Consider the following 62,909-nt stretch of genomic DNA (forward strand, 5'->3'; position numbering starts at 1 on the left):
TCAGCCGTCTTTGACACGTAGTGCGAGCATCCCTCAGGCAGAGGGAATGAGCTGGTGAATCTGCGATTATTTCAGTGTTATAAATGTACACCTAATGCATTATTAAACATCATATGGAGAGCAGTGTTTTATAATTCATTGTTATATCATCGTACAAAACGTTTCTAAGTGTGCTACACTGTTTCTCTGAGATGAGATACGGAAACAAGTGCTCTTGATGAAGTGCAATGTCCCAGAAAACACTGGAGCCGTGCTGATGATCAAATCCCTATTATGTCCTTAACCGTAACATCAATCTCAAGGGGCATCATCAGCCTCTAAATGATCATATTCACCCTAAATATCAACGTATACACACGGAGCGGGTCGAAATTGAGTTGCTGCACCAATAAATTGTTCAGTGTCAATCCCGCAGAAGCATGAAATAGATATCGATTCCATTGTGTGGCTCCATTTTCTTTCAACACCTCATTGCTAGCGAGGCTTATGGATGTTAGGCAGATGCTCCTATGTGTAATTACCCCCACAAGACTCCACTCTTCATTCCTTTGATTTGATGACAATTGCACTTCATGGTGACAGTCGATTTACACATGTAAAGGTTGAATGATGAATGCGTTATTTATTTAGGTTTTATAGGGTTGTTTTGCAAAACATAAAAAGACATCATGTTTTATGTGTTTTGTTATAAATAATGAACCCGTTTCACTATAATTTAATCATTTAAGCCAAAGAGTGTTTCTGTGAGTTTGACAGCACTTTGTAGCGTCCCTCCGCAGCGACTCCCCTTTCTGGAGCAGAACGGTGTTTTATATGCAAATAACCTAAATCAGGGATTCATATATATTTTATAGGATTCTGAAATCCAACATTATCAGTTATCAGCGCACTGTAAACTTTTCAAAGTCAAAGGCGGATGGAAATAACAGTAATCTCTCAATGTTTTTTAAAGTTCAATAAACGTGTCACACCTAATAGGTTCATGCCATTCAAGGGCACTGCTCAGTCAAGCAAATACATATTCACTTTGCTTGAATTGTGCTTCTGGTGTTTTTCTGTCTCTGTACCAGTGTTTAAATGGTCACTTGTGAAAGTATTGCCTTTCTCTTGACAACGTTGCGAGAGGCGCCAGCTTATTGGAAAAGTTCAATTGGATGTCTGCTGAAAAAATGCAAAGTAGGTCCATGTTCAGATATGCTGATGTGTCAGGAAACAAGTGCCAAATTAGGGTTTGATGGTGAAGAGCTCGGTCTTTATCTTCGCCGTTTGGGGAAAGTAGAGACAGTCAATGTCATACTCGGCCGCTCGGAAAGCCCTTTGTTTCGCTCTTCCTTTTCCTTACAGACGACGAGCACACAATGCTTCTTGACCCACTTGGACCGCTTTTGCAGCAGTGCTGCTTCACGCTGGCAATGACATTTAAAAATCACAATCCTCATTGTTGGAGGGGCTGAACCCTGACGCAGTCCCGTCAGTAAATAGTCAAAACAGTCTCATTTCCTCTGGCATTTTTCACGACGCTTTCAAATAGGAAGCATCTAATCTGCCACCATCAAAGGAATGCCGGATTAACTGCGATTAAATATCAGAAAAGCCTCAAATGATTGTCAATGCTGCATTATAATCATGTTAACAATGCATTACACTGCAATCAGGACATGTGCTACAGAATGTGCTTAACATTGTGTTGCTTTCAGAGTCTTGTGTGTAGCATCCGTAAAACTGCAAATATTTGTCATCTCAAATGTTCTTTCAATCACTCGGTGCTTAAATGACCTCAGTGATGCCCGACATTAATCTCAAATGTTTGCTGTGTCCAGATATACTGTATGTACGAATCAACAAAGATGTTATATAATTTCATATTTTGTATGACTTTATGCACAAGGACTCTTCACCTGTCAGGTATCAAAAAGGCATTTCCGGCAATCGGCTCGGCTTAAAAACAAGCGTTACCTGTCTCATTGCAGCCTTTGTTGTGGCTTAATAAACTGACATCCGTTGAAAAGCTTCACGCCTCCAATATATAGCAGAGCATCTGCCTAATCAGCATAAACAATCACCATGGCTATTTGCTTCTTTTGTCTTGTCACATGTGAGCGTTTGATTTATTGATTGCTGCCAGATTGCTGCCAGTGGGTGTTATGAGAGTGACAACGAATTTAACAAGAAGTGTTTCTGAAATACATTACCCAGCCTTTCATATACTGTCCGGTTGGGTCCTGGTATTGTTAGGGGATTGTGCCTGTTTTATTGCTGCTTGCGGTGATTTTGACTCCAGGGAAGTGAGGTGAGTGCAGTCGCCCACTTCAGATGGACCCTGGAGCCCCGCTTGCTAAACAGAGCCAAATTGCTTGTTTATTCAAAGCTTATTGATTAAGAACGTGTCCAAATTGCACCAAATTCAACACTGTACGTCCTCGGGTCCTCCACGATACGGCCGCCAAGGGTGAAGCAGATCAGAGGGACGGCTTTATAGTTAGTCAAACAACTACTTCTTGTGGCACAAAGTGTTTTGGGAACATAACATCCTCTATCACAGCTGAACTGGAATACTTGCTATTGTTTTACCTCAAACAACAGACCATAAGACATGTTTTAAAAGAACTAACTCAAAGACCGCATGCTGTCTTACTCCAGGGCCTTCCACCTCATCTTCATCAACGAGTTCATCAGCTCAGTTGTCATGGAGATGCCAACTCTGATTCTTTGACATTTGGACTGATACTCGTGAATTCCTTATAACAGGCTTTGGAGAAAGTGTTACCCTTTACCCAAACAATATATATGTTTCTTTTTGTCTTGATGGCTTCAGTCTGCAGCACAGCACTGACATCTCAAATCAAGATGACATTTAAGTCTGTGTTCGTGGATGCAGCATTTATAATAGGAATGCCTTTCGAATGTCTTTATATTCTGCATCTGGATGTGCACCGCACATTGTGGTAATCCTCAGGGATCCATTGTTGGTCCTCTTTGACTATGAATCTCAAAACAAAGCATAAAAAAAACTAAATACAATCACCCTAGAATCCACACTTACTTTAGAAAAATGTATTTAATGTATACAAACCTCCAGCCACTCCAACCATCTATATACCACCATCCACCATGTGTTGTAATAATAATTTCCTTTTATGTATATAGCACAGAGTTACAAAGTGTATAAAAATACAATAAAAATATAAATAAATACAATTCAAAGTGAGTCTTCAGAGAAGAGTTAAAAGAGGACACTGAATGTGCCAGCCTTAGATTACCAGGAAGGGAGTTCCACAATTTAGGGGTCCGGACAACAAAGACCTGGTCCCCTTTTCGTGGATTTAGGTCAGGCTCATAAGGAATCAGCAGATCACAGATATAAAATGTATTCACTCATTCTTCTTTAGCATATTGAAGATGAACATTGTATTTTTCAGACTGGAAATATTTAATACGGCTCTATGTTGACAGTGTGCATGTATTGTCCTTCATGAAGCGGCTCAACTCCGTCTCAAGGTACGGTCTTAGCTGAAATAAATACATATTCTTTATAGAATGGAAGGCTTTACATTATAATGCTGAAGCTCCAACAAATTAAAGTAAACACAACAATAACGCATATGTGTCCCCACGAGGCGCATCCACATGAACAGCTGAGGTGGAAATGTTCTAAATCAATTTTTTTTTGCTACGGTTGTCTCTGCTCTCATGTTCAAAGGAAGGAAGGAGGGGTAGTAGAAAGTAGCTTTGATACAAAGTCCACTTTTCAAAGGTGCAAGAGCTGAGATTGGGGGCTCTGCCAGTCGGTGGCTCATAGCTCGTAGCTACTGGTGCTGACAGAGCTAACCCGCCCTACCCAGTGGTGCACGCTCACGTGCACTAACATGCACTAAAAGACAAAGACAAAGCAAGGTGAAGCTCGGATAACAACACGCACACACACGAGCGACAATACCCAACAAGGCGAATACTTTTTTTTGACGTCATATTAATGTTCAGAGGGCAGGGCAGTACACTGGGGACCAGCCCGTGTCCTTCATTTCCAGCCTCGTCACGCTGTCTCCGCTGGTGAGAGGCACTCCGGTTAGTCACGGTGGATCTCATGCTTGAACAGGATCCAGCAACTTGGTACCATTTTCGCTTTGTTTTTTTTTTTAGTGTTTTTTTTTAAACAACCGTTACTATAGAAACACTGGGGGGAAATTATGCCTCTTTCTCCACGCAGCTTATGGTGGATCTGTGATAGAGCAGCTGAACCAAGATACAGTACAAACATTATGAAATCATGCTTTACGACATGACGTGCAACATATGAATGTGTACGAACGTGTAGTTTTAGTTGAATAAATCAATACAAACACTATACTGCTACTAAGGTTTTACTTTGGTTTATGGACAGCCACCATCGTCCTCAAAACCGCAGTATACTCTCAGTATCTCTTCAGGTAACTTATAGTCATGACTAATACGTTTGTGTGAACATGTATAATGCAGTATTTAATGAGGATCATGCCGATTGTCACACAGCCTTGAAGAGCCACTTCAAGAGGCCCTTCATGTTTCCCACTGATGCCTCATTATCTGCATTAGTCGTGCACAAGGAGAGTATACAGTATGTATTGATTGTTGATGCCCTGAAATGGCAAGACTCAAGGGAACCGTCACAGAAATGTAATTCCTAATGCATGAGCAAGAATTGGGATGTTTTCCTCTTGAACTGAAAATGTATGAACGTTAAGATGTTTAAAGCTTGTATTTTTTTTTTTTTTGTGTGTAAAAACTTTGTGATGAAAAGCAACAGACTCTTTGGTTTTTTGACAGTTTTCTTTCCTTCAGATTGTCTGAAGTGTTTGGTTAGGTGAAGGGAACATTTCTTTGTGCATGAAAAGACACACACACACAGACACAGACACACCCACACCCACACAGACACACACACACACACACACAGACACACACAGCGATATATAACAGAAAGAACATATTTCATACAGGGTTGACCTCCATCTAGTGGCAGAACTGATTCCACTTGAAACGCATTTAGATTAATGACAAAGTCCCTGTAACATCAACACATTGGTGGCCCTCACCTAGACTAGAGTGGGCTACAGAGATAGATGGGATAAAACACATTGAATAGAATAAAACAGAATCAAGTAGAGCGTAATTGAACGGAGCAAAATAAATTCGTAGTATAAGATAGAACAGAGTAGAAGGCAATTGAACAGAGCGGAATGGATATAGGTTCAAATATAACGGAGAAGACAATAAAACAGCTTGTAATACAGAACAGGATCAAATAAAACAAAGAATGAAATAGAGCATTTAAGAATGCAATAGAAAAGAGCAGAATAGAATACAATGTTACAGAGTATAATGTATTGTAATAGAATAGAACCAAATATAAACTAATAAAATAGAATAGAAGAGAATAGAATGAAATAGAGCCTAATATAATATAACAGAATACAATTACCTGGAACATAATAGAATGGAACATAATAAGATGGAATACAATACTTTATACAACAAAGCAGAACGTAATAAAATAGTATGGAATACAATACTTTATATAACAAAACAGAATATAATAAAACAGTATGGAATACAATACTTTATACAACAAAGCAGAACGTAATGAAATAGTATGGAATACATAATAAAATACAACACGATAGATTAGAAAGCAGTGGAACAGGAGTGTTGTGTAAACCGTACACACAGATAAAATGACCTTTTGAGGGCTGGCAGCAGCGATGCTTTCTGTGTGGACACCATGATGCTGCGTGGCTGCTCTGATCTGTAGAGGTGTGGAAACGGTGTGGGCTCTGCATCGATGCAGGGACAGACAATAATCGGGGGGGTTTGGCTTCATTTCACCTCAGTGAGTCTTAACTCACGCCTGTTGGTCTTGTTTCTCTCCTCTGATGTCTGTTTCACCGATGGCGGAGCTTACACACACTCTTTGTGCGCGGAGCTCTCGGCAGTCCGCTGGCTTGTTGCTCTCCCTACAGACACCAGGTGCTCTGTTGTCAACAATGTTGGGCTTCTGTCGGGAGCTGTTGATGTTGTTGTTGTGTCTTGACTGATGCCGAGTTGGATCAGGAGGGGGAAGCTGCCGGACAGAGATGGTAAACCGAAAGGTGTAGTGAAGGGTGAATGGGAACTGAAGACCCTGTCCGTAAGGTCTTCAACTCACACCTCCCAGGGGGTCCGAGTGTGCCATGTTCAAAGCCTCCATCGTGGAAGCCGCTGCTATGAGTTGTGGTTGGGAGGTCATCTGTGGCTGTTGTGCCGGCAGTCTAAGAATCCGTTGGTGGACACCAGCGGTTAAGGAGGCGGTCAAGCTAAAGAAGGTGGCCTTTCTGACTTGGCTGGGTCTCCAGAAGCCCCAAGACGGGTACCCGTTGGCCAGAAGGGCTGCAGCTGCGATGGTTACCAAAAGCACAAACGTGGATGTGGGGAGAAGTTCGGGGAGACTGTCAAGTAGGACTTTTTATTGGCCTCTAGGAAGTTCAGGCAAAACCATTAGACGGCTCATAAAGCGAAAGCATGGGCTTGGCTCAGGCTGTGCAGGACTGGAGATGTTGTTGAGCAAGGGAAAGGGGACTTTGAGGAAGTCCTAATCCCAACCAACATGTCCTCTGTGGAGGAGGCAGAATTTAAATACTTAAGGGAAGAACTATCCATATCCATAGCAGAGGTTGCTGGGGTCGTCAAAAAGCTCCTTGGCAGGAAGGTGCCATGGGTGGATGAGATTTGCTTTGAGATGTCAAAAGTTCTGGACATCTTTGGGTTGTCTTGGCTGACATGCCTCTTCAGCGTTACATGGAAGTCAGGGACAGGGTGGTAGTAACCATTTCTTTAAGAAAGAAAGGTACACTTTTATTGGTCCCCATTGGGAAATTCTTCTCTGCATTTAAGCCATACTTAGTTATTTAGGAGCAGTGAAGCAACTGGGGGTTCAGTGTCTTGCTCAAGGACACCATGGGGAGAGCGGGGATCGAACCGGGTACCTCGTGGTTACGGGACGACCACTCTCCCCCATGAGCTACAGCTGACCCCAAGAAGGGACCTGGATTGCAGTGAAGAAACACAATGAGGAGGTGGATAAAAGCAAGCACACTTTAACAATAACAAGGTTCATAGGGGCATCTTAATATATAAACATGTTCTATTATATTTTATGTGATTTATATTATACGATATTTATATTTTATTATAATATATTTACGTGATTTATATTGTATATTTACATTAGCTGGTATTTATATATCATATTATACTGAATATTATTATATGATATATACAGTATATATATATATATATATATATATATATATATATATATATATATATATATATATTAATATTCTGAATTGTATGAATAAGATGTCCTTATTATGTCAGTGTTGGAATAAATGTTAAATATTTAACTACGAAGTAGTAATGCTTGTTTCGTACTTGTTTTGCATTGAATCTTTAGGGGTCACAGAATGATTGAAATCCCAGAAAGTGGCCGAAATGAGCTTCTTTCGTTGGGTGGTTGGGCTCAGCCTTCACTGCTCCATAGCGTTGAAAGGGGCCAGCTGAGGTGGTCCGGGGACCCGATCAGGGTGCCTCCTGGTATACAGAGGACTAAGTCAATCCATCAGGAAGAAGCAGGTCTAACTATGCAGAACAAACTGTGGTTGCAATGCAGGGGGTTAAAACGATTCGGTTTCTCGTGAAGCAAAACCAACATCAAATAAAAGCTGATGCATTTCCTGCAGTAGCACATGGCCATGAGTGATGAAAGGTCTTGAAAAGGGAGAAATGAGTTTCAGTGAAGGACATATGTACAAGCAGTCTCCGCCTGCGTGACCCCACAAAGGAACACTGAAGGCAAATACATTTTTCAATTCATCTGTATCACAAACAACAGGCCTTTCCTCATGAAAGGAAGACGGTTTATATATATATATATATATATATATATATATATATATATATATATATATATATATATATATGTTCCAAGCGCTAGTTGGTTCCACAGCCGTTTTGGTAGCCTCATTAGGTTGTTCAGTTTACAACTCTAACAGGTTGTTTGAGGTTCAGTATGAGAACCGACAGAGTTAATTTGGGAGCTCTTTCATACAGTTCCTGTCTTCATTTGCTCGCTTCTTTCTTTAAATAAGTAAGTCTCATAACAATGTTCACATTGTCTGAATGTGTTTCATGTCAAACGACCATGTATCCATGCCTAAATGTGTTAATTAGACATTTTATTACCTTGTTACGCGGTAAACATTGCCGTCTAGTTCTGCAAAAATGATAGCAACCGAAGATGAAAATGTACCGTCCCAAGGGGGTTTCTGTGCAGAATTCTTTTCTTTTTTTTAATAATAATAAATGAATAAATACCAACTTACACTTAATATTTATTCACACTGGACTTTTTTGGTGCAACAGATATACACAACAAACGCAAAGCAGTTTGGAGACAGTGTAATGATTATTATTACTCAAATCATTAGTCCTGAAGGGTCTTGTTTTTTGAGCAGCACGGTTCATTACATACATGATGTGGAAAACTTGAAATTAGGTTTATTACATTACAAATCGGATGTCAGAGAAGATACAGCATAAGCACAGACATACACCACAGACTTAAGTTCAGCTTCATACAGTACGTCCCACGTGATACAGAATCGCCTGTAATCCAGTGTTGCATTCCTTACTTTCTCAATGACAGTGTTGAAAAACATTCAGTCAGCGATTCTAATCCAATACATTTTTTTGTCAAATTCAGCGAATATCTCTTCACGGCTGTTCGATGTGTGCGCAATGACAATAAAAGTGTTCATACAAAGCCAACTGGATCTGTAAATGTGAAACAAAGAAATGACATGAAATACCACCCTAGGAGCTGTATTTCATGTACCCATAATGTATTTATTGGTTTACATTGACAGCTTCCATTGAGGTTTTTGAATGAAGTTTTTGAATGCGAGCCTTCCCGAGAGAAGCAATTGAGAGAGTTTTTGTTTTGACCGCAGTGAACATGTTTCTTTGAAAGCCCTCAAGGCCAAACTAATATGGATATGTCGTTGATTTATGTGTGTTTGTGTTTTTCAATCACCAATATACCGAACAAGGATTATAGATTTTGAGACACCCACAGTGCGGCCACTAACACACAAAGCAGATGAATTAGTTGTTTCCCCGATTAACGTGACCTCTGGTGTAATCGCGCCAGCAGAGGTCAATTGGTAGCTCACCCGGTTGAGCGTGCGCTCCGTGTCTGCGCTCAAATAGTGACTAAATGACCTCCTAATGCCTTGCGTCCGATCCACTTTTCGTTGGCCTCGTTGATTCCTTTGCTGCATGTCATCCCACACCCTCTCTCCCGCCGTCCATGCGTCTCTCATCAAAGAGCTATCTAGCAGCGATTGACCCCCCCCCCCTCCAAATTTTTTTTTTTTTAAAAAGCACCTTGGAGTTTTGCCTCTATTCTCTTTGTCACCGCAGTCGTGATATTGTTTTTAAAGTGCGCCTCGGCTCGGATTACACCGCGGTCACATCGCCGGTTAGCGATTTGGTCGTCAACAACAAAGTCTCTGAGCTGATCCTTGAATTCTTCTGACAGTTTAGCCGTCTGCCCTTCCCGTCGCGAGATCCCCAAATCTCGTCGTCTCTCGAGTTATACGTTTTTTTGTTGTCGCATAAACGCTTCATTACCCTCGGATGTGTTGTACTCTTCTGGCGTTGTGCCAATCGCATCATCAAAAACACACGCTCTCACTACTCATGAGTTCTACGGGTAATGCCCGCCTCTCTTCACTCACGGGCTGCAGGGTTATGTCTGTTTAATGTCTAACTGATTTGGACATTGGCATTCTCAGGCTATAGTCTAGATCAAATCAGGGTCCCAGTGCATGTGGCAAAGGGGTCTCTATTTCCCCTGTGAGTAGCACCACTTTGCTCATTTCTTTTCACGATACTTCATGGAAAATGATTAGTTAATAATGGACCTGTAAAATAAGTGTTTTCCCACATGAATTCAAATCTAGTGTTTAAATAACCAATCCAAATGTTTAATGTAATGTATTTATAATAATACTTATAATAATAATAATAATAATAAAAATTAGTTATCAGTTAGAATGTAAGCTCCACCAATATACAAAAAAACAAAACAAATTCCGACAAAAAATAAAAAATAAAATTCCTGACCTCAGTGCCATTAAAAAAATTGAAATAGAAGACCGCGTGATTATATTTTGAGAAATCCTCATTGAACGTAACGTACACAAAGACAGTGGAAATAAGTGTGCTGTGTGCAGTGAACCGAGACAAACAATTACATTCGGTAACAAAGAGTAACAATAAACCCTACGCTCAGTACATATGTACGTCCTGGGAATCCACATTAAGGAAAACGACACCAGTGCTTTGCGGGTCATCTACATCCCCTGAGAACTCCTGCGGAAACCGAAAGAAAAAGGAGTATGATAACAATCTCTAACGATATCCTTGATAATGGCGTTTATCTTCAAATAGAGTGACATGGAATAATGACAGATATTTTTGATCAACCGGGGCTTACATTGTGCCTTGCTTTTATCCTATTTACTTGTCTCAGCACAGGATCACGCCCTAGAAATGGATAGTGAGGATATTTAAACCACAAATGAAAATGCAAATAAGTCCCTCGCATATATTTAATGCACGGACAATATTTCACGGACCTACAGTTAAAGGGTTAGTGGTGTGATTCTGCCCTGATTTCATATTCACAAGGAAATAGAAGTTGCCTTACTGTGTTGTTTCCACAACTTCCTCGCCAATATGGCCATGCCCACGAGGAACATGATGGAGGCACACACCAGCAAGGACTCCAAGATGTGTCTAAAAACACAGACACAAGCACTCAGTGGTCTGAACACAAGAGCAGCTCGGGGGCCCGACGCTGCATCTGTTTTTACATCCTAAGTGACGGGCCAAAAGGATGACAACGCTTCACTCCTCTTGCCTGTGACTGTTTCCGGGACTCCTCGGTGATGGGCTCGGGCGCAGCCAGGAGGGCGACAGACCGACTCGGTGCGGTGGGGATGTCGCGTCACTGCAGCTGAGGATGAACACAGTATTGCTTTAAAAAAGGGAAAGAAAACGATGCACATTAATAAGCAAAAGAGTGTCTGCAGCAGCACCCCGCAGAGTTCAATCAATATTCCTTGATAAGTGGACTCGTGATGATCAATACCTTTGTCCAGCTGGAGACTTATAGGACCCCCCCCCCACCCCGCCATCTGTCACAATCACATATTGATCTTCAGAGCTGCTCTTGGCTACTTCTCATTCAGTCTGTCTGCAGAGTGATGAGCGTGAGGAAGAATCCACGTAGCAGCAGAATTTGGCCTCTTTTTCATACGCACAATGCCCGGTTTAAATAGATTTTAATAGCATTTCGAGAGTTCCCGTTTTAGTCAGAGCACCATCTAATCATCTCCCCGTAGGACACTGATTTGTCTGTTTGTTTGTTTTACCCGCAGAGCTAAGCTCAACAGATTTTTTTTATCGAAGTTCCCCAGACTGAAATCTCAGCTATTGAGAATTGGGCTGACTTTGCGAGGCTCGTGGGTTTAGGATGATGTTTTCAGGCTGCAATAATGAGTCAAATGATTCTGCTTAATGTGAAAGTGGTAGCTACTAGACAAACTCACAGAGAATCATCGCTCAGCCGTCAGTGCTGCAGGGATGACGTATTTTGGTCTGAAACGGAGAAGTTCGAACCGCACTGGTTCCCTCAGCAGAATGCTTTTTTCATAGGATTTTAGGTTATATCAGAAATGAAAGGTTATAGTGAGATAATCTTGACAAAGGGACACCGTACTTTTAGGATTTTTGATGGGTAAAAACTATTGTCAGATGGAAAAAAAAAAAAGCTAACGTTCGGCCACCAACGACACGACACCATGGTCACATGACTTCACTGAGCTAAAGTTGCTCGTGTGCAGCGTGTTGACGTTTCGTTGTCTCATTTAGCCGTTTGTTAGCAATTTTTGAGGGGGGCATTTTAACTTAACATTTTAACTGTAAATGTGCTAAAAACATTAAGTAATACTACGTTAAATAAAACTCACAACAACCCTTCAATTAAACAATTAGGAGTGGCTCACGGACTTGTTTAAATTTTGCATTGAAATCAAGATATTAAAGGATGATTTGTTATATATATATCTATATATATAATATATATATATATATATATATATTACATTGTAAGGGTTCTTTGTCAACCTACTAGTCGTGGGTCTTGGTGGTGACCAGCACATGCACGCAGCATCTGCCTGCGCTCCCACAGAGCACCAGTGCCAGCCGCTGTCTCTCATCCGCAGCTTCTTTAAGGTGATAGTGAAAGTCCTCGTTCTGTCATCTCTGAGTGCCACTGAAGTGTCTTCGTAGCTCCCCTCAGAACCAGTCAGCAGACAGGAGCTCCAGTCTCCGCTCCGACACCACTTCTTCTCGCTGTCTCTGTTTTGCAGGCGGTCACAGGCGGAGTCAGTGAAGGCAAACTGTCCATCAACAGTTTGGCTCCAGTTGAAGATTCATTTTTTCAACCAACAACCATGTTTGTTTTTTTTCAGATTTGCGTTTTATGCTTTAGAAATGTTTGTTTTTTTAAAAGTGTGTATTCTTCATTGTCTGATGGTAAAAAAATAATCAAAAACAACAACAGCTGACAATCGTAATATGTTGACCTTGGCAATGAAATATACCTGTATCTCTCACTATAGTGGCATTCAACTGTGACGCTACTGCCTTCTTCCCCACTCAGTCGGCTGTTCACCACTGACATACCTGCAGGAAAGGAAAGCAAGCTTAAAGGGCCAGAGTGTAGCATTTTGGGTGATCTATTAGCAGAAATGGAGTGTGATAATCGCAACTATGTTTTAATTTGTGTACAATCACCTGCAACTAAGACTCCTTGTGTGTCCCTCATATTCACATGGGAGCAGGTCCCAGAATGGACCAACCAAACACTGGCTCTGGCGAGAACCTTTCACATTTGTGTTACCTAAAGGCCACCGTAGTCCCCCATCGTGGTAAAGTGAGCCGCCTCTATGCTCGAAATGTATTAAAATGGCCTTTTCACCGGCGATCAAAAAAAACCAGTCAGTTCCAAATGCCTCCATTACTCACCGTGAACGACCTTGATGTACGTGTAAGCGACAACGTCGGCTGTTCCACACGCCGCCCACCTCCACGCCGCACATGTACCAGCCGGAGTCCGTCTCCTTCAGGTCGCCCATGGTCACAGTGAACACCTGCTGGACGGGGTCGTCGAAGATGCTCACCTTCCTCGCTGCTGGATGGGCCGGATCGGTTCGGGCCAAGCTGGTGCAGAACTCCCTCATCTTCCCCCGGCACCAATACTTCACATAGCCGGCATACTGAGGGTCATAATGACACGGGACTGTGAGGGATTGACCCTCCATGACTGCGAGCTCTCCCTCGGTGGTTACCCTGCAGAGGAAGGCTGGCGGAGAGTGGACACGATTGAGACTCTGAGCCACGGCGCAGTCAAAACAAGACTCACAGTGGACGTTTGTTATCCGGGGTTTAGGGGCGGAGAAAGTGGCCTTGAGCAATACTCCTACCACATTTTACGGTTTCGGTTTCCTTTCTGACAAAACCCTATTCCCACTTTAACTTCCCGGTATTTCCAAATTGAATTATCGCTCTAAAGAAGAGATTTTGGGCAGACAAATATAAAGATCAAACATAATGTTGCCATGGGCAAGCAGGGACAGAAGCTTGGAATAATAAAAAATTTAAAAAAAATGAAGAAAACAAAAGGACAACAACACAAAACGATCCTTCTCTGGCTCAAGCCGAAAAATAACATGAACAACCTTACAAGTCATTCCTCAGAGAATGATTTATATACGGAGAAGTGATGAATTAATAAAGAGAAGCATGAGAATTTGACGAAAGCACACAGTTAGAAGTGAGGGGGCTGCATGATAGACATTAATCATCCTAAGAACTCTCCTTTTTCCTCAATTATCTGCATAGAAAAGACTACAACTGGTTTATTGTACAACTCTAATAAGCATATATGCTCTTAGTTATTACCTGGGATCCATGGTAACAGGCTGAGGGCGAGTAGAAAGGGTCGCAGCATGTTTCGCCGTGAGTTTGAGGAACTCTCTCCCTTGTTTCAACACACACTCCTGGTTCCGCAAAGCCAATAACCCCTCGGTCATGTGACCACAAGTTGGATCCTGATGTTCCAGATGTTAACCATGTAGGTGCCAAGTGTCTGATCTCTTTTTATGACTTAAAAAGTGTTTTGTTTTGTTTTTTTTCAGATCACCAACACTTTGAGAAGTCAATGTGTGAAAGTCCATTAAAAAAATATTGATTGTTGTCTTTCTATTAAGTGACATTCTTTTGTATTCCTTCAACACTGGACTCCCAAATCTAGAACAAATCAAGACCACAGAATAGCTGCATTTTCGGGCAACATACTTATGAGCTTTTGTGTGTGGCATCAATCTTCTCGACTAACTCTGAGCAAACAAAGGCTTATTTTGGATTGTGGAATTATTTCTTCTTTTTTTTTTAACTCCAGTTCTGGCCCCTTTTGAATTAAAATATATTCATCATTCCTCTTATATCTCCTGCATTTATCATTTCAGTCACAGTTATAGGCATCTTTTATATTTTGTATTCTTTATACAACCTATCCTCCCAAGCACACCCAAACGCCAAGTGCCATTTCCCACCATGCATGCAGAGAATTCATCTTGACAGGCTACAACGAAATCATTTCGGATTTGCGATGCCTGAAAACTTTGGATTTGGTCTCCAGTCTTCAATTTTGTCGGCTTTAAGCTTCGACACAACAGCCCCCCCCCCCCCCCCCCCCCCCCACCCCCCCCCCCCCCCACCCCCCCCCCCCCCCCCCCCCCCCCCCCCCCCCCCCCCCCCCCCCCCCCCCCCCCCCCCCCCCCCCCCCCCCCCCCCCCCCCCCCCCTCCCCGCCCCCTGCCATTCTCCCAGGCCCCCGTCGTCGTCAGCCATGAATTAAGAAACAATTATTCCAAGGCTCACAATTTGCTCTGTGAAGTGGTGGTCGTGGATGTCCCCAAACTCCCTTTTTTGCTTTGGTCTGCGAGGCCTTTCATGGTCATCCGTTTCCTGGGAAACGTCAGCCGAACCAGAACTGAAACTGAACACTGCGACAGTCGTCCTGGCAGACTTGAGAATCAAAACTTTCCCCCCAAAACTAATTATTCACAGCCTGTCAAGCTCAGTGCCACATCCCAGTATCGGCGGTGCGAAGGGCCGGTTCACAGATCTGTTTCTCTCGGTCACAAGAGATTGATTTTGGTAAATTGAAAAGTAAACAGGACGTGCTCGATAGTTGACGTTCCTCCACGTTTCACAGAGTATGTCAACCTGGTTATAATGAAGGTGGTAGGGGGGTATCAGTCCTTCACGTTAGGTCATGTAAAGAAACCTTACGTACGTATTGGCTCCAGCACAATGGTGCCATGATGCTTCCTAGCGTTTGTCTTTATTTAGGCTCTAGGTTTACGTTGCTGAGCGCTTTGAATGCAGCAGCACTTGGTCCCAAATGGGCCGCGGCTCTCCATTGAGATTCGTTAATGAGATGTATTCCTTTCCAGTGGAAGAGGAAGCAGTTTATTTAGTTTGTGGTATAAAACACAGTCTTAAAATATTGTCAACTTTCAGCAAAACCCTCAAAGTGTGACCTCATTCTGTTTTACGCAGTCCAGTAGGCGGCGTTGGAAAGTACATTTACTCGACAGCGTCAGTGACCTTTGCGGTTTTTCAAAAAACGACAATGACCACAACACGTGAGATGCATTTTACATACTAAACAATATGTGAGACAACATGTGCTCGACCTCGAGCACTCAGGAAACTAACATGTGGCTTACGTGTAAATGCACCAGTAATATTGTACGATAGTATAATATATATAACATCACTGTGACGTGGGACACTTTGCCCGAGTAGAGGTACTTTTAATCTTAAAGTAAATGTTGCCGATAAAACTAATGTGTACATTTAAGTATAATTTTGACTTTTTACTTGTAATGGAGTATATTGGGAGTGGTTTTGCTACTTTAACTTGACTAAATGATGAGATTACATCTTCCACCAGACAGAATGTAGCCTCCAGTTATTAAGACATTTAATGAGTAGCTTATAGGTTAAAAGATGGGAATCCAAGACCTTTTATGGAAAAAAGGCTTATTCCCCTCCTTTAAAAACGTAGAAATGTGGTTTCCTCATCTCCTCGATTAAAATCTTCCAGGTGAGATATGTCCAAAAATCACCACTTAATGCCAACACATTTGTTTCAAAAACGCTAATGTTATGCCTTTAATATTTAGAGGTGGGTACCTCCCTTGTCTGCTATTAAATCGGCATAGGAAGAGATGTGGACCTGAAGAGACACGGGACGCCAACTTGATTTGGTCCCTTTTGCCATCTCTGTATAAGAGGCAGTTCCACATCCAATTCACGAGCAAACTAGCCCCATGAGGCCCTCGGGTCAGCGCGGTCTTAGACAAACGTTAAGTGGCTCTGCAGAGTCACAATCAGCTGAGCTGAGTTTCCATCAGGTGTTCCAGAGCGGGCAATCGAAGCAAACCCTCTCATTGCTCAAGGGGTGCAATGTTCTCGCTCTCCATCTTCTCTTAGCATGATGGGCAGCACTCACTCGCTCTCATTGGCTCAGGAATATACTTGAGTCTCGGTTCGTCTACTTGAAGGAAAATAAATTAGCAATCTGTGTGGGGTTAAAGAAAGAAGAGAAAAAAAAAGTTCTGCAAGGGATGAAATCCTTCCGTGGCAATTTTCGCTATTTTTCCCACCCAGTCAATCATTTTAACATTTCTTTTCCTTACCGCCAACTCCAAATCTAGCACGGCGCACGCCCACTTAAATCCTTGTGTAAAGTCATATTTTTAAGGCTGTAATACAACTATATAGCCATCACCCTCATAAATCGGGGTTCCACTGTCTGATGTGTCATGTGATGAATTAATAGAAATTACATTTTCCGTCTTCAAATAGGACTATTGTGTTTTTACTGGGGGAAAAAAAAACTCTCCTCACTCCGTCTGTTGTTGAACATACTGTCAAGAACTGCTTCTGTATACTCAAGGTCACCATTTGTTTTTATTTCTTCTTCTCAGTGCAAAAGGGAATGCTTTACAAATTTGTATGTTTAAAAAAAAAAAAAAGGAGGAGAATGCAAGAAATCAATCCATGTCTTTAAGAAAATTGTACTGCATGCTTGTGTGACAAGATGCAACTAATTCAGTGTTGATGGGCACAAAAGCAGATGTCGTGTCCTGAAGGGAAGTTTTGATATTTTCTCTTGTTGTGATCTATGAAAAAAAAAAGAAGACGCGTTAGTGACACTGAGGTTATCGGAGCAGTTATTTAAACGCAGATGAGAAACGAGAGAATGCAGTGTGCACATACCAAGCCTACAAATTAAATAACACTGTAGCAACGCATGTGGATCTTTCAGAGAAGTCAGACTTGTTTTACTAGCACAAACCAATACAGTAATCATCCTTGGACTGGATACATTCTCTCATTTATTGCCCGTTGCGAGAGAGACTACTATCAACCCTAACGCATCTCTCAACCACTCCAGAGAGATTAGTATTTTTTCTTATTCAAAAGAATACTGGCAGTACAAAAACACATGAAAAGAACACATTAATCAAACTATTTGGTGGCGTTCATAACCTTGACTAGTCTGGTTTGAACTATTTCGAAAATCTGAATAAACCATGTCAGAACTAAAGAACGGTCAGGCCCAATTGGTTTGTGGGCTCCATCGAGGCGACATGCAACTTAATATGGGAGCAATCACTTCACACAAGAAAAGAGAATAAACTAACAGCTGCAGAAATGTCATACTTTGGAGCAGCGTAAAAGGAAACAGCTGCAAGGAAAGCTGACTGCAGAATATAATCTGATGACTGGATGTGTTGAAATTTACGTGAATAAATAATAAACGTGATTATCTCCATTGGGGCTTTGGACTAGAATGTGACTTGGAGCAAAAGCGACAATAACAATAAACTGACAAACTCATAAACTGAGACATGTGAAATATCCACCTGAGAAGGAGGACACCGCGAGTCAGACACACGTCCGTTTCAACCGATGAAGTTCATCACAACCAGATGAAGGACGGTGTGAGCGAATAGGAAGTCAGCGAAGGCTCTCTCCGGGGAGATGGACAGGAAGTCTCCTTTGTTCTGTGGGTTGATCTGGATACGAAGACACACTAAGAAGGAAAAAAATATATACTATTATGACACCGTAGTTCTATTATTGCACTGATCGTTTCCATCACTGTGAACTGATTATCGTTGGGATTTATGTGCACATTTTCCCATCATCTTCTGACATTTGAACCGAGTAATCACGCAGTTCACGTTATGATCATCACACAAACCCAATTACTAAATCTCACCTTGTTTATTATGCATAGAGAAGTTCCCCCTATCGTCTAGTTATGTCAATACGAGAGTTAACAGAGGCTCCCACTTTCCTGCACCGTGTGGAAAACGATTCATTCTGAAAGTATTAGGTATACCCAGGTTTATTGGGCACACCTGTCTGAACCGGATGCACTCTAATACAACAATCCTAAAGGATTGATACTGGATCAGCTCTATGCTAGTTTTAGAGCCTGTAGTTCGTGAAGCATAAATAATGTAGTATGCATTTCTTAGTATTTGGTCTGATCACACACACACACACACACACACACCAAGGAAATTAAATTATTAAATAAGACCACTAACTTAACACCTTCCTAAAAACGCAGAGACACCTTCCGTCGGCAGTTCAGTGTGTTTCTCTATTCTAATAGAGCAGGAGAATATCGCCATTTGTATTTATTTTACTTCTACATAGTTAGTTACAGCTCGAGCCTAGCACGGCTAGCTGACGTGTGTCTGCACGCACGTTCACGAGCGGGCCAGAAGTCCAGAGACGGAAACCCCGTCGACGGCGAGACAAAAAACAACATTTAACCGACCGAGTGTTTACCTCCGAGGATGAAAGCGCCCACACACGAGATGAAGCCCGACAGAAAGCTGTTGAAGGGGAAGGTGCCGACGAGCAGACAGTAGAGGAACTGCAGCGCTCCTGTCAACAAGATGTAGAACAGATACGAGTCCACCACCTTCAGCTTGTTGGGCGTCGTGGTGGTGTACTCCTCTAGAAACCGGGAGATGACCGAGATGACCGAGTTCGACATGGTTTGTGTTTGCTCGTCTAATTTGTACAAACGGGGGTCAATGAGCGGGACTGTGCACTGGTCCTCTTCCTCAGTCGAAAAAGTGACGTGTCCTCGTCAACCGGAAGCGGCCATGGGTGTTACAAAGAATACACTCCGAGCATTGATCGGAGCGGGGTTCCGAGTCGCTCGCAGAGAAGCGCGCAGGCCTTGTTGCTGGAGAAAAGAGACTTGTCCCCGCCCACCGCCACAACACAGAGGATGTCGAAAACAAGAAGGACCACTCACTCTGCCAGTATTTCGAGATACGGCTGATGCATTCTCTGTTGTCACTAATTTTCTGGTGACGCTTTTCTTTCGTGCCATTGAGCCCATCTTCCCAGCGGACCATCTTTGCGCTCGCTCAGCTGACCCAAGAATGAACGAGTTTGTGTAATCCTAAGGAGGGATAAAGGTGCGTGTTATCAACCCCATAATGTCATTTATTTGCATGTAGTCACCAGAACATGTCAACCGATGGACCCCGTCACAACAATCACAGCCACAGCTCCGGGGCGGAACGAGTGTGAAACCGAGTAAGTCAAGTTCAACTTCGGTAGATAAACAGCCGGACACCTTGTGTCTGATTACGTCACGAGCTAGCTAAACTTTAGAAAAGTCCCACTGTGTTTAAAGTGTCGCTTCTCCTTTTTTAGGCGCGTGCACACGAGAGACCGTGTTGTACTATACTGAAGTGCTGCGTGTGTGTGTGTGTGTGTGTGCGCGTGCGTGTGTGTGTGCCCTTAGAACATTCGTATAAATGTAGCCCCTTACTTATGTTCCTCTAATATAACACAGCTCCTTTATGTGACCAAAAGGGTTAGAAACAATTAGCGTAGTTGCTAATAACTTGTCAACTTAAGGACTCTGTATCGGTGGGAGAGAGGGTTGTTATTAGCGATGCAGTGATCAAATGGGATCATCTTGATCTGTCACTCCGGTTTAACGGGTCTCTTTTTGAAGTTGTTTGTATTCACCGGAGCTGTGAGTGACACCCCATGGTGAGCCAGTTGGATGACTCTGCACTTTTTTTTCTCCCGATTACATAACGGGTAGAAGGCCTGGTGGTGTACCTGTTGATGGTGGAGGTAGACATGCGAGACCGGCCTTGTGCTATCTCCAACCAGAGAGGGGCCGGTGGGTGGGGTGTGTGACCGTGACCTCTGACCTCTGGATAATTCTGATACATCTTTGCCTTGTTGTCAGACCTCCAAAACCATCCTTGGAAGGAGAAATAGCTAGTGTCTGTTTTTAATGAACATTCTTTAATAAGATTTGAGAGGTTTTCTTTCATTACGTTTATTTCTCACAGGGAATCATATTAATTCACCAGAGCACCGGCTTTTGAAGTGTTTTTTTAGTTTTGTATATTCGGCACGCTATGAATGGTTCCCTCTACAGTCACCCGCCGCCTCATTGTCTTTTGTTCTATTTTGCCTCCCTCTTGTCAGGTCGAGTTCAATCTGGAACTGGTGGCCGTCCTGGCGTCCGACCTCCATGTCCCTTTTGAAGACGACAGAGTCCAAGATTCTTGCTTGTAAGATGGTTTTGACGTGTGCCGGCAGATCATTTACCACTAGGAAGTGATTATGAATGTTGCTAATCACCTGTAATGCTATATAAAAGCTGCTAACTCTTTATACAACACCCGTGTATGTCATCAGCTATACAACACGCCTAACTAAGGGTATACTGATACTTTACTCCATGTCTGGTCACCACAGGTATTCAGAATGACCTATGGGCTCGGTTTGTGACCCTGCCAAACCAGGATCGCATATGGACTCTGACTCTCACCAAGAAGGCGGCGCCAAAGCCTGCAGAACAAGGTACCGCCCTCCTCTCTGCCTTTGTTTGCTTAGCGCGCGACAACTGCTGTAATTCCATAGTGCTAATGTGTGCATGATATGACTCATGGCATAACTCCTCTACGTCCGTCTCCCCTATAGTCCTTAAGACTCCCCTGGTGATGGTCCACGGCTTCGGAGGTGGGGTAGGCCTGTGGATCCGGAACATGGACACGCTGAGTCGGTCGCGGCCTCTCTACGCCTTTGACCTCCTGGGCTTCGGCAGGAGCTCCAGGCCTCCCTTCCCCTCGGATGCCGCCAAGGCGGAGGAGCAGTTCGTCGACTCCATCGAGCAGTGGAGACAGTCCTTGGGCCTGGAGAACATGGTTCTGCTGGGACACAGTCTCGGGGGGTACCTGGCTACCTCCTACGCCATCCAGTACCCTTCTAGGTAATGATGCCTAATGTGATGCCGTCTAAAACATATCAGATTACTTGCAGCTGGCAGTGATTTAAAAAAAAAATCTTTTTGTTGTTTGAGAATTAAGGACCTGTTCAATGGAAATACATTAGTGAAGCCAGAGATTGTTTTTAAGCATTGAATGTCATTTTGAATATTTCTGGCTCATATCTAAAATATAGTTTCCTCTGGTTGCCTGGCAACCTCCTGGTGACAACAGACTCTACAAAGTGACTCTACTGGAATAAAAAAATGAATTTGATAAAAATGGTTTACGCATAGAAACCTTACCCTTGAGGTTTATTACCCTTTGTGTAGAATTTGAAAAGTTCTTGACTTTGGTGCCTTCTGGTGGTTGTTTCTAAAAAGATGGCAGCGCACACCTCTGATGACAAATGATAATAAATGGCAGTTGACAGGAAATGACAACGTACCCTGCTCTCCACTTGTAGAGTGTCGCATCTGATCCTGGTGGACCCATGGGGTTTCCCTGAGCAACCCAAGACCCAGGAGGGTCAAGACCAAGGTACGGAGGTGGTGAAGCGGCCCCCCCTGCCGCGCTGGGTGAAGGCCATTGCTGCAGTGGTGTCCCTCTTCAATCCGCTAGCAGTCATCAGAGCCGCAGGGCCGTGGGGTGAGATAACGATGTACATCTAATGTCGCGCCACGCCACCTACCACGCTTTCGGCTCATCTTGCGGCGTGTCATCGATTTCAGGTCCAGGCTTGGTGAACAGATTTCGTCCCGATTTCAAAAGGAAATTTGAAGATCTGTTTGAGGATGACACCATGACGCAGTACATCTACCACTGTAACGCGCAAACCCCGAGGTGAGCAAACAAATGCACTTGGTCACATTCTCCATAGCCCAACACGATGCCTAGAAGAAAAGCCGACCAACGTCCTACCGTCTTGTTCGTTTCCTCTCCTCCTCCCAGTGGCGAGGTGGGTTTCCGGGCCATGGCGGAGTCTCTGGGCTGGGCCAAGAGGCCCATGCTGCAACGGGTTCACCAGCTGCCCGCCTCCATGCCCCTCACCATGGTGTACGGAGCTCGATCCTGGGTGGACAGCTCGTCGGGGGACAGCGTGGTCCAGATTAGGAACCAGGCCTCGACCAAAGTCATCGTGAGTAGAAACGCAGGGTAGAGTCGTGAGGGGATGGGAGTCCAAAACGTGCAGATATGCTTTTGGATTGCTGTTTATTCATGTTTTATTTATTATTATTGGTTGCCTTTTGTTTATCTCAAATGACCGCATTCAGAATTTTTGGTGGTCAAAGGTCACCGTGACCTCACAAGAATACTCCTTTTTGTTCCATAACTCAATAATTTGCGTGCGAACTGTGACACGATCACACCAGTGTCTTTTTAATAGGACAAAATTAATAAGTGTAGACGTTCTTTGACAGCCATGGATGTCGACCGTGACGTCGGTTGGTGGAGGCGTACAACCGCGAGACGGGTACTCTAGTGGTTTCCATGTGGAGGTGCATCCTTACTGACTTCCTACTTTCTTTTTTCTTATCTATTCTTCAGCTGATAGACGACGCTTCCCACCATGTGTATGCTGATCAACCAGAGGAGTTCAACAGAGTGGTGGAAAAGATATGCAACTCTGTTAAGTGATGGCCAGTGTGTGTGTGTGTGTAAAAGGACTGAAAGTATATAGACAATTCATGATGGGGTATTTAGCACTACAACCTGTGCATGTATAAATGCTGGATGGCTTGGTGTCTGTGGCATATCGAGACATCCAGTAGCTCAACATGCGTTTGGATGTTCTTTGTTTCTGAGTCCTGTTCTCATAGCAACAGGCTGTTGATATTATTTTTGCCAAGTTCTGTTGTACGGGGAAAACACTATTGAATATGTTTGTTAATGTGATCACACAGAGTAATAATTGTGCTAAATGATGTTGGCCATTGTGTTTTAACAGTAAGTGAAACACACACTTGTGTGACGGAGCAGCCACATGGCTACTGACTCACACTTCTTTTTTTTATGTGTCACTACTGTATTAAATATCTTGTTTTTAATCCTTGCTTTTCTCTTTTATATATTCCGCACCGTATCAAACGGCTGCTTGTATTTTATACCTTGAAAACAATAAATGCTTATTTGACAAACTGCGACTGTGGAAGTCCATGCGACGCACTATGCGGTCCAACCAGTAGAGGGCACTAACGCGTGTCATTCCCATTTGTTTCATTGGTGGCGGTTTTTTTTTTACGTTACTGCCTGTAGGCAGTGGGACATGGAAATGGCTAAGTGAAAGTCCTTAATTCAAAATGTTGTGTTCGTAAAAGTGCACAAATATTATCGGCCAAATGTAAAAGTGCCAGTTATTGCCCCCTATCGCTGTTATATTTGATAAATAATTAAAACGTCATCGGCAGTGATAAGTTTTAAAAAATCATTTTAATGTTGCCGCTAGCTGAAATAAAAGTTTTCTATTTTACATGATGTAAGTTTGATCTCTTTAATAAAAGACCAAATATGAATGTGTTGTATCTGAAAACGCTGTACTGTTCATCGGCTGCGATCCATTAGAGCGCAGCAACAAGTTCTGTCAGGCGGACACCTTCTCCATAACAAGTACATCAAGTTCAATGTAAAAAAAAAACAGTTTACCTTCGTTTGTTGTTGTAAACATCTCTGCAGGCTGAGACAAAGCAGCCCTCCTCTCTACCGGAGTTGGCTACAGAGGATTTGGATGTATTGATATTTTAGAGCGGTTTCCAGTGAGCTATTCATGACTTAATAGTTAGTGACATTGCTGTTGCTGAGAGCATAGATATTTCAATGATACATTCATTCTAATCCTGTTTTTGTTGTTCTATGTATTTAGTCAAGAAAACTTAAGAGCAGGCGCTACTCTTAATGATAATAATAATAATAAGAGAGATCGTCATGGTCAAGTACCCCCTAACCAGCGCAAAATAATCTTTGGGTGGAAAAAATATGTAATACACTGCGTTGTGCCATCAGTTTCTGATTTTAATATATACAATTCAGTTTATTAACTTACACTTATATTTTATTGAATATTTATTAAATAACTTTTTGTATGGATTTTTAAAATATGATATATTTCTTTTAAATCTCACGTATGGAGCGCCTTCACGTACCTCCATTTGAGAACCACTGATTTAAAATATCGGTAATTTATTTCATAGTTGGACGATGTATTTCCAAGAAACTTGATCTTGATCTGTGGTAAATAAAAAAACAACATTTAAAACTTTTTTTTTTTGTGGAGAAACTTATCTCAACCAACTTCTGACTGTTCTGCTGTTGCCCTTCAAAACAAAAGCGCAACATTGAGCATGAATTGAGAGTGGCTGTATCAAGCCTGCAACCCCGTTTTAAAAAGATTTGTAGTGGAAAGCTAATACTGATAAAACATGATGGCTCACACATATCTGCACCAAGTTAGTTAGTTTTGCACAGGTTTTGCACAGGTTGCACTTTTTTGTAATCTTGAAAAGATATTCAGTGCAAACAAATTAATTTCAGCCCCAATAAGCCATTGTTTTGCCAAATATTAGTTATTTTTGCACGGATAATTTGCATTGTTGTTTTTTTCTTCACTTCTTTTCTTCTTGCGTTGTTCTTACTTGAAAGTGATTGCAATTTTCTTTATTCTATTATTTGAAAAAGCACAGATGCAGGAGTCACAAAAAGGGATTTCAATAAAAAATATTTTTGTTGCGGCGGTGGGGCATGAACATTTTTCTTCCTCCTGTGAGGCGTGACAGAAAAAGTTTGATAACCACTGCCCTAACCTCAAGGCCACTGTAGTTCTGCGCCAAGCTTTGTAAATGTTTGTAAATGTTGTTACTTGCAACCTGCAACCAGATGCCACTAAATCATACTCACTGTTCCTTTAAGAGACCGCAGCTCAATAAGAGCGATTACAGCACTGTGTTACGCAACGGATAAAACATGGAGCAGCAGAACAAAAGGGATGAATCAGACAGCCTTACCTCACCTATATAGTTTGGCCTTAACTATCCAGCATGGTTTGCCACCGCACTGTCAGCGAGGGATTAGAGGTCAAAACCTCTCCATGGAGGTCGAAGAGAAAATATTTAAAAAATCACATATCGGTCAATAACTCGAATGATGAAAGACGGCAAAGGCGTGTCAAATCACCTTGTGGCACAAATCATGCCTTTTATTTCCCCAGAGGAAAAATGTTTGATTGCTCGAATGAAAAAGTACAGGTAGCCACTTGCTTCCTCCCTTGATCTCAACATTACAGTACAATGTAATCTTCTTTCCCCTCTTTCCAGTAAAGACTTGTCCAACGATGAGGTAGAACATCACTCGTGAGCCAGGCCATCATTTCAGTGTTAGGTTTATTACCATCACAACACACACACACACACACACACACACAAAATACAGGAACACAAACAACATTCCAGGTAGATATGTTAGATAAATAGTGTAATGTAATTAATTTTCTTCACATTGTAATTTGAGTGCTCAAGTTAAACAGCCGGGAAACCGGGTAAAGCTCGGGTGAATTGAGGCCACTGCCGTCTGATTCAGAGTGGTAGGTTGCGATCGGCTTCAAAGCTGCCGCCAGTGTAATTGTAAACACATTACGATGGAGAAACACGCAGAACGACATCTGGTAGAATTATTCCCAAGGGGAATATTTTGTGTTTATTTTGCATTCTGCAAATCTGAGAGTTTTTAAAAGGGATATGGCGTTCCATTTGGTGATTAAAACGACCTTTTAGCCATGTCTTTGAAGATTACATATTTTTTGGGAATTCTGCAAGAAGAAAATTAACCAGTTAACCAGTTAAAATGGGTGTGTGGGGGGGGGGGGGGGACGTGGATTGAATTTCCCCACCAGTCCCTTTACGAACTTCCCCCGGTACGCTTCCTTCATGTGAGCCGCGAGAGGTTTGTTTCACGAACTTTTCTTCTCGTGACACGCAGTATTTACATCGTCACGACGGGATCGTGACCCGACTGTCTGCACCTTCACATTCTTTGGTCTGTGGACGCTCCGTGTAGTCAGGTTTTAATAACTTCAATAAACGAACGCTTGTTAATCAAACACTTCATTTGCTGCCCGTGGTTTGAAAACCCTGCCGCAGACTTCACCACAGTTTAGACATTTCAGAACAAGGCATCAGTGTGGATTAATATTTAAGTAAAAAAATAATAATACTGACAACGCTACAGTTGCTAATTGTCTACTCGTAGTTTTTAAAGATATCCACATTTGTATTCTTCTGTAGTACGAAAAACAACAAGATTGTTTAAGATACAAGAACTCGGCACACTTTCCGTATAAGTAGAGGCTCTCTGTTCATATGTTATGAGGAACAAACGAGAGGACAGGAAGTGATGTCGCTTCTCACTGCTCGCGAACTACGATATCAGCCACCCCGTGCACTTGCGTGAGCTGTTTGCAGTCGAGGGACGCCACTAGCTTCCTGGATCCGGGCTGGGTGGGGACGAAGTGCTCCGTCAGTGTCACCGTGGAGTGTCCGCCGATGTCGCTGAGAGAGGGGGGGGGGGGGGGGGGGGGGGGTTATTAGTCAGGAGGAAGGACATGTTGAGGGAAAGGTGTGTGTGAAAGAGATATGTTCTTACCCAACGACCACCTCGTGGCCCTTCTGCAGACCCAGGCCCTCCACCCTGAACACCACTTCCTTCAGCATACGCGGCAGAGGGTTGGTGAAGGTAATCTTGGCTGCCATCTCCTTGCCAACGACAGCTTCTCCCAAAGGCTGTCAGGAGGGGGGGGGGGGGGGGGGGGGGGGTGTATCAAAATGAGTCGGTAAACGAAACATTTGTCCCCGTCATTTCACTCCAGCGGTAATCCTGGAGATGTGCGGTAAAAACCAAGCCCTTACCTTGACGTTGAGGTCCGGTGTACGGAGCCTGAAGGTGGTCTGGTTGGCTAATACTTGCTGGGTCTCACTGACTCTCCCAGACAGGGTCAGCATCAGAGCTGCCTGATCCACCAGCTGGTTTTGGTACTGTTGGTAGGGCAGCATCCACTCAATGGTCTTCTCTGTGTGGGGAGGAACACAAAAAGGGGTCTGGGCTCAGTATTCAGCATTTTATTCAATGCAAATTGTACATTCTTTCGCATTAATACCTCAGCATAAAGACTCGTCAAACTTTTTTATTAAAGCACTTCAAATCTTGCTCATTAATGTTACGACTAGTTGGCTACATCTACTGTCGCTTATTAGCAAAGCTCTCCTGGCTGTTCCAGTACATTAAATTGCATTAAAGCATTAAGGACTAGTGCATTTAGTTCTGAAACTAGAACATTGTTACAAATGAAAAGTCACGAGTAATAAAATATACCTTTGCTCTATTCAAAATGGGATTTTGCTGATGAAGCCTTTTTTTTAGGGGGGGATCTTCTATGACCTGTACCTTATGGCGTCTAATATTAGTACCCTTCAGATAGACTCTGGCGTATCATTGTTGTCACCTTTTAAGTTAATATGGCAGTTAGCCAAACAGCTGCTTAATATATGCGGCCCAACATCAGCATTCATCACCCTCCTTTCAGCTATGTTTGGGTCTCCACCAGAATAATCACCAGATAATTGTTAACTACATCTGCTTGCTGCGTGATTGTGGACAGTTATTGTACTGTCAGCTTTTAGAGCTTTTTCTTTGCTACGCGCACCGTGAGATCTTGTAGCCCTTTGATGGTCTCGTAGTGTTGGATGATGACTGTAAGTCTGTCACAGTGGACGACGTTTGATCCACTGTGAGTATGAAACCATTCACTACAGCAGATGGTACGCTCAGTGGTCAGCCTACCTTCATTGGGCAAGAGCTCCACAGGAATCTGCTCCTTCTTGATGGTGCCCTTCAGCACACCGGTGTAGTACATGACGGCCACCTGGCTGTGCAGAGTGGTGCGACGAGGCTGCGAGCTCAGGTTCTTCACCAGGATGCTCAGCTGGGCGTCGGCACCCATCCTGGGCCCCTCGCCTTCCATCTTCACCTCAATGCACACGTCCTCTGCCATGGCCGTGGAGTAGACATCTGGTTTTGCTGCCAAAGCGACTGGCAGTCTCCACGGAGATGCGTTCCTCCTCCGAACCTGGTGCAGAGGGAGGAGAATGTGAGTGTGACTCATTCTGTCGCAGGAAATATGGCACACGGTCCTCCAAACTAAGCAAACACACATTTTAATATTGTGAGGAGCAGGTGGAAAGTTGTGGGGTCAGACGAGGGCAATGCACAGCGAGATGATTGATGCAGCAAGGAAGTATGAAATTACGATATGCTTGCCAGTACCTTCTTGGTGTTTGTACAGGTGCGTGACGTCCGCCCGCTCGTCAGAGCCCACTGCTTTTGTGCTGATGCAGTGGCCGACAGCTTTCTTCTCACTGTGGATCTGGCTGAAAGTGGCGTCCAGGTTCTTCTGCCAGAAGATCTTATCACTGTTGACCTGAAAGTATCCACAAGTAGGCTACATGAGAAGTCTGCCTTTCATACCGACGATGAAGCTGATCCAAAGTGCACACCACTCTTTTTGTATTATGAATCTTTGCTTCGTACAAGTGGATATGGGAGGAAATTCCATCTTCACCCCCCCCGCCCGCCCCGCTGTGAATAACGGTGAGCTCTGTTCTTCACCGAGACGCGGGGACCCCGGAAAAAAAAAGTCGTTTTCTATTAGAAAAGAATCCACGCTGCTATTAAAGTTTCAGAAGTAATGCCTGGTACAGTTCTAAAATCCACTCTTTTAGACGATCTGTGCCTCCAAACTAGTTTCCCTTCACTTCGATATTCATAATGAGCCTTGAGAGAATGCCCGCTTGCCACTTTCTGAATCTCACCTCAGCGAAGACAAACGGCGTGTCGTGTTTGAGGTAGACCTGGCCAGAGCGGATGGCGTTGACGGAGGCGGGGCCGCAGCGGAAGGTGCCTTGGCTGGTTTCCTGGGGAGTAGAGTCAACAGCCTGCCATCCTCCATAACCAGGGGGCAGGTCTAGTCTCGCCATCCAGCAGTCATTCCATACGTGGAAGTTCCTAGATGGGATTAAATTGTAGGTAGATGGCTTAGTTTAGCATCAAGATAGATGGAAATTGGAGCTGCTGCTCTGTCCACTTTTTTTTGTCTTTCAGTCATGTGACCAGGTTAGCTAACCGTCTCCAGGCTTGGCTTCATATCTAACAAACATTATCTGACAAATACACATATGAGCGGTATCAATTTTCTCATATGACTCTCGGCAAGACAACGAATAAGAATATTTCCCAAAAATGCTATTCCTTAAATATCACATAGTATATTCTTCATTTAAATGTATTAGAGGCATCTTAATATCATATTTGTGTTTCCGTGGTGTGGAACCTTAATGTAACAGGCATGATTAATACAAATGAAGCTGGCATTGCTACATGTAGCTACATTGCATTGAGTGCCTGGTTTCCTTTGCTGGGCAGGAACAGGAAATGGCACCCATAACTCTTTAAAGGTGCTACAAGATTATTAGCTGTTCGATTGCCTCTAAGCGGCTCTCAACATGGTGATTGCTGTACCGGAGGCTAGGAGCTAACAGCGCTAACAGTGCAAACTACTGCAAAGCTGCTGACAGAGCTAGAGACTGTGTTTAGCTGATGCTGGCGTTATCAGCTATAACTGCCATCTGACTCCAGAGCTGACCAGTGGGGCACGTTCACAGCCACTAACATGCACTAAAAGCATATGTGGGCCGGCCCGGCAATGTAAACAATGGAGAAACTCGGATTACACAGACACAAGGAGACCGACTTCATTCTCTGCCCAAGACGTTACTCTACTATATTTCTACATAGCAATTAGTTGTTTGCTGCTATAATAATTATCTTAATCCCCCATATTGCACCTTTAAGAACACAGGAGCACTGGATTGCAGATTGATACCAGATTAGCCTCCACAGTCTGAAGGGAGTGGCAAATAACTGGACGGGCATAACGTCTCTGAGGTTTCAAGTTAGAGAGGACTGCTTTCGGGGCAGATCTAAATATACGGCGCATTCCTAAGGTATGGACATAGCAGCAGGTCATTTTCCAAACAAGGTGCCCCCGGCCATGTGAAGTTACACATCTTACCACACAGAGTCACTATTGAGGTAGTCGATCGGATCCATTTTCTCATCAAAATACACATCTGTGGTGAGGGATACGTCAGTGTCGTGAGCGGACTGGAAGTTGGTGACACTGCGGGCGGGTATGCCCAGACACCGCAGCACTGGTGACAACGACAGAGAGAGATTCATTAAAAGTCCATTTACGAGGTCATTTGACAACCCGAGTTATGTTCCCAGATGCTAGGGCTCGAACTTAACGACTTCAGACATTTCCACTAAGCTGGCATTTGCGCGGTTGCATTGGACTTTATTGTCCCGGCTGACGGAAAAGCAACACATGCGGCTCTATCGGTGACAAAAGTGTGAGGTATGACAGGAATGCCAATGCGAGGTATTTAGGGTGTATATGAGCTACGGCGTGCTATCAGGTGCCACAGTCAGCTATAACTACCATGGGAGGGACCTTGTGGACACGAACGATTAATGAAGCATTTTGTTAAAGAGTAGTGAGAGCTAATGAAAAGGGCCTGATTAGGATAATTTGACTGTCGATCACATTCACGCGTACAATTCAATTAAATTCAATTTACTGGGAACACACACACACACACACACACACACACAGCATCACATGCTCTCTCTGTTTCATTTCCCCCTCACACTCACCCGTTGTCGTGATCCCAGAGAAGACCCAGCATTGTCCATACGACACAGGCGTTCCATTGGAGGAGTGGTACTTCCTCAGGATCTCCACGCTGCTGCTCCACGCCGAAGGAGAGACTCCATCAGAGTAATTCCCGGACCAGTTCCCCACCAGAACCCCAAAGTCGTCCTGAGCGTTTATCTGAAAGGATGTCGGGGACACAGTCATTTACAAACGACCGCTCTCATTTACATTAAATTAAAATGATAATTTCCAAAGCAGTATATGATTAGGATCCTAGCTACTAAGGAAGACACTGAGGTCACGTCCACTGCACTGTTCCTGGAAATGTGTTAGCTGAGATTAGCTGCAATTTATCATGAAAACACATCGAGGGTATTAATACTTTTTTGGCAGAATTTTTATTATCAATATATCTGAATTTGACTGATCTGAAATCTGAGTATTCTGTTTTTTCCCCAGCATGAGTGTATCCCTTGCTGTGTGGAGACTGCTTGGAAACAGCATTTCATGTTGGGAAACCAAATTCACAGAAATACAATCGACAAGTTAACCGAATAAATGAAATTTGAGCCTTGGGGGACTCACGACTTCATTGTTTCTGATATCTCGAGAGTGTGATGTCAATATAAATCTAAACTCACCATGGCAGATATGACTCTAACCACATTAACAGGATCTCCTCGGCCAGATGGTGGCATCTCACTCTTCTCCAGGATAAACAGACATGCGTCCAGGATTCCCTCATGAAACTAAAGCCAAAAAATAAATATATATATATATATAGATTTAACAAAGGAAATGAGTTCATCACAAATGGGAATTTGTATCATAGTCCAATTTAAATACAGGTCTTATTTAAGCATTAACAAACAATAAATACAATAATTGAGACATTGTACAGATTACATATGAGATTTGCAGCTTCTATTTCACAATTATGCACTTATGGCACAAAACAGGAAGATGGTGCCGTTCTTTCAGCACAAATGGAGGTTAAGTTCACACAAGCAGATGGTGGAAGACTGAGAAGGCTACTAAACATAACTAAAAGCATGTACTAATAAAGAAAAACTATTGATCTGATTTAACCTTTATTTAGCCCATTGACAAGCTTACTTGAAAATAGTCCACAACAAAAACACACGGTTTCCTCCTGTTTGAGTAACCTTCAACCAAAACGACAGTGCCCAGCTGTTCTACAACATTACTTACACATTTTTCAGTAATAAATCAATATATTTGTGACGCTCTTTTAAAGATTTACATGTTCATTCGAGACAAATAGGCGTAGTGCCACAGCCAGTGACGTCATGTTCATTCAAAACCATAAATTCATCACTTTCGAGTCACGACTCGTCTTGATTGCGCGCCTACCTGGCCAAAGTTCCATGTGCGGGCGCCTATTTGTTTCTCTGTTCCATAGTAAATCCTCCCGGTGTCATTCAGCACGTACTCCTTTGTCTCCTCCTCATCATCCAAAAACACTGCGTCCTCTGGAAAGACACAGTGATAATTGGGTGTTATAATTGCACATTGTATGAGTATTCTTACTCATACATACAACTTAAATTGATCAGCCTTGACAGGAAATACAAGAGAAATACTCATTTAATGCTCCAGTTAAGCTTTTGGCTTCTTCTCCATCTGTGAAAGCTACCCAGAATCCAGGCTAAATCACTTAAGAATGTGATTTTTACAAAAATTATGTGAGAGAATCCCCATAGGGACGGAAATGGTCAGGCAACACAATGAGTCCATGGACCTTGCAGTGGGGCCCCGCCTTCCTTTACAGGAAACAGTCTGTTTTGAGTGACATCAGCTCCACAGACTTGGGCGTGCACCCCTTGACATGAGCTTCACAAAACGGTGTCTTTGTTTTTCCACAGAGCTTTTATCTCTTGCTGTTGCCACCGTGATTATCTAGTGGGTGGGGGTGGGGTGGGGGAGGGAAGGTACAGCACGAGAAGAAAGAAAGGGAAAGCGGTGAAAGTATGAGTGTCCAAGATTGACATGAGAAAAATCAAGTGGAAGGAAGAGGTTTAACAAAGTCATGAGGGACGGATGAGGGGGAGGGGCAGTTCTGCTTGGGAGAGAGAGGGGCGAGGGGGAGTGGAGCGTAACAGACTGTCTTGAGAGTTTACAGGAGAAAGGAGAGGTTGAGGCTGACAGCATCCGGCAGCTTTGATCATTTTATGCTTTTCATTTCTACTAACTGATTATTTCTGCAATATGGGGGGAAACAGGCCCACACAGACACACACACACACAGGAGGATGTGAAGGAGGAGGAGCAATGGAGTGAGGATTTGGTTTGATAGACAGCAGGCAGGGTGACTGGGTGGGAGAGGCACATGCAGAGGGAGGACATACACATGGAGGCCGTTAGAGCGAGGGAGAGCACAGGTTGTCACCAGCTGCAGGATTACTGTGAGCTCCCCCCATGGCGTTTTCTATACAGTAATTGTACGATTTTTGAACGTTATGAACGTGAGGGTAAGTGTGGTCTCGGGAAGAAGAGATTGAAAGAGGGGAAAGGAGATTGGGCTTGCTGCCAAAAGCAGCCATGCCTTAATGAAAGACAGAGCGTCCTTTTATCAAATCCAGGGCCACCGTTATTATTTTTTTTCTGTGTTGCAAAGAATTTAATTTTTGGGGAATTTATAGTGGACCGCAGACTAAACAATGGACTTTATTTCCTTAGGCTTTATTAATTGAATCTAATTATTGTCATTTCAAACAATGAGACTGACCTCTGACCTCTGACAAAACCAAAAGGTCAATGAGACCTACTTATAGTGTAAAGTAGAACTAGAGACAGTTACAGATGGTTATAGCTGGATTGAGACATTTATTTGAAGTCTGACTATCAGTTCTATATCAGTCAAAGTCTATCTTTGTAAAACAGTCCCCAGTGCTAAGAGGAGACTGAATATGACATTGGACCTCTGGAACCACTCCTCCAAATGCTAACATTGCTCTGCTGGGTGTGTAAATAGGCAACCGTCTGCTAACCATATTAGCCATATCTAATCTCTGGGTCTGTCTCTCTGTGTGTTCTTCGTACATCTTGAAAAGCGCTCATCTCATCTGCCTCGCACGTGGTAGGTGTATTGATGTGGACCCCATGGACTGCTCGGTCACATTTAGTACAATCTGGCAACGTGACACGTTCAATATTAATACACTTTGAATAAACGAGCACACGGCGCTCTGTGAAGCAGTGGGGGGGCGGAGCTTCACGGTTCCACTGACTTGAGCATGTCTTTTCGCGCTCTGCATGTCTGTAAGCGGGGATACCGGGAGCCAAGCAATAGGGCCATTCCGAAAACATGCACGCGGATATACTGACATTACAACCACCGCAGCTCTTCTTCTTCGCCCCCCCGAAGCAGCATGACCCAGTGAGCCAGCAGGCTTGAATCATAGCCAGTGGGCTTACGTGACTCTCATACAAGGTCACGCTGTTGCTTCTTGATGGACAGCAACGTACTCGTGGATTGAGTTGGCCCTCCTCACACACGTGTTCTATTATCTCAGGACCCTTCTCACAGGTTAAAGTGGACAGGCTTTGTGCCAGTGCTTGCTATCGGAATGCTATAAGGCTCTTTGTAAAATAAAGCAGCTATGATGTGGGAACACTTTCCCTGGTAATTGGGCTGCACCGGACACTTCAAATATTGATTTTTCTCAAACCTAACAGTCAACCGGATAATAACTCATTCCTGACATTTTGTTACGCAACGGCGTTCTCCTCTTATCAGCGATGACTCGTCTTCTTTCCTTCCCCTCTGCCACATTCCTGCCTTCGATCTGTGTAAACCTTCTGCCCCACCCCCGTTCACACCCGCTGCCAGTCTTACCCTCACACCAAGGGTTGAAGAGCATGACGATGTTCTTGGTGGAGTCGTGAGTAGTTGCCGCCTCGCCCTTCGACGTGCTGGTTGTCACCGAGAGCCCGTACAGGCCAATCACAGCGCTGGCTGGCGAGTTGACGGACAGCTTGATCCTGTTGCCGTTCTGCTCCACGATCTTGGCCTCCCAGCGTTCGTCCTCCAGGCTATCCACCAGCGGGATGATGACATGGGTGCCTTTGGCCACCAAGGGCAGGGGACCTGCAACATATTTATCGTATTTGAGTAAAAAGAAAACACTATAATAAAACTTCTCAAGGACGAACGCCTGTGGTGCTGCACAATACAGTTCAAAAGCCAGTTCTTCATTCACGTATGTCTGTTAAATGGCACTCTGAGATTCTTGAATGAAGAGTGCCTTATTATTATTATTATTATTAAATAGGAAATCACAGCCTTAAGACATACAAAGTGCTCTAATTAATAAGTTATATATTGCGTCTTTAGGCGGTATGAAAATTCAAGTGTAAAAGGTTGGGGAAAGGCCAGGCTAGCTGGTTCCTGCTGCTTCTAGTCTTTATGCTAAAGCTAAGCTAACGGTCTTGACCGAGCATCACGTGGAGCATCACGAGTGAATCTTGTCAACGAACTCTTGGCAAGAAACATTATTGGATGTTTTCCGCAGAACTATTTGCTTTGTGGCACCCTGCTGAGTCGACTCCAAATATGGAGTCGATCGAGAAACCATTGTTCTCAATCCGACCACAGCCAGGGATTCCTCTCTCATCTCTGAGGACATGTTCAAAAGGGAAATCAATGAAAAACACTCTCTTTTCAGCCAGATTGTATTTTTTTTAAATCTTTATTCAGCTTCCTAGTTGAACGAAATAACCAGCTTTTAGTGCATCACTTAGAATCGGTGAAAGCAACGGTAAGGTACAGCATGTCGAATGTGGCGGCTCAGACAGTTATGTGTGTTGATTCGGTTTCTCCTTCGTGTGACGGCAAATCACCCCTCTGCAGTGATGTAAGGGCCATTTATTTCCCAAGCGTGTAGTGGATCGTTGTAGTATGAGGCCTGTAAATACCAGAGCGAGGTGTCCGGTGTCCGGCGGTCTGGAAGCTGTAAACACTGTGAGGTGGTGGGAGGAATCCAAAACTTGTGAAGCAGCTATACAGCTGAACTGCGGCTCGATTTAAATGCGCTTGCTATGCGTGGCATTTGGACCACATTGCCCAATGCTTTGTCTTGAGCCGGTCGTTCGTACCTCCGGGTTTCACACGGGCTTGTGACACAACTACTGGTTAAAGGGTCACCCCGCCAGTTCTACGCAATAAGATCAGTTCCCACATCATGGAAAGTACCACCCAACCTGTGAAAACAGTTGTATAACCTCTTCTGTGGCGCGGTGTGACAAACAAACACAACCCAACGAACTCGAGGACCCCTTCATCGACACTATGCGGATAGTGTTTCTAATAAATAAAAAAATCTGCTTCTTTTTCAAATTAGTTGAGGTACTCCACAATCGGAAGTAATGGGGTACAAGTAGCCCCGGTTGGGAAACACAGGTCTAATAATATCTCGGATTTGGCTTTGGGCCTTCACATTTCAAACAGAAACTGAGGTTTGAGTTACCCTGCTGGGATGGTCTAACTAAATACTTGTGAGTTGCATTATGGGAATTGTAGGATTCCGTTTTTGGACCTTGATCCATACTGATAAGTATAAGTCATGATATCTTGGCCTCCACTGCTTCGAGTTTGTTCTTCCTTTTGTAATCTCTCGCCTCTGATACCCCAAAAGTTATTAAAAAACGTTAAATTGATGTGGGGCAATATATTTTGCTTGATTTTCGCCGCTGCTAATAATCATATTGATTATAATTCTTAATCATATGAAGGTATGATGACACACGCACAGACACTGTCCACCCCTTCCATACCTGTTTTAAGCTCCAGATGCAGCTTGTCATTGTCAGCATTGAAGGGCCTGTTGAGCTCCAGCTCTATCAGGAAGGTCTGTCCTCTGCGGATGATCAGCTCGTCCCCCTGATACAAGTCGGTGTGGTGCTCCTGTCTGTTCTGGCCCGTCTTGGAGCTCAGCAGGTCCACAGAACTCACCAAAAACGTAATTTCTGACAGAGGAAGGTTCAACATGAAATTTAAGTATGCGTCTGCATTGCAGCTCCTATGACTATGTAAGGGTCAACATTGATATGTGCAACATGTAAAATGTATGCAACATTACCTTCCATTTCCTTCGCTTCTCCATTCTCAGGCTTTGGCTTTATGGGCTCCGGGGGTTTGACAAATTCCACCTTGTCTGTAATATCATAGGAGATGCTGTTCTGGTGCTTACAGCAGCACAGACACATCTTCTGGAACCAGCCGCAACAGCCTCCCTCTTCCTGTATCTTCTCCTCATCTTTATGAATGGTCAGCTCCACCCTGGTGGGGGGGGGCGCTCCGGGGAAGCGCCCCACCTCCGACGTGCCTCTTACAGACAACCGCTCACCTGGCATTCTGGGTGACATTTTAGGAAAATGCTGTTTCAATTTCAGGAATACAATTGCAGATACTTCATAACATTAAGTCATCACTTTGTTATGGTTCACAGACAAGAAGACCTCCTGCAATTCAGCTACAGTGTAAATTAACAATTAGAAGGTCTAAATGGAAACGTTGTGATAATAATTTGTGTGTAGCACCTTTCATAAAGACATTGCACTAAGCCCTAATGCACTGGTTCCCAACATGTGTGTGCTTGTGACCCATTCAAATGAAACAATGTCCAATTGGGACCCCTCATCCCATGGTATGGCCTTTGTGTGGACAGAATAATTTGTCCAGCTCAGTTTATCTCATCTGAAGAATCCCGAGAGGCCTACAGATTTGACAGTATTATGTTTTAAAGAAAATACAAGCCTGCAACTATAGTACTATACTATAGTACTACTATATGATAGCTATACTATAGAACTATAGTATAGTATTATAGAACTATAGTATAGCTACTAGATGCTTTTCTTGTATTAGATGCTTTTCTTGTTTTAATTTGAATCACCTTGTGACCACTCAGATCTTCTGTGGGACCCATTTAGGGGTCTCAACCCCCAGGTTGTGAACTACTGCACTAGTGGTTTCTATTAATGCAGATACTTTGGGTTTTGTTTGACCAGGTTTTGGAATGTGTACCTCTGAATAATCCCCACACTTTGCTGTAAACATTTTTTTTACTTTTTTTTTTTTATTGGAACTACTTCTCTACAAAAGAAGCACTCCTCGTGAGAAAACTGCTGACTGTGCCGTGGCTTGTTTGTTTGTTCTTTCTACTAACAGAAATGTGCTCTGGAATTTTCTCAATGATTATTTTTTTGCTGACAATGTGAGCGTCACAGACAAAATCCCGTTCATTTGATTGTATTATGGAGAGAGCAAACCAAACCCATCTGCAACAACAATGAGAAGCTCAGCAGCTCTGAAAGATGCAGTGTCCACGCCCGTAGACGTCATTGGCAGTGTGCTGAAGTACATTTCATTCCACCAAGATTTTGTTTTTCTTTTATCTCAGCATCATAAAAACAGCAAATGCACTCTTTCTTTTTACTTTTTCCCACAATTACCACATTCCTCACTTACACTCCCCCGGCCGTCGAGCTTTCTCAAGGAATCTTGGGGCCTGTTCAGCCTTTCGTCCTTGTCGGCTACACTCAATCTAACATACTTCCTCGAAGCAGCTGGATTCCATCTGCCTCACCCTAGCCGTTACAAAATAACGGCGTTTGTGTGTGTATCTCTGTGCCTGTGCATACACTGCAGATGTCCAGCACTGTAGATCATACGAACATTTATCACACTGTCACATCCCCACCCTCATACAGCGCGCCAATAATCACAACGAAATTAGATCATTTGTCACATAAGATAAGCCGGCCCTTCCTGCCCATCCTCAGATTTTGAAATCGTGTTTACATAAACCATATGTCAACTCGAAAGTGAAAAGAAAAGTGTTTCCTGAATCGAAAGGAGAAGGAGACAGGGGGGGCTTTTCCTCTCGTTCCCTAATGTCCTTCCTTCTTCTCACCATTTGCAACTTCTCCATCTTAATATAAAAGCCACACAGGGCTGAGGCGCTGTAATAACATTAAAGCACCAGGGGTGTTTTGTTAGCTCTTGTAAAACACCCATAAACTGTAATGAGAGGCAGTAATGCACATAGCCAGGAGAAATGCATCGTTTTATTGTAAACACGCAAAGAAGATGTTGGGTTTATAGCCTCCTTCCCCCTTACTATTTTTTCCCCCCGGAGGATGGTGAAGTCATGACCCAGCCTCCTCTGGCTCTGATTGGCATGCACTCGTTAACTTTGTTGGTTAGAAAGAACGAAAGAAAGTGTGTACATTTTCACACAGAGGCGAACAGAAAGAGGATTCTTTTCTTTAATCATGCACTGTCCATTTTTTCCAGCTGAAATTGCAGATTTCATCCCCCTAGCTCGCAAGCTAATTGAACGCTAACTCTTTGAATTAGTCGAAAGCTGTGTCTTCGGCCGACTTTGGGTAATAAAGACTTGTAAAAAGGGTCTTAAATGTGGTCTTTTGATGGCTACTCACCTGACAGTAGGCCAAAAAAAAAAAAGACTGAGGCTAACCAATTTTTCCTGGGGTTTACTGGAGCGCAAACTTCTCCAAAACCAATAGGCTACCAAATCGTTAGCTTGCCTCTTAGCTTGCCCCTTGGCTCCCACACGGGACGTTCTGTTCAGTTCCAGTCCTGCACAAGGATCCCTTAAAGCAAACTGTCACCCTAAAAAGCAATGTGGTAGAAGTGCTAGGCGAGGCGAGGCTTCTACGTAGTAAGCGCTTGGCAAACTAACGTTAGCTGCTGATGTTGGAGCAGATAAACACAGCGCCACTCCTAGTTGACCGTGGCGCTATGACGGGATAATCGCTGTAGGCGACGGGGTTGTGCATTGGACCAAATGGTCCATTGCATCTACATCTACTTGGCTCCGTGCGTACGTCACATGTCTCATTATTTTTGTTTGTGTTAAACTTTAGCATTCTGCTCGCAAGTTAAAGCGAAAAGTTGAGACTGGATAGGTGACGAGGTGTCACCTGAGGCAAGTTACAGCACCGAGGCTATTCTATAAAGATAAGCAGCAGAGAGAGAGAGTCTTTGATAAAATTCCTGTTTTCTATTGATTTAATGGTTAAATATTTGCATGGGACGGGCGTATCAAACAGGCTGAGCACACTGGTTTTGAGAGAAAGAGGGAAAAAAAGAGACTGGTAAGGTATGTGACGCAGTTCAGAGGGTACATAGCTGAGGAACAGGTGGTAGGGAGGGGCGCCCCACAGTATGAAACCCTCAAAATCAATGTGAAAGTGTAGAATGTGTGTGTGCGTGTGTGTGTGCGTGTGTGTGTGTGTGTGTGTGTGTGTGCGTGTGCGTGTGTGTGTGTGCGTGTGATATTGGGGCCACTTCTGATTTTTCAACTCTTGAGTTCATCTGCCAGTCAGATGACATTCCCCTCCCTTCGACTGTTTCCAAATCCTCTAAATATTTGGCAGAAAACAGTCATAATCATTGTGACAGTCAGCTGTGTGTGCGTATTGCGAAAGCCAAAACTGAAGTCACGCTCACTGAACCGTCCTCGGACGCCTTTTGCTCCATCACTAATTTTGGTGAAAAGAAAGCCCTCATGTGCATTTCAATGCACGGCAGGGCTCAGAACATTTTGACCGGCACTCACCCACTCAGACAATGGGTGACCAAATATTTGGGGCGATGAAAGGCAAACTACAACTGTAATTGGCCAAATAGTACTGCAAATATGGGTTATTTTCAAATGTAACAACTGAAGAAAAGCTCCTTCGGGCTGTTTTGTTCCTAATTTGGGTCTTCACCGGCTTTAATAAAGCCAAGTTATCTCACTACTGCACCTTGGGTGGTTTAGAATTGCCCAATTAGAGTCATGCACTCAACCCCCTAAAACCATGAAAAGCCATTCCGCTAGTCTAATTTTCGGCTGCTCTTCCCTCACACTTTAATGCACAAATTTAAATGGATTTATAATACAGCCGCCAGCCGAGCTTGAAAACAAGTGTTTCTGCTTCATCTTTTGTCTCCCGCCTATCATGTATCACTTCTTCCTCCGTTGGTCTGTGCCCTCTCCCTCTCCCTCTCCCTCTCCCTCTCCCTCTCCCTCTCCCTCTCCCTCGCCCTCTCCCTCTCCCTCTCCCTCTCCCTCTCCCTCTCCCTCTCCCTCTCCCTCTCCCTCTGCACTTCCCCTCAGTCGGTTTGTGTTGGCATGCCGGTACCTCTGGTATGCACTGGACCCCCGAGATAAGGGCCTCGTTTCCAAACAAGGCTGTGTTGGCTTTCAACGGCCGGGCGTGCCTTTCTGTCTGGTGATATGTTAAATGAATCAATTAATTAATTGATTAATTAATTTTTAAAAAATTTTTAAAATGTGTTACAGAGTAATAAAAACCATCACAAAAACAAACAACCAATAAATGGTATATTTGCACTGCACAACCATCAAGGTCTCTGAGAGAAGAACAGGCATAGCCGCAGCTGGTTGGCATTAAAATACCTCAACTGTTACTGAATATAGAGGAAATGAAAAAAAATCAATGTTTCCAAAGTGAGTATGACGGCAAACCAACTTCTTGGAGATTGGAAAGCTGGAAACGGCTTCTCCTTATTATCAACATGCTGGACACCAACATCGGGGGAGCTGATGGTTGGATTTGATTTTGGCAACAAAAGTTCTGCAACTTCACTCGATGAGACAACCCGAGTTAGTTGAAGTGGAAGTGAGCCTCCCTTTCTGTGGAGGATCAACTGTAAGAGACACCATCTGGTCTCATAGAAGAAACCGTTGGGTCGTGCGCACTTCTCTTATAAGTTTATCAAAAACACACTTGGAGTAGGAGAGCTGATCTTACTTTACTGCGTGTGTTCCGCTGTGGGTCCGCGATGAATCCGTCCGCTGCGTCCGGAGTGCAGTTATCTCTCAGCCGCAACACTTTTTGGGAAAGTTCTTCTTCTTTTTTCTTTTTTTTTTAGGACTCCGCTCCGTTCTTGAATCGGAATACTTAATGCGTGAGCCGTAATGTACGGCACGGTACACCTTTTAGACGGACACACACAGACACGCGCAGACACACGCACACACACACACACACACACACACACACACACACACACACACGTACACGCAGACACACACGCACACACGGGCACACACGCCCCTCTTCCAGAGAACTCAGCACACCCAGCCCCACCCTGCGCGTGGTCTGAAGTTTCCCACACACAAGAGGTCGTAATGTTTTAGGCTAAAATGATGAGTGGCGCACACGTCACATACGTACACACACTCACACACACACACACACACACACACACACACACACACACACACACACACACACACACACTAGAAAGGGAATTGCAGACTGAGTATGAAAAGTGTGTTACGCAATAATACTAGTATACTTTGACACACACGGGGAGTGGAAGCAGACGGGGTGTGTGTGTGTGGGGGGGCTGTATGAGATCATATGAGTGTATGAAATGCAGGCCATGAAGATGAGTAAATTGTACTATCATTACCACAAATGTCGCATATTTAGAGCTACACACACAACGCGTTGTAACCACCAAAATAAACTAAAACCACAGTTTCACCTCTGTCGGAAATCCCCATGCGTGTGGCAATGGTGTCAAGGGGTCACCAAAATATTACAGGATATTCTCCAGGCCCACTTTTGGTTTTCCTTCGTCGCTCTGTTTACAGAGAACCCCTTGTCCTCCGGTTAAACCATCTCATCACAAACACAAAGCACAGAACATCAAATATTAAGAAGATGCTAAAGCATATTGTTTAATTCTGTCTACTCGGCAGAAGCACAATGTGATGAAATGTAGTCATTCCGGCAACCATGTGACTTTTGTGGTTTGGCATGAGGGCATAATGAAGTCATACAGTATGCGGTGATGATCACCATGACAACTGAAGATACACATCCAACACTCAGGACTCTGAACTCAAGTAAATACAAGCTATGGATTACCGAAGAATGAAGAATGTAACCTCAAAGGACTTTGAATACCTGTAGAACATTAAAATCAATGAGGGAAAACTTAACCTTGTGCTGGCGCTACAAAAGTAAGGGTGGGGGGGGGGGGGGGGGGCACATCCTCTGGGTACCATAATTGTCTGAAATGTCACGGCAATCCACCCAATATCTTTTGAGGCATTCCAGCCAGGACCAAAGTGGTGGACCAACGCTGTTTTTTCTCGCCACCATGACCCTTTCTAACCCCTGTAGTGTACAAATATGTACAGAACATGAATACAATGTAATACAACGCCTGGACTGTATTAATAATGCGAGTGCTAAACGGTGCTTTGGTTTATTCAGTGGTCTGTCAACACGAAAGAGGAAAACTGAAATTTGGTCTGGGTCTAGGGTTGGGGGAGAATCCTTTCGGCAGGATAAGTAGGCGGGCATAAAACAAAAGAAGCGGAAAACCCACTGTAAATATTACAACAATGACAAGGACACCACTTAAAATAATGTGTGTGTGGTGCAGCACAGGCGGACTTGTATTGGATAGCCACGATGCAAAATATTATACAGGGTGTTAAAAAAATGTCCTCAGATTGATGTTTTCTAATAGCCTTTCCCTTTGGAATTGATGTAATCGGTCATTGTCTACGAGTAGTCATCAGTTTTGTGAACAATATTGTAATTGGCTTTTTTCTTCGTCACGACGGCCCTTTGTAACACGTCAGAACAGGAAAATGAATCACATTAATGACGGTCAAACATTCAGGTGTGCCACTTGTGTGTCGTCGTTATGGTTGCACCTGTGTTTCTTCCCTTCTATGTCTGAAAATGAAAATTGAACAAAACCTTTCAGAAGCAAAAGAAGAAAAGAAAGAAAGAAGAAAAACTAATCAAGATAACCTTGAGGAATGTATTACTAAAATTGCTATCATTTGTACAAATAAAAAGACGATTTTTGTCATGACTAATTTGTATTTTTGAAAAATACAGCAGACCATTTGGCAGTGGTGTTGTTCATCTTGTTGGCTTGATGAATGGCAACGTGTGTGGGATGTGCAGAGCGGTGGGCGTGAGCGGAAACACAAAGGTGACCTGGGTTCGCCGAGTCTCTGAGCATAACAGATGGGATCGGGTAAAAGCAGCGGACCGAAGGACACTTGTGGGAGAAATGCGTATTAGAATTTTGGAGGAAATGTGGGTTTAAAAAAAATTAATAAATAATGTTACATACGTATTTACTGAAAATCGATGGCTTTTGTTCATTGTGTGGGGCGCCGCTGTTCTGCAAACACACAGTACAGCAGGATTGACCCCCGCCCTCCCCCTCCCCATGTGTCGCGGAGCGCCAGTGAGAATGTTTTCGGTATGCTCTGTATCGACACGCCTCTATTAAATAATAACCAAGTTCCTCTGAGTTATTTTCTGAACTCATGAGGATCAGAAAAGGCTCAGAGGTCAAACAACCAGACGCAATGAAGACGGCGACAACTGAATGTCCATATGGGGTCGACGGATATTTTGATCATTCCAAATGTCTTCTTGACCAAGATTTAGGTGAGAAGATTGGATCTTTCAGCAAAAAAAAACAAATATGGTTCCCATCTCTAACTATTGCAATAGCAGACGTCAAAGCATCTGCACCAGTGTTTCCATCACGGTTGTGACTATAGTCAACCTTCATGATAGTGACCTCTCACCCAAACCAGAGGCCGATGACAGAGTGGAGACCACTTCCGCTGAAATCATCTTATAGTCATTTTTTTTTTTGAAGACGCACCAGCGGAGCATTTTTCCCGAGAAGCTGCAGCCGTCGCTCGGATTCGTGTGACTCCACGAGGCTCGGCTTCGTGTTTCACAACGGCGTGTGATGAAATGGGGTGTGATGGCGTGTGATGAAATGGGGTGTGATGGCGTGTGATGAAATGGGGTGTGATGGCGTGTGATGAAATGGGGTGTGATGGCGTGTGATGGTGTGTGATGAAATGGCGTGTGATGGCGTGTGATGGCGTGTGATGGCATGTGATGGCGTGTGATGGCGTGTGATGGCGTGTGATGGCGTGTGATGGCGTGTGATGGCGTGTGATGGCGTGTGATGGCGTGTGATGGCGTGTGATGACATGGCGCCGCGTTCCTTCCCAGTTCGCGGTGCGCTCGGGGGCTGGATTCGCTCTGGAGATGAACAGAAGCCAAACAGGGGCTCCGCTTGCCGAAACAAAGGAAGCATCGGTCCTGTTGCCCCGCTGCTCTCGCCATTACAACAACCAAATATAAAAATCCAGAGCATGGTGCGTTCACTTTCTCCTCTGTGTATTTGAAACAGGGGCACATTTGAGACGGGAAATGTGTTGAATAATTTAGAGCGGGCCGGAATTTAATCATTTATGATCGCTTTCCATAGTTTTCTAATCCCGGCGGCCTTTTTGCTCCCTCCATTTACATTGTCTGTGCAAAGCCTCGGTTTTACCAATCCTCACACATCCCTACATTCACCCAGAGGGGGGAGGAGCTGTGACAAATTGAATGGCGGTCATGATCAAATGGCAGTCTCGTAGTTTTTTTTAGACGTTTCCGTCTGAACCAAAGCGATGGAGCAACCGACTCTCAGTCTTTCTAAACAGTGTGGATCTTATATCATTGTTATAGTGGCATTAGTGGACATTGTCAAAATCTTTTTCTATTTTTCCAGTGACGACATCTCAACCTGCCTCCCCTCTGATTCATTTACCTACATGCCCAAACATAGACTGTTGCCAAGGCTACGCCACTGTTTTAGAGGAAGCGTACCGCTGTCGTAACACTGTCACAGAGAGGGCAGCGGGGCCTTTGGGTCACAAGTCAAAAGGAAGTCATGTAGGCTGAAAGATTTTGAGTTTTTGCCCCCTCGACCTAATTTTAGATTAGGTTTTTAAAATGTAAATAGCGACGGATCAGACACCATGATTTCAATCCGTTTTTGTTGTCGTTGTTGTCTTTGTTCAATTTTAAGTTGATTATTTTTGTTTATGTATCAATTTATGTCATTCGTACCTATTGAGATGCTTTGATATGGGGTCAACACTGTAGGTGGAATTAAATGTATGTATTTAAAATGACCTACAACTATGTGCCACTGACCTAAACAATAACACCATCAGGTTGTGAAAACGTGAGGGGGGGTTGGGGGGGGGGGGGGGGGGGGAGGGGGGGTAGTCTATTCTCTACACTCAATCCCAAAAAAGATTAATGTTTTAATGTTTTCAACAAAAGCAATCTCATTCTACAATCACTCTTTTTTTGTTATAGATACATCTCTAGCACTTCAATGAAAACCTGCCTCAACCTTGCAGTTGTTGACGAGAAGGCTCAAAACAAGTGCCGGGCCTGCAAATTGAAAAACTTTCTTTTTACTGCACATAAAGCTGTAACCCGCACCAAGGTTTCCTCTGCTTTGTGCCCTGGTGAGGCCTTTCGCATCAAAAGCCCTCATGGAGTCACGAGTCACGGTGTTGAAGTTGGATCACAGGTCTTTCTTTGATGGAGGCTCTGCAGCCCTGGGCTCCAGGCCACACATTTTACCTCAGTTTTTTTGGGTGAGAGTTGTCATTGGATCCCTTTCCAAGAGAAGTCACCATGCTGCCCCCTGGTGGTTACAACTGAAGCTCACTGCACTTAATGACTGGCAGTTAACCAATTCTACATTTTTGACACGTGGATAACAACTGATTTTGATTCTCTGTTCATTATTTAATCACAGCATACATGTGTCAACACAAGGTAGTAATGGTACATTATTATAGGTATCTGATTTCTAGAGGTACTCATTAGCTGGAGGCAATATAAATAGTCAGTTTGTTTTAATTACGGCCTAAAAGGTAAAAGGTATTTGTAACACTACATTAATGGTTTTCTTTTTTCCAGAGGGACGCTGTAGGCCGGGTCACAAAGGAAGCATAATCTGTTTTTCTTATGTAATGCGTTTTTGCATATTTAACTAATAATAATTTTTGGGGAAAAAATAAGAATTTTACAATGATTCAATGAAAGATACAAGAAGCAGTTGAAACCGGATACGTATATGCTAAATGGTGAATGAAACACGGGGTGTGAGGCACAAACCAACAGAGAGCAAAGCATCAAATCAAGACTGCATTTTCTATTCAGGCAGGAAACTGGAAGAATCATCATTTCTTTAAATGTTCCCTGTTTGAGCTCCAAGGGAAGAGGGAACTCTGGCTCACACTCCAGAGCAGTAGGTGGCAGGAATGCACCTTTTACCGGTAGTCGCCACACAACATTAAACAAGTACGTCATCAATACGCGACAAAACACGCAGACTTTGGTAGGTCTCCACTGCTCACACGTGAGTTAAACTTCATACGGTTGCCTTCCACACATTCAGTTTGTATCGATTCATATTTGTTGCACCAACGTAGCTCAGATAAATGGCGTCTATCAGTTTGCTAAAGACGTCCACTTGTTTTGAGAACACGGAGAGCTAGTTAGTTAGCTAGCTAGCTAGCGTCCCAGTTCTCTTGCAGAGAGAGTTGGTGTGGACGCCTCGGCTACCGTGAGGTTGTCTGTACAGAAGATGTCCCTCATAAAGAATGTCACAACCATAATGACCTGCTTGATGGTTACATTAATAATAATAAGTCAAATTCTAACTGACTCAACAGTATAATGTGTCTGTCAGGTAAATGTAACGTTAGTACTCCAACGTGTTCCTCTGAAGTAGAAGCACAGTAAGTTGTAACCCGTGCAGCATTGTTCCGTTTTTAAGTGCACTTGGGGCCTTTCGTATGTGAATGAGGGTGTAATCAGTTATACAATTATATTTCAACATTATATTAAATCCGCAGCCACTGCCTCCCTGGTTTGATGTGGTAGGAACGAGCAATGGCAAATGCAGAATACTTTAGTTTAGTTTACTGTAGTAGGATTAGTGTGTAGGACCACTCGCGATGAGGACGTGCTGTTTGCTGAATCTGGAGACCGTCAAATCCTAAAGACGACTTTGTTGTTGTTCCCTGTTTCAGCCGGACGATCTGAGCATCCTCTCCTCACAAGATCGAGTCATTCTGCTCGTAAAAACTGCACGGCGTTACGTCCACACTATGTTGGAGAAAACGGAGGAAAGGGAGCGACAGAACGCCGAAGGAAAGAAGAGGAGACACCCTGGTGAAGATGGAGGAGGAGAGAGGAAGAGGAGGGGAGGTGAAGAAGGAGACAGGAAGAGGAGGGGCGAAGGAGAAGGGTGGCAGGGAGACGGTGGCAGGAAGCGCCTGGATGCCCTGAGCGTGGGCTATTTCCGGCGAGTCGGGGAAAGACTCGGCGAAGGCTTTAAAGAAAAGGAGGAGAAAGGTGAGAGGGATCATTCTTCCGGCTCATCTGAGCCGGAAGAATGATGAGAAGTTGACCGAAGTTGGCAATATGCATCAGAAAGGCACACGACACGAGTAGATTATCGTATTAGAAGAAAAATTCACATTCTATAGTGAAAGGAAAAATCCTTAATTCATGTTAGCTTCTGTAAAATCCCCCACCAACGTGTCTTGTTGAAGTTTATAACACTTTCCAAACTGTCAGATCTCTAATATTGGGCTGCCAGACATTTCTTTTTGTTTTTAAAATATCTGAGTTAGCTAAGACAAAACAAGCAATTTGAAAACGTGTTTTCTAAGATAAACAAACAAATTGACAAGTGTAACTGTCAGATTAATCGGCGGTGAGAACGATCGTTTGGTACAGCTCTGCTCTAAATTCACTTGGCATTTCAGAGGAAATAATCTGTCACTAATGCAGTAGTTAAGGGGGAAGACATGTGAAGTGGCTTTACAGTAACCAGATTGTTGCAGTGCATGAAAACACGTTAACCCTGTAAATTCCTCTATGCAACCCGGTTACTCAAGTACATTAAAATGCGACTACTACTGCATCATTTTACCAGAAATACATCAAGCAGGTTGCCTCCATTTGTCCAGTTCAGTCTTAGTTTTTTGTTGACTGCAACAACTGCCAAAATAAATTCTTTAATACTCAATATTGTAAATGCTTCCACAGAGATGTTTGTGGAGAACGTCCTGAGCGAAGTTAAAGGTAAAGCGGCGGTCGTGGCGATGGACCAGACGGGAAGCATCACCCTGCAGCGGCTGCTCCCGCTCTGCAGTCCTGGCCAGGTGGCGGAGGTGCTGGCCGAGCTGGGCGGCCCCGAGGGGTCCGAGTTCAAGGCGGTTTCCTGCGACCGGTGCGGCGGCCACGTGGTGGAGAGCGCGGCCCGACGGATATCCGGGTGGACTGGTGAGCTTACGTGCGGCGTTTCAGAGCGGTAGAAACCCTTCGGAATGACTGGGTGAATAACAACTCTTTGTGGTATCCATTCATTGTAGAGTCGTCGACTACAGAAGAAGAAGAACAGGAGAGCTGGGACGCGTTGGAGGCCCAGTTGTTGTCTTTAAGTCGGGTAGTGAGAGACAACATCGCAGAGTTCATCAAACATGTCCATGGCTCACATGTGGTCCGCACACTTCTGCATGTGTTGGCGGGCTGTCTCGGACCCCCGCGCACCGAGTCTCGTCCAGGTACGCGCCCACACAGATTCTTCACCTGACACATGGGGGGGGGCTCTCTGGGCCCACCTGGAACATTGGTCACTCCTGCTATAATTATTGTTTGTCTTGCCTCTATTTGAGAGAGAACCACACGGGGAAATGTACGGTTAAGATGAAGCAACATACAACTAAGAATAATTTCAAGATTCTGTAGAAAAACAATTGCGATGATGATTATGTGATGAACATAAAGTCCATTATACAAGACATAGAAATATGTAGGACCGCTGTACGTGTTTACTCGAACCTGAAATATTTAGTTTTAGAACTTTCCGTTTGTTTACTGTTCATTTTATTGGTGGTTCTTGTTTTGTAATTTTGTTACATGTAAGTAAATTTAACTAACTAACCGACTTAATAAACTGCATTTCCGATGATTTGGATGCTTTGATGGATGTAAATGAGAAGTATGATGTTGCCATGGAGTCAGAAGCCTATATTTGTTTACATTTTGGCAAATCTGCACCATTAGAAGTTTGCCAAATAAGGAATTAGGGGTTCCTGTTAACAATGTACACATGGCTGTACAGACGGCTATCGGTGGAGTTCTTTGATACAGAAGAAAATTTCACTTAAAAAACGCGATAATTCTCAGGAGTTAAGTTGAGTTTAGTTCTGGAGTCAAAAGGAGCATCTTTTTTCCAGGATTTCTTTAATGTCAATTTTTGGACGTTTACGGATGTTGACTGCGTTGGTAAGCATGTCAAATCAGGGTCAGGACCTCTACACACACACACACACACACAGAGGCTTGTGGCTTGTCGCTTGCATTCACGTCGTCTTGTGTTCTTTTTTCCAGGTACGAAGGGACGCAGCGTTGCTCCTCAGATGACAGACTTTGAGATTCCTGCGTCGTTTTGGTACGAGCTGAAAAGCCTCACGGACACCTTGTTGGACAACGTTAATCGTGAGTTGTCTTTCAGTTGTCTTTTCATCCAACCCAAGCACAACCCTAGTTGTTGCCATAATGAAAAGGGCTTTATTATGGTCTGCTTCATCGTGGAATCGCATCCTATCTGTATCTATTTATTTTCACGTATTATATTTTCTTATCTGGAATTGGGCAACTGCTGTTTATACACTTTTTATGTGTTTTTAAATAGTAAAATGTATGGCGTTGAATATTTTAAAGAAACACGCGTAAATAATTCTAGTTCTACTGTTTGTGTGCATTAAACATTTTGCGCTCGAGGGCAGATTTTTTTGTTCACCGTCTGGATTTTGCTAAGAATTCCAACAATAAATCCAACCTTGCCGTTTTGATATCAAAACAAAATAGTCAAACATCCTCGGGGCGAGTGCACGGGCAGCAGAGAAACCTCCTGCAAAGGGACAAATGGAAACCCGGTTTTATTTAACGCGGAATACAGAGTCTCTGGATAAAAGGAGAGAAAAGACCACTCATGCGTCTAAGAAGCATCTCTTCTAATATGCCTTTAGAAGTGACGGAGGCCGGCACCATCCTGTTCTAATGAAAGGCGGTGTGCTGGTAGGAGGGTAAATGAGAGCCGTGGCGTAATCTGGAAAGAGTTTTCTGCTCTTGCTTTGTGATAAAAGCTACAGGAAGCCCTGCTTAGAATGTATCATCTGTTCAGATACCGAACCAGTCCACTACGGTGGGTGGCGGTTACTGACAAACAAAGAAGCGTAGCGATTGGCCCCAGTGGGCAGTGTTGAAGAAGAAGAAGACTGGGACACGTTGGCTGTGTTCGACTCGCATGCTGACAACCTGCATGCCGCGTACTACGAGCATGAAGTACGTCTTAAAGGCGTCAAACAGCATTGATGCCAAGAGCTACCCAAACAACCAGTGGAGCGAAACTCCGTCCGACTACTTTGGATGCGGCGTGCGGGAGAACTGTGGATAAACCAACGCAGGAACAATGAACAATGAACACATGAACAATGAACACATGAACAATGAACACAGGAACAATGAACACAGGAACAATGAACACATGAACACTTGAACAATGAACACATGAACAATGAACACATGAACAATGAACACAGGAACAATGAACACAGGAACAATGAACACATGAACACTTGAACAATGAACACATGAACAATGAACACATGAACAATGAACACATGAACAATGAACACAGGAACAATGAACACATGAACAATGAACACATGAATAATGAACACATGCCTCGGCCAAGTGGAGAGCAGCGGACGTCAGACCGCTTCCTGCAGAGCAAGATGTCGGTCTGAGGAGCGTCCTGAGAAACACAACGAGAGACTCATGTATGTACGAGCCTCAAGACGCACCGTCGATTTGTACGAAACGGAGCGGACTACAAAGATGGCGGCGTTCCAACGTGCACCAGCTGTCGCTCTCTCTGGCGACGACTGCGCATCGCTGGGTAACACAGTTATCTCAGAGTTATAGTTCATTATATTGATGAACGGGGAGCTGCATTCACGTGTTTTGACTGTCATGACAACAGAAGAAAGACATTTAGCAGAAACCTGTACTTACAATACACTCTTTTTTAAATTCATTAATTGAATTTTGCGCATAATGCGATTAATCGCTGTTGATCGAAGAAAAATCAATTTGTTTATCTTTGCCAAGCACTAATATATGTGTGTGTGTGTGTGTGTGTGTGTGCATACATGCATGCATACATGTTTTAAATATTGCCAGGACACTTTTTTTTTTAGGATGATATTTGAGAGTTTCAAAATGTGGATTTATTGGTTTAGCCCTGGAAAGAAATGCATTAGAAGAGGGGAACTTTTTTTTAAAAACCGGCAGGAGGGTCTAAGAAGCATTTCTTCCCTTCCCTTTTGTGTCTCTTTCCTTCTTAGTAAGTGTGACGGATGCTGTTGCCAGTGCCGTGTTCCAGACCATGTTGACTGTGTGCCACAGAAAGCGGCCAATACTCTGCAAGCAGCTCCTCAAACGCGCCACGGAGTACCTGACAAGTCGCAGTGCCGCTCCAGGAGTGAGGTCCGAGGCGGCTCTTGCACCGTTTTTCACCCTTTCGTTGTCCTGTATTGACTCGCCATGACCCGTCCTATAACTAGTTGTTGTTCTTCTGCGCTCCTTTCAGTCCCCTTCTGGTGTTTCTCAAGGACCCGGCTTCCAGTCACCTCATTGAGATAATCATACAGCTGTCCCGCAAGTCTCTCCTCCGGGACCTCTACAAGAACCACTTTAAGGGTCAGCTGGTGAACTTAGCCCTCCATTCCATCGCCAACTTCCCCGTACAGAGGCTAACGGCAGCCACGGCCAAATACAAGATGGTTGGTCATTATGTCTCCATTGTGTCACACGGTGCAGGATTAAAGTCCCTTTTTTATAAAAACGCAAATCCCATTTTCTTTCTCTCTCCCTCTTTCTCTGCAGTTCCTAGGGTTGTTTGACGAGCTGATCCAGGGTATTGAGGCCATCCTGGCCGCGGGTCACATGGGTGTGATTGTCCAACTGGCCGAGAGCTGTGCAGAATGCGAAGAGAAACAGGACGACCTGATACAGTGCCTCCTCCGTGTAAGCGTCAGGGGGGTGTCTTCAATTGAGACGTTGCAGCCCACATGGGTCCCGAATGAACCAGACTGTACCCTTGTTTTATTTATCTCGCCCGCTTCATGACTGAAATCATGAAGTGCATAACGACATGATACAGCTGCTTGTGGTCTTGATTTGTGTGTAATGAAAACCGTGTTGATGTGTTGCCTCCCAGGCGTTCCACTGCGCCGAGCCCGGCACCCGACACGTCAGCTGCCTCCCTCTCTTCATGTCCCTGCTCACCTACGAGGTGTATTACCACTCTGACACAGCGGAGGGCGACACACAGACGGAGGTAAAGTCTCGCTATTTATTTTTCATATTCAGTGCAAAACGACGGCCCGTTGATCACTGGAACGCTCCCATCGCAGCGGATGATATCAAATAAATGTCGCGGCTGTTCTTCCTTTCTAGGTACCGCTGTCCTCCATCTGTTACCACGGTTCCCGGCTGGTCCAGGCGCTTGCCAAGTTCAAGGAGCGCTCACTCCTCCTCAGCAGCCTGCGCACTCTGACCCCCGCTGACCTCCTGACGCTGGCTTCTGACCCCTCGGGCAGCCACGTCCTCCAGGCCCTCATCACCACATCTAGCGACAAGGGGCGGGGCAAGATCCTCAAGAGACTGGAGGTAGGACTGCAGGATAACGTGAGAATATCCTAGAATAGGAAGCTGGTTAGGATGCTGGAATAGCATCCATTAGCAGTTCCCTTTGCAGTTGTAGATGGTACTGCTGACATTTAGTGTCGTATAGCTGTTTTTTTTGTTTTTTTTCATGTAGTTTGTTGAAGAAAACCAAGAATGTCAAGAATATCTGTTACGATGGGGGAGGCCACGCTGCTGCTTTGAGGGATGGAATTGTTTCACAGCACCAACAACATTACATTGTTCGATCATTATTCGATCCCAGTGTAAGATATCAAGCAAAATAGAAGCCAGAATATGCGTATAAGTGACTTTGACACAGTTGTTGATGCCGGACTGGTTTGAGTATTTTCGGAAACTGATAATCTACCGGAACCATCTGTAGGGTGTACAGAGAGTGGTTCAAAAGGAAACACCAGATTATTTTCTTATATCTTATATTTCTGTTATGGTCAAGACTGTGAAGTGCAAAGAAATAACCATTTCCATTGATTGGAGCATTATCAGCGCAGATCGTCACTCATTCTTGATTCTTCCCCATTTGTCCTCCCAGGGCCAGTATGTTCCTATGGCTTGCTCCAGGTTGGGTAGTCGGGTGCTGGAAGCCATCTGGAACGGTGCTTCAGTCAGTCACAGGCAGAGCATCGCACAGGAACTAGGTAATACTGACTCAAAGGGGTGGCTTTTTAAAAATTCATTTAGAAATTCTGTTTTAGACATTGTTCACATCCTTGTCAATGACTCCATTCCCGTCTCCCCTTCCAGTGCGGAGTGAAAGCCAGCTGAGGTCCGATCAGTTTGCTCGCCATGTGTGGGCCAAGTTTGCCCTCTCCCACTTCATCCACAGAAGAGCCAAGTGGCAGGAAATCCAGACCGGCGAGTCCAAGAAGCGGAAGCTCTTCAGTGACATTTTTGCATAAAAAAATTAATATTTATATCATGTTTTTGCTATGTAATTGGATAAAAAATGTGTAATTGGAAAGAGAAATAAAGAAAAATGTATCTTATTTGTGTGCAATTTTTTTTATTATTTTACCTCCAAAGAGCATGGATCCTTTTTAGAATATCATTATTTCATCACATAATTTTACCTTTTTAAATCTCTGATGTAAATAATTTTAACAAGTGCAGAGGATCTTAAATAGCGTGAATAGCGTAGGAATTAACATAATTTTTTTTTAATTTACATTTTAGATTTTGTTCATGTACGCATGTAAATGCTCTAGGGGGAAAAAAATGCAGAATTTTAAGAATTGCAATTTTCTGCCCCTGTGAATTTTGTAATTTTCACACGTGAAATGTTGTAGGGACACAGGCAAAGTGGTGTACATCTAATCCAAGTGATTGAAAGGCGCAAGCAGAATGTCGTATTTTATCATTACGGTCTCTTGGAAATTGCAAAACATTGCTAAATGGATGGTTTTGGGGCTGCGGACTATGTATGCACATATGGGAAGACAGAAAATACTAAAGTAAAAGTCATGTTGTATTTAAATATACTCAAAAGTGCAATTACGCAAAAGAACAACTTGGTTCAAGAGTAAATCCACATTTGTCAGCACCACACGATCTATATTTAAATGATATGGATAACAGTGTTGGATGTGTCTCAGACTTATTATAGAAAATACAATAAACTGAAAATCTGTTCTGTAGCACGAGCAGATCCTTCAGAATGTGTATCCACTCTACTATTGGCTGTAAGGAGCAGCATGACCACTAGGGGACGCTAGTGTAATATCTGTCTAGTTTGCCAAACTTTAAATGAGTAGAGCAACACCAGCTCAACTATAAAGTCACTGAAGAAAAAAACACAGACCCAAAGGTAAACATATTTATTTGCCGTTGATATTGCTGTACATTAACGACAATAACGCACATGATACAGTATGCTTGTCAGCATATGTTATATTTCTAAAAGAGGTTTTAGAACATGTAAATACAAAATATTTGGGGGAATATATCTGCTTAAAGTAGATCTGAAAATGATCCAACAATCTGTGAAGCGTGACTTCTGTTCCCCTGAACGTCGTTCATAACTCCTCAACTCAAACACACTCAGGCCGCTACAGCTCCCTGGTGGCCGGCCTGTTGGAGACGCATTAGCTTAGTCACACAGAGTGACATTGATTATATATTGATTTGATGAAAGGAAAAGGCCTTCATGTTGGCAGATCCTTCTCAGCGGAGGAGAAGCATGAGTCCCCGAGAAGCCACGCTGCAGGACGGCACGTGCTGTCAACAACAAAACAACAACAACAAAGCCCAACGTACCCCCATGCGTAATAAATACTGTAATTTATTCACAGTTTGACGTGATCGCACAGGCGGCGTGCAGTGTTCCATACTGGACATACCGTACTGACACATTATAGAAAACCACATGTGGTCCATGTGTAGTTTTTACATTATTCAAACCCATTTTAACAAATAGATATTCAATCCGACCCAGTAGTCCTGTGATGAACACTAGGACGGGATGACTCCTGATGTCTCTTGTTTCCTGTTACCTTTTTTTGCAGAATATATATATATATATATATATATATATATATATATATATATATATATATATATATACACTTTATGAAAAGGATTCAAATCACATGCTTATAATGCATTAATAAGCATCACCATTAGCAAACAATCAAGTCAATATGAGTTAATGTAATTCCACCTTTTATTATTTATTGTCATCAAGGACTCTTCTCGTGCACGTGAAGCTTTCTTTTAAGGTCACAATCAGATTGCTGACACCCCGTTAATTACGTGTTGTTGTTTTCTCTCTCACACACACGTCATCACAATGTAGATTGTTGATGTTGATTGATTGTATGCGCAAACACGTCCGTCCGGGCTCACCCGGTTCTGTTCTGATGGCGTCTGCCGGATGTGTTTAATTTGAGGATCCTTTGAGCTCTAATCACATAAACTCATCGTGCCTTGTTATTAGTGAGCGACAGGAATGCACGATGCATGCATAATGCGTGAGCTCCTCTTGAGTGATGCACGACTTAAGTAGTCCATAATACGCGTGTGGGTTATGTGCCAGATTCACAATGAGCTGTGACCTGGGTCACGGTCCACCCATAGTTCATTCAATCACCTCTAATGTTGCGTAATAGACACTGAATAGTTTACAGTGGGCATGAAAACTGAGATTTCAGACACTTATGCATCGTTGTTATTTTACATCTGTTAGTGGAAAGTAGTGAACATGCCAAGGACACTCGATATAGTGCACAACTTTCATATCAGAATTCAGGCCCCCAAACATGACGGCATACAGTAAATAGTAGTAGTGCACTGTATGGTAGATAGAGAGTGAACTCAATGCTCCCTGCTAAGAAATAGTCCCACAAAAAAAAACAAGTAAAACCAGAACTCCTTTTTTACCCTTCAGTTCTTTAATAGAATAGACTTCTATTTTCATTTGTCTTAACATTGTACAGAGTCCGGCTTGCTGTTTTCCCCCACATTGAGTGCTTATGCTCAACTCAGCTAACATCTTCAGGCTCCGTCTTCATATTTAACCACACAAACGGGAGATTGGTATCAAATTGCTCTGCAAGAAAGCCATTTTTTCCCCAAGCGGTCCAATTACTACTTTTAAAAGCGTTTGCGAGGCGCAGTCGTGCGTTCGCATTTGTTCGGACGCTGAGACCCGAGTGCGTCGCACATGTATCCAACGCGTTCCCCCGCCACGTCCACCAGAGCCGATGTGGAAAACGATACTAATCTCATGACGCCATCCAGTTCTAAGTCTCTCGACTTTCGACCTGCTATTAGCGGAGACGCTGCATGAGGTCTTCAGCGGCCCATGATGAGGTTAATATGTGCCCTCGTCGTCAACCTGCTATTACAACCACTTGGCCGTATCTTTCCCTCACTCACGCTCCCTTTTGTTGTTTGGTTATTATAGCTCTGTGCATGTATAATCTGCAGCACTCCGGAGACAAAGCAGAGAAACAATGACCTCTGGGGTCCGATGAGACCATCGCCCCCTTGAAGACAAATCACACACGTCCCCCAGGGTTCAGCAATGCGGCCTTTAATGCCACCTAATGTCTGGCCTTCACTGCGTCCTCCTCACGCCCCGGCTCTATCCCCCAGATACACTACCCTTAACTAACATTTTCATCTCATTAGTTATGCACTGAAAATGGTCTTTCTCCGGTGCAAAGTGAGCAGTAAGTTGGACTGGCACACAGTCGCTGTTCTTTTTATTGTTTTTCTTAGCTCCCTTTGTCTTCCCTGCTCTCGGGAAAGTATTCTTCTACCCGAAGAATCCCAGTAAATGCCGACAGAATGAGTCAGCGACCGGGAGACAAGAGGGAGAGGGAGGCTTTCTTGTCACGATTTGAGAGACTGATAGGGTGTCACAAAAAGTGAATTGTATCATATTGTCCTTGTTTCCATCTCCGTTTCCGGCTGGCTTTCTGTGCAGCTGTCAAATGTATGCTATTATCTGGCAGTTATCTGACCTGTTTAAGGGTGATAAAATCTTTCATGTGTCACATTGTGTCCCGCGTGACGTATTGTATAAAAACCCAGTCAGTCTGAAGTGTTCACCTTGTCATGGATAAACAAACAAGAAGCTCCTCTTTCTGAAAACCAACATAAATGTAGGACATTTGACATGCCAAAGGACTCCAGGACTCATCGTCTCCTTGACAACAGTCTCCAAGCAACCATTACTCCCCCTCTGCCTCTTTGCCTTCCTCTCAGGAGTCCTCTCCAGATAGTTACTGTACCAGCATCAGAAGCTGAAAGCCACGGCTCTCTGACGTGATCACATGTGATTGACTGCAGGGAACCATGCTCTTGCTTCTCAGCCCGAGGCGCTTCTCCACACCTGCTCAAACTAGGGTGGAGCAGAAAGAGGGCAGAGACGTTTCCATCTGGGCCAGACTCCTGCCCGTTGAACCAAAATGCTCATATGGTGCATCCAGTGGCGGCTGGTGGAATTTTATTTTTGGTATGGCCATCCAATTAATTTCAGCAAACAGTACGATTCAATGCAAAAAAAAGTAGCAAACACGCATTTCTACTTTGTAGTTAAATATTTAACATTTATTCCTACTCTGACACAATAAGGACATCTTATTCATACAATTCAGTATATTAATATATATATATATATATATATATATATATATATATATATATATATATATATATATATATATATATATAATAGAATATGTTTATATATTAAGATGCCCCCATGAACCTTGTTAGGGTTAAAGTGTGTTAAGTGTTTCTTCACATCAATCCTGTGTCCATCGTTCAGCTGGTAGTGACGTTCACTTTGCCCAATATGGCTGCTTGAGGAGTTATCATGTGTGTCCTGGTGTTCGCATGTTTTCTTAATTCTTCCAACAAGGGCTTCATGTCCCTTACTCCCGTAACTGTCCATGCTTGATTTCACAGGGTCGGGTCTTCTTGGAAGAGAAGCGCTCTGGCTCTCGCATGTGACAACTATGGCTGGCAAGTGAGCAGAGAAGTTGCTACAGTTAGCTCAAACTGTAAATATATGCTTGAAAAATGGTCAAATATGTATAGTAGTTAGCCAGAGTAGCGGGAGCATGGTCCAAATAGATAGCTAGTGGCAATGGAACAGTTGATGAATGGTTCATTGTAATGTTGTAATTTCTGGCTGCCTTCAAAAAATCTGGCCAGGGACAGCAGATTAAAATTAGCCTCTCTGGCTCACTTACAGTTTTACTGTTGATTGGTGTGCATTATCCCTGTAAAATAAAAAATTAAACAGTAAATGGAGTAACCTGCAGTAAATGATTTCTTGGCAACTTGTCGGCTGCAGGAATAGTTTGAGAACAAACATTGACCGTCGTTGTTTAAGTTTATACAGCGAGCTTGTTTGCTTATTGACACCACGAGCACGAAGCAACATATCATTCATGTGGCAATGTGTTTGTAGCCACCAGATGAATATAAGCCCAATATGGACTCTCTATAAGTGTTGTTCTCTAACAACTCCTGAGGGAGATACCCGTCTCTTGAGGCGCTCCGTGCTTGCTGTAGCCATACACCACACGATAAGAGCAGTGAGTATTAAAGTAATAAAAGAAGTAATTAAACAGTGAGCTACAAAATGGATTTATGCTTTAAATAGCGGAACGTAATGGATAAGCTGTTCAAATAGTGAGCAAAATAATGGAATACTGGTTAAAATGACTTTAAAGCTATAGTGTTAGTCATTTTGACAAAACTAGCTAGCTGAGTAGCTAGCTTCGCTAGATCCAAAAGTTGCTCAATCTAGCAACTTTTTTTTTAAGGCCAGCTGTTTGTGAAGGACGCCGGTGACCAATCATCGTCTTCAGGCCGAATTAAATTATTACAGTCCTGCGACAGCCACGTTTACCACATTGTTGTATCCTTTTTCGTCAGTTCATCTTTAAGGGGCTGTGGGAGTTTGGAATCGCTGCCTTAGAGGACCATGGGTGAAAGAATCTGCTGTTTTTTACATGTTCACCTTTAAGCAGGTAACTAAGACACACAGGCATGTCGTCTGTATATATCTTGAGGTAAGGACAGTTCATATTGCTATGTCTTGGTTCCTGTTCTCCCATGATGCAATCTATTTTCAACCTAAGATTATGTTTCAGTCACAGAATGCTGACGTTGCATCTGTTTTCCGCTCAGTCCAAAATGGACCAACTGTCCCGAGAGACCGTGTCACAGTCTGTCTCGAGGACCTGTGAGTCATCTGATGACCCGTCGTGCCATCCCTCAACCTGGTAACGGCTGTGATGAGACATTTAGTTCGTAACATTGTTATATATATATATACATATATATATATATATATATATATATATATATATATATATATATATATATATATATATATATATAAAGACAAGACAAGGCACTCATTCAGGATGTCAAACAAAAAATAATTTATTCTCAGTGGAAAGACAAGTGTGCTTAGTAGACTGTGACAAATGAGTGAGCATGTATCAGTGACGCTGCCTCAAGCTTGACGAGATATCCAAACAACGTTTCCAGAACGTTCTCTTTTGGGTCGCTTGTGTGGCCAGCCCCCACAGAATTTCCGTCTCACGTAATAATGCCAGTAGGTAAAAAGAGAAGAAAAAAAACACATCAAACAGCCACAGGTAGATTAGGTTTTCTCTTGTTTGTCGTCCTGTGCCTCAAGAACATCCCGGTGTTCTGTGACTCAGCTTCTGTTGAAGGTAAAGTTCAGTCCGGTCAATCCCTGCTTACGTCTTATTCCTCAGAGCCACTTTGACCTTTTTTCTTTCGCTCCACATACTTCGGTAAAGGGTTCTTTGTGCTGAGCGCTCACGGTGCATTGAGCGGAAATATGGCTTGGGCGCTGATGTGTTATAGACTTGTATAAAAGAAAACATCACAGATGAACATATGCCATTGGTGGCATCATCAAACACTACAAAATCGGTACGGGACACAAGCGGTGGATGCATTTTTTATTTTTTATTATTATTATTTTTTAATAAATAAAGGGTCTTGCCTTTGAGATGGCATTGCTAGAGACACTAGCTGGATTGTGCATTAGCTATTGGCCACTGAGGTACAGTCAACCCAGTATCATGTAACTGTAAACCTACAGGGTCACGTCTTAGATCGTCTACTCGGCATGCTATAAAACAGGGTTCACAATAGGTACACATTAGATTGCTATCAGTCTCTACATAATCAGTGCGTGCTACTTGGATGCGTGTTTATTTGTGACACCCCCCCCCGTTTCGCCACAGTAAGCATTCAATCAGCATCTTGATGTGACTCTCTCCACTGTCACTAATGTTCTCTCTCCTGATCTCATCAGGTGATGAGCGCTTGCTGATTCACCCAAGCTGGAGGCAGCAAATCAAGCTCACATCCTTATCTGTGTCTCTGTTTATCGCGATCCTGTCTGATTTCTTCTCTCCCCCCTTCTCCTTCGCGGACCTTTATCCGCCACTGCTGAATTTCCGTCCTTCCGCCCCTCGAATGTTCTCCACTTGTGTGAGTCTCCTCCATCGACTTCTTTGTCGCTACATCTAGTCATCTGCAAATCCCTAGCATCTTCCGTTTTACCCTCTTCTCCCTCTCCATCTTTTACACGTCCTCCCCATGTCCTTCATTCAGGTGTGTATGCGTGTGAGTGTGTCTCTTTGCCTGTGTGTATGCATGTGTGCGTGTGTTTGTTTGTATCACAGTGCACTGAGGTCGTGGCAGGAGCGGGACTTCTGTCGGAGGATCTTGCTGCCGCGGTGGCGGCTCATCTCCCTGTAGCGGCCCCGATCCCGATCTCGGTCTCGACCGTACGAGCGCGGTACCAGCCCCGACAGGAAGCGCTTAGCCCGGCTGGTCAGACTCTCCCTGCGACCTGCCCCGGGCTCGCCGTCGGTCCAGCCGGGGCCCACGCAGTCGCCCCTTGCCATCCGAACTGCGGCCTCCAACAGCTCGTTGGTACCATGGTCCAGGGAGGCTGAGAGCTCCAAATAGAGGCAGTCGAACATCTGGCTGCTGGATTGGGCCTCTGGTGAGAGAGGCGGAGAGGAAGACGTTGGTAAGGCGCACGTTTCATATAATTGATGCTTCACACACTGGAAGCTGCAAATGGCAATTAGAGGCTGACATTTTAAGATATTGGATCATGAAACCAGCAAACCACAGCAGCTGCTGTGTGATGCGGCTCACCACAAGGTAGTACCTCTGCATCGGCAGCTCACTCACTGATGTATAAGAGACTCTATTAGAGTCTCAAGTGTTAATTTGAAGCTTCGTATGCATCAAATTGAGACAAATGGAGACAATTTACAGGGAAGGGGCACTCCTCTCTGTTTAGTGGGCTTTCGAAAGAGAAATAGTCATTTGAACTATATGCTTATCATTATTTGCACATTGATATCTCATTCAAGATGG

At 43.6% G+C, this 62,909-nt stretch overlaps 6 protein-coding genes across 9 annotated transcripts in view; 2 read left to right on the forward strand and 4 right to left on the reverse strand.

The window, feature by feature from the left end:
- Nucleotides 1–8,415: 8,415 nt before the first annotated feature.
- LOC117746176 (polymeric immunoglobulin receptor-like) lies at nt 8,416–14,207 on the reverse strand. Its single transcript, XM_034555126.1, is given in 9 exon segments — nt 8,416–10,449; nt 10,574–10,623; nt 10,787–10,875; nt 11,007–11,070; nt 12,263–12,501; nt 12,747–12,828; nt 13,171–13,213; nt 13,215–13,507; nt 14,107–14,207. Coding segments are annotated over 9 exon segments (993 nt in total). The 5' UTR covers nt 14,156–14,207; the 3' UTR covers nt 8,416–10,365.
- Nucleotides 14,208–17,165: 2,958 nt separating this feature from the next.
- Nucleotides 17,166–19,428, reverse strand: dad1 (defender against cell death 1). Its single transcript, XM_034555125.1, has 3 exons — nt 19,089–19,428; nt 18,149–18,318; nt 17,166–17,401 (listed from the first exon to the last, which is right to left on the reverse strand). The coding sequence occupies exons 1-2, from the start codon at nt 19,297–19,299 to the stop codon at nt 18,188–18,190; spliced, it is 342 nt and encodes a 113-aa protein (XP_034411016.1). The 5' UTR covers nt 19,300–19,428; the 3' UTR covers nt 17,166–17,401; nt 18,149–18,187.
- A 53-nt stretch (nt 19,429–19,481) lies between these two features.
- Nucleotides 19,482–24,080, forward strand: abhd4 (abhydrolase domain containing 4, N-acyl phospholipase B). Of its 3 annotated transcripts, none has more exons than XM_034555122.1 (8): nt 19,482–19,853; nt 20,769–20,854; nt 21,042–21,146; nt 21,267–21,555; nt 22,017–22,198; nt 22,282–22,393; nt 22,502–22,688; nt 23,099–24,080. In XM_034555122.1, the coding sequence occupies exons 1-8, from the start codon at nt 19,795–19,797 to the stop codon at nt 23,186–23,188; spliced, it is 1,110 nt and encodes a 369-aa protein (XP_034411013.1). In that variant the 5' UTR covers nt 19,482–19,794; the 3' UTR covers nt 23,189–24,080. The 3 variants fall into 3 exon arrangements, with proteins under 3 accessions (XP_034411013.1, XP_034411014.1, XP_034411015.1); XM_034555123.1 differs by having other exon boundaries at nt 19,482–19,732; XM_034555124.1 differs by lacking the exon at nt 19,482–19,853 and adding an exon at nt 19,884–20,318.
- A 2,325-nt stretch (nt 24,081–26,405) lies between these two features.
- On the reverse strand, nt 26,406–42,567 carry tgm1l1 (transglutaminase 1 like 1). The gene is given in 15 exon segments (XM_034555145.1): nt 26,406–27,087; nt 27,182–27,318; nt 27,445–27,605; nt 28,376–28,610; nt 28,612–28,661; nt 28,859–29,012; nt 29,404–29,596; nt 30,663–30,801; nt 31,307–31,484; nt 31,949–32,056; nt 32,682–32,800; nt 35,167–35,418; nt 37,104–37,295; nt 37,409–37,683; nt 42,117–42,567. Coding segments are annotated over 14 exon segments (2,337 nt in total). The 5' UTR covers nt 37,683; nt 42,117–42,567; the 3' UTR covers nt 26,406–26,942.
- Nucleotides 42,568–47,517: 4,950 nt separating this feature from the next.
- LOC117747097 (nucleolar protein 9) lies at nt 47,518–54,998 on the forward strand. 2 transcript variants are annotated; one of them, XM_034556507.1, is made up of 12 exons: nt 47,518–47,583; nt 48,260–48,584; nt 49,284–49,520; nt 49,610–49,801; nt 50,631–50,738; nt 52,652–52,793; nt 52,897–53,089; nt 53,193–53,333; nt 53,527–53,646; nt 53,766–53,978; nt 54,547–54,652; nt 54,759–54,998. In XM_034556507.1, the coding sequence occupies exons 2-12, from the start codon at nt 48,338–48,340 to the stop codon at nt 54,911–54,913; spliced, it is 1,854 nt and encodes a 617-aa protein (XP_034412398.1). In that variant the 5' UTR covers nt 47,518–47,583; nt 48,260–48,337; the 3' UTR covers nt 54,914–54,998. The 2 variants fall into 2 exon arrangements, with proteins under 2 accessions (XP_034412398.1, XP_034412399.1); XM_034556508.1 differs by having other exon boundaries at nt 47,535–47,562; nt 54,759–54,967.
- A 6,630-nt stretch (nt 54,999–61,628) lies between these two features.
- The window catches only part of rem2 (RAS (RAD and GEM)-like GTP binding 2), a 23,043-nt gene continuing 21,762 nt past the window's right edge, over nt 61,629–62,909 (reverse strand). The window contains exon 5 of the mRNA XM_034556121.1: nt 61,629–62,523. Coding sequence (XP_034412012.1) covers nt 62,195–62,523 — 329 coding nt within the window. The 3' untranslated portion in view covers nt 61,629–62,194. The remainder of the gene's footprint in view (nt 62,524–62,909) is intronic.

The sequence above is a fragment of the Cyclopterus lumpus genome, chromosome 17 (assembly GCF_009769545.1).
Source record: "Cyclopterus lumpus isolate fCycLum1 chromosome 17, fCycLum1.pri, whole genome shotgun sequence".
Classification (NCBI taxonomy): domain Eukaryota; kingdom Metazoa; phylum Chordata; class Actinopteri; order Perciformes; family Cyclopteridae; genus Cyclopterus; species Cyclopterus lumpus.

Excerpts from the sequence above, each read along its gene's own strand:
- dad1 (XM_034555125.1), bottom strand. The coding sequence starts at position 19,299 with ATGTCGAACTCGGTCATCTCGGTCATCTCCCGGTTTCTAGAGGAGTAC. Across the intron at positions 18,319-19,088 it reads GGGCGCTTTCATCCTCGGAG|TGTGTCTTCGTATCCAGATC; the intron begins GTAAACACTCGG and ends TTTCCTTCTTAG.
- abhd4 (XM_034555122.1), top strand. The coding sequence starts at position 19,795 with ATGGACCCCGTCACAACAATCACAGCCACAGCTCCGGGGCGGAACGAG. Across the intron at positions 22,394-22,501 it reads TGTAACGCGCAAACCCCGAG|TGGCGAGGTGGGTTTCCGGG; the intron begins GTGAGCAAACAA and ends TCCTCCTCCCAG. Across the intron at positions 22,689-23,098 it reads AGGCCTCGACCAAAGTCATC|CTGATAGACGACGCTTCCCA; the intron begins GTGAGTAGAAAC and ends TCTATTCTTCAG.
- LOC117747097 (XM_034556507.1), top strand. The coding sequence starts at position 48,338 with ATGTTGGAGAAAACGGAGGAAAGGGAGCGACAGAACGCCGAAGGAAAG. Across the intron at positions 49,521-49,609 it reads ACGGATATCCGGGTGGACTG|AGTCGTCGACTACAGAAGAA; the intron begins GTGAGCTTACGT and ends CATTCATTGTAG. Across the intron at positions 53,090-53,192 it reads CCACGGCCAAATACAAGATG|TTCCTAGGGTTGTTTGACGA; the intron begins GTTGGTCATTAT and ends CTTTCTCTGCAG.